Raw genomic sequence first — 72,089 nt, forward strand, 5'->3', positions numbered from 1 at the left:
GATCTAACTTTCAATATAGAATACCATCCATAAATCGATGGAAAAATAGAGAGGGTTGATAAATTAACTAAAGATATCGTATAAATATATGTTATATTATATATAATAACATTGTTAATAATACACACACATACGCGTGTGCGCACACACAATATAATTTAAAACTTTAATGTATTATTAAAAGGTGTATTCTTAAAGTCATAACTTCAATGAAAGGTTGCCACAAGCTTTACAAATGTAGGGCCATTATACATTATTAAACACCATTCCATTATATATCTTATTCAAATATATATAAGACCCCAGGTTTTGATCCTAGTTTAATAATGTATCTTGTACATGATGAAAGATTGGAGAGCCTAGCTATGTAATGGTCTTGAATATTAATAATAAAATCATCGCTTGTGTATAGACAAGGACACGAGTATAGGGGGATATGATCCCATGAGAGGGGGGTAGCTAGAGAGGTTAGACCTTTTGATTTATATTTTTATTATACCCATTTTGGAAATTAATGGAAAGGATGGTTATGTGAACCTCTTGTGTGAGGTCATGTGGCATTTTGAAAGCATGCATATTTAACCAAAACTTTTTTGGCTGTTTGAGAGATAAATTCCTTCATTATTCACTTTCATTGTGATGTTTTTGCTTCTCAGAGAGAAGAATAGTTATGTGGAAAAGAGTCATTCTTGTGGCTATAGGTTAATACTTGTTATGTTGCAACAAAGAAATTCTTGAGTGCTTAAATGAATTGGTATTGCTCATGAACTTGTCCATAGGCTCAAAGCAAAACATTTAAGAATCAAATTCAATTGATTGCCAAAAAACTTAGAACTCATTTTAATACTCTTCAACAAACAAAAAATATTAAAAGAACAATGAAGGTTGAAATTTCCAAAGTATGGAAACAACTTAAAAGACATGGTTCAAATGGTTGATTAAGTTATAAAATTCTTAAACAATGGAACTCAAGCTGATTTGGAGATTATGTGATTTAAAGACAAGACTGTAGTCATTATGCAAGCAAGCACAATTCGCATCTAATTTTTTTTAATTATGATATCTCTAAGTGTAAGGTAGTGCTTCACTTTGGTCAAGAATTCAAAAATCAATTTTCAGAAGCATTTGAGCCTGGACTACCACCTCCCTGGAATTAAGAATGATGGTTCTACAACATTGAAAGATATGAGGAATCCCTTGATAATGAAATACATAATCATGAAGAATTTAGGGATGTTAGGGATCCAGTCAGAGGCATAGCAATTTATGAAAAGTTATTTAAATCTATATGTTATTAAGTGTTTTTTACATCAATTTTCCATCAATATCATATGTAACTTTATACATACATTTAAACACTGTTGCTAGAAAATATAATAATTTAAATTATTAGAAGGAAATGATTGACAACAAATTTCTAAGTTAAGGAACAAGGTTCCACTATTAGTCGACACCTTCATTTTCAACATCCATGTCGCCGTAAACACCTCAACAAAAGTAAAAGAAGAACATGTTGAGAATATAGATTTCAACCATTTAAGCCATAAAAGCAAGAGTAATAATTGTTTTAAAAAAAAAGTTTTTTGTCTACCACTCTTGTCTACTTTCTTAAATCGTTACTTTAAACACAAAAATAGTTGGATGACAAAGAATAAATGAAGCAAAGATAACCTGGAAGTAAGGATCAATACCGACTTAAACAAGAACTTGCTTCCAACAGTTGTCTCAATCAATTACTCAAATATTTTTCTAAATCTATAATGTTCTTTCTATATATTTCAGAGGATTCATCCCCTGTGTAATCAACATTATATTTTGTTTTCGTGTTTTAGTAAAGACTTCAAGCTTTGTAGCAAGAAGGTCTTCAAAGATTTAATTTCAAAGAGTTATATTTGTAATTATGCAAAGTTCTTAATATAACAACTTGTTTGTAAATTTATTCACCCGTTGATGTTTCAATTCATGACTAATAACATGATATACTATTGTTTATGATTTCTTTATTTCTCTTTCATGAGGGCGACACTTATTACTGATGTGTTCAATGGAGGATGTTATGAATAAGTAGAGAAGTTTTTTTGGAGTTTTGTGTGTGTGTGTTTTTTAAGAATCAATTCCATATTATGTTTTGTATATCCCATAGTCCTTGAAGAAATCCATTGCTTTGAGTAAATAATTTCTAAAATGAAATTAATGCCTTTATGTTTTATTTAGTTTCTTTTACTAGCTTCTTTTAAACTTGATTAAATAGGAATATGGTGTCTTTTGAAAATAAGAATGCATATTTTAATTAGTTTCTCCTTAAACAATAAACTTCTTTGTTTATATTCAATCTTGTAGTTTAAGTTCCATATATTAACTTCTATAACTTTTTCAAGTTCTTAGGAGAAAATTCCTATCAAAAGAACACCTTTGAGTATTATCTCCTCTGACTACTAGAATCTTTCAACTTACCTAAAGAAAAGAGGAAATTCTCTTCCACAAGGTGCCTTGGCACTGCTTTTTTTTCAAGAACAACTTGAGGAATAACAAAATGATTTATGCACTTTCTTACTTTGCAATAGTTAAGCTTCACTTAGCTATATTTGTTTTGCCTTGCTTTTAACGAAGATTCATGACATCTCATTACATGGCACTTTTTCTAGAATCTTGACTCCAACAAGCTATTGTATTTATAGTGTTTTCCCTTTCATTCTTGGCTTGATGATTCAATTCATATCTTTTGCATTATTCTCTTTGACTTCCATTTCTTCTCCATTGGATTCTACATCTTAGGTGGCTCAATAATTGAATTCTACAAAACTATTCACCTAGAAAACTATTGTGACCTCAACCAAAAATCCCAACAAATTTGTAATCCCAAAACCACTAACTCAATTTTCTATTATAAAAATCACTGCAATAAAAAAAATATCTTAATGGAAAAACCCATAAATTACACTAATTCACCTCCGCTTCACCACAAAAAAGATGATCAGCACAGAAAACCGAAGCCATACAGTAAAACAGAAATTTTTTCCAAAGAAGTAATTTGTTACAACTGCCAGAAGAAAGGACACACTGCTGATAAATGTCCTGAGAAGAAGAAAGAGTTTTCTAAAAAGAAAATTGCTTATAAGAACAAAAAGGGTAAAGTAAATTACTTTGACCTTCCAAGCAGTTGTGATGAGCTAATCTCCTCTGATTCAGAATCAGAGAATGAATTGAACTTTGCAGATGACTCTTCCTCAGAAGAAGAAGAATACTGCAGAGACCCCTATTGCACAAATTGCAATGATTGTAACTGTAGTGACCCTGATGTTTGCAAGTGCAATATGATAAGTATGATGAAAAGTGAAGATGATGAGATTAGCATAAATCTCTTCACTCAAATGATGGCAGCTAGTGATCAGCAGCTAAAAGAAATGTACAGATTTATGCTAACTGATCATCTTTCAAAGAAAACCTCAAAGTCATCTTCAAATCGAGGTTATGTCCCCCCTGCATCATTATTTTCAGTAGAAGCACTAACGAGACAATTCAAGAATGAAGAATTTGACGAAGATCTACCACAGACATTGCCTGCTATGCATATGGCTATTAAAGAACTGAGGAAAACAGTAAAAGAAAATAAAAGACTATGCATAGAAAATCACAGAGATCTTTCTGTCAAATTACTTCATACAAATACAGCTTCTACTTCATATTCTAAACCAGAAGCCGCCAAGAAAGAAGAAAACTGGACTTATATTGCTAAACAGAAAGATTCATATGATGAGTCTGAAGCAGAAAGATAGGGTTTGAGTTGCCACTATGTAAACCAAGATGTAATGTACTGTGTCAAACTAAAGGTACAAATTGGAAATCACACAGAGTTTTGGAAAGTTTTGATGGACATTGGATCTCACCTAAACATTGTCAGTGATACAGTTGTTCCAGCACATTTAAGGAGGCCTATAGAGTGTCCAAAGGTGATAACTGCCAGTGGAACTGTTCCTACAAAGGATGAAGCAGATGTAAATATCTTTTTGACAAAAGCCACTGGTGTTCATCTTGTCTGTCCAATAGTCCCGGGAATAGACTGTGCCATGTACCTTGGGACTCCCTTCTTCAAAAATTTTGAGAAGCATGGCGCCAAGCTAGATCGAGCATCAGGAAGGTATGGTTATTTTGTTAGCTTGGATGAAAAAGAAATTTTCTTTCCTTTTATTAATCCTAATTCTCCAAATAGAATATCTAGGATTGAAAGGATGGAACATCTCTTAGCCAAAATGGAGGTGAAGAAAGAAGTTCTAAAAGCAGAAGAACTTCTTAACAATGGAAAATACGCCAAAGAAATTGCAGATATAACAGCCAAATTCAGAGAATGTTGCTCTGATGATCCGAATGCATTTTGGCATATAAAGAAGCAAGAAGTAGAGTTGCCACTTAAGAAAGATTTTAATGGCAAGCTCAGAAGATCTAAAGCTGTTGCTATGAATGAAGAGCAACTAAAGACATGCAAAGCAGAATTCAAAGATCTCTTAGAAAAGGGATTAATTAGGAGAAGTAAGAGCCCTATAGCTTGCTTTGCATTTTATGTAAATAATCATGCTGAACAGGCCCGGGGTAAACCAAGACTAGTTGTTAACTATAAGCCCCTGAATTCCATTTTGGATTATGATGCTTATCCATTGCCCAAACCATCAAGCATTCTGGCACAGATTTCCAAATCAAAAATCTTTTCTAAATTCGATTTGAAGTCTGGATTCTGGCAGGTTGGGATCAAAGAAGAAGACAAATGGAAGACAACTTTCTCTGTTCCTGAAGGACATTTTGAATGGAACATTATGCCATTTGGCCTGATCAATGCTCCATCCGCCTTCCAAAGAATTATGGATGAAAACTTTGAAGGTATGGATGAATTTCTAAAGAAGTATATAGATGATCTTCTGATTCATTCTGATAACATTCCTGAACATATCAAGCATCTAAAGATCTTCTATAAAAGAGTGAAAGAAATGGGAATAGTCATCTTTGTGTCCAAGATGAAGCTTTTCAAAACCATGATAGACTTTCTTGGATACAATATTTAGTATGGTTCCTACAGTGTGATACAAAGGAGTCTCAATTTTGTTGATCATTTTCCTGATGAGATAACTGATAAAAATCAGTTACAGAGATTCCTAGGTAGTTTAAATTATATCTCAAAGTGATTGAAACATTGTGCTCAGGAAAGAAAGTTGCTAAATAAACGTCTACAGAAAGATCCTATTCCCTGGAATAAAGATTGCACTGAAGCAGTCCGAAGAATTAAAGAAAGAGTGAGAAATATACAGCCCCTTTCACCTATAAGAGAAGAATGGAAAAAGATCATAATGACAGATGCAAGCCATGCCGGCTGGGGTGCAATCTTATGTCAGGAAAACCTCACAGATAAAAGGGCACTAGAGGTTTGTCAATACTCCTCTGGTCTTTGGGCTAAGAACCAGTTGAACTGGTCTAGCCTTAAAAAGGAGCTGCGGGCAGTATGCCTTGGCATTTCCAAGTTTAAAGACTTTGTCATTTACACACACTTTACAGTAAGAATAGACTGTCAAGCCTTGAAGTTTGCTATTCAGAAGTGTGAGTTTGAAGACGCAGCCATGGTGCGCTAGGTAATGCAACTCAGCCAATATTCTTTTGATATCGAGTTTTTCAAAGGAGATAAAAATAGCTTTGCTGACATGCTCAGTAGAGAATTTCTTGAAGAACATTCAATGCACGCCTTATCCTTGAATTTTATCCGAAGAAATCAAGAAGAAGTAGAAATTGAAACATCCACTGGATGGGTTTCTTTCAATTTACAGAAGAATCTATTTGACCATGAGCATAACTGGATCCCAATCAAAGAAGTCAGACAGAGAATTGGTATACCATACAAATAGACAGATCCACTTCTAGATGAAATGAATGAAGAAGCTTTAAAGGCTCTTGATTATCTCAGACATATTGGAAGCATAGCCTATAGGCTAGAAAGAGATGAAGAAGATAGTACACGGATCACTAGTTGCCACATTACTCTAAGAAGATTCTGCAACATTCTGGATCGAGACAACTTTGATGAAGAATGGCAAGAACAGGCATTCTACACAGGTATGGGATTACAAAATTTTGTGACTAATTTATTTTACTCTGTGCAGTTCTCCTTTTGGTACGAGCACATGCCAGTCGAAGATATGGAAGAAGAAGATCCACTTCCAGAGTGGTTCATAGATTGGTGGAAGATTTATGGATTATCTCCTTAATCTTAAAACCATATTCCTTCACCTTATTAAAGATTCCTAACTTCACTCCGCAGACACCATGCCTAACAGATGTCCTAAGAAAAACAATCAATGATCTTGTCAATCTGAGTGATCTTGATTTTCTACAAGGAGTACGAAGATGTGGCCATGTACGCTGGTTCGCAATGAATCACTACAAAGAAAGAATACTTTACACCAGCAATAATTCCAATTATGAAGATTTTCATTAGCAGATAAGTTCAGAACACAATCCTTATCTTCATCTTAGCTACTTGGAATTACCAGATCCCCATGACACGAATATTTGGGAAACAGAGAAAGAGATATGGGTCCAGTAATATTCAAATTACTTGATTGAACGGTGGAATCTCCAACACTACAGCTGGCCTCAAGTAGATTACTACACCATGATGTAACGTCTTTCCAACCGACAATGGAGTTGGACGGGTCTTGCGTAGATTCCCCGATCAAGAATATCTACTGTGTAAATAATGAGATATGCAAATCTCATCTTTTCAGTCTTTCGAGGGTTCTCTTGTACGAATCTCCTCTGTGTAAACATAAAGTAAATCCGGTCCCCATATGCCTCTGGCTTTCCGTATCGGAATAGGGATGAGATAACATGAGTAGTCCGCTCATGCCCGGATTTGGTCCTTTCAAAGCATCTTGCTTTTGTCAGTCTGTACATCCTACTGTCAGCAGAAGCATCTTGCTTTCTGTCAATCTTGCTGATGACTCATGAGATGCTTGTTCCCTCATGAGTCCTATAAATACATGAGACCTGAGAAAGGAGAGGGCATTCGGTCTGAAGAGTTTAGAGTCTTGTGAGTCTGGAGTCGAGTGATTTTCCTGCTCTGCATCTGCGGACCATAGTGTATGATCTGCTTACATCACGAAAAGTTCACTCTGGTCTTATAGTATTGGTTTAGAAGCCTGCGCATCATTGTGCTCGGCACTGGTGAGAACCTAAAGTGGCTGAACCATAGGAAAAGTCTGTCATAAGATTTCTGAGGCAGAGTCTGTCCATCGCTAGGTAGCCTCCGGTAATACTTGTTCCCTGCGAACAGTATGAAGTCCGGTAAAAGCGACGACAATCAATCTCTGTAAAGAAATAATCCTTTTGTAATATCTGAATCCTATTTCTGATAATATAAATCAAAGCCTCTGGTTATCTTCATTTACTTTCCGCATTTGTGTTAATGGTCATGTGTTAACACAAATGCGGAAAGTAAATGAAGATAGCCAGAGGCTTTGATTTATATTATCAGAAATAGGATTCAGATATTACAGAAGGATTATTTCTTTACAGAGATCGACTGTCGTCGCTTTTACCGGACTTCATACCGTTCGCAGGGAACAAGTATTACCGGAGGCTACCTGGCGATGGACAGACTCTGCCTCAGAAATCTTATAACAGACTTTCAGACTTTTCTTATGGTTCAGCCACTTTAGGTTCTCACCAATGCCGAGCACACTGATGCGCAGGCTTCCAAACCAATACTATAAGACCAGAGTGAACTTTTCGTGATGCAAGCAGATCAGACACTATGGTCCGCAGATGCAGAGCAGGAAAATCACTCGACTCCAGACTCACAAGACTCTAAACTCTTCAGACCCGAATGCCCTCTCCTTTCTCAGGTCTCATGTATTTATAGGACTCATGAGGGAACAAGCATCTCATGAGTCATCAACAAGATTGACAGAAAGCAAGATGCTTCTGCTGACAGTAGGATGTACAGACTGACAAAAGCAAGATGCTTTGAAAGGACCAAATCCGGGCATGAGCGGACTACTCATGTTATCTCATCCCTATTCCGATACGGAAAGCCAGAGGCATATGGGGACCGGATTTACTTTATGTTTACACAGAGGAGATTCGTACAAGAGAACCCTTGAAAGACTGAAAAGATGAGATTTGCATATCTCATTATTTACACAGTAGATATTCTTGATCGGGGAATCTACGCAAGACCCGTCCAACTCCATTGTCGGTTGGAAAGACTTTACATCATGGTGTAGTAATCTACTTGAGGCCAGCTGTAGTGTTGGAGATTCCACCGTTCAATCAAGTAATTTGAATAGTACTGGACCCATATCTCTTTCTCTGTTTCCCAAATATTTGTGTCATGGGGATCTGGTAATTCCAAGTAGCTAAGATGAAGATAAGGATTGTGTTCTGAACTTATCTACTGATGAAAATCTTCATAATTGGAATTATTGCTGGTGTAAAGTATTCTTTCTTTGTAGTGATTCATTACGAACCAGCGTACATGGCCACATCTTCGTACTCCTTGTAGAAAATCAAGATCACTCAGATTGAAAAGATCATTGATTGTTTTGCTTAGGACATTTGTCAGGCATGGTGTCTGCGGAGTGAAGTTAGGAATCTTTAATAAGGTGAAGGAATATGGTTTTAAGATTAATGGAGATAATCCATAAATCTTCCACCAATCTATGAACCACTCTGGAAGTGGATCTTCTTCTTCCATATCTTCGACTGGCATGTGCTCGTACCAAAAGGAGAACTGCACAGAGTAAAATAAATTAGTCACAAAATTTTGTAATCCCATACCTGTGTAGAATGCCTGTTCTTGTCGTCCTTCATCAAAGTTGTCTTGATCCAGAAAGTTGCAGAATCTTCTTAGAGTAATGTGGCAACTAGTGATCCGTGTACTATCTTCTTCATCTCTTTCTAGCCTATAGGCTATGCTTCCAATATGTCTGAGATAATCAAGAGCCTCTAAAGCTTCTTCATTCATTTCATCTTGAAGTGGATCTGTCCATTTGTATGGTATACCAATTCTCTGTCTGACTTCTTTGATTGGGATCCAGTTATGCTCATGGTCAAACAGATTCTTCTGTAAATTGAAAGAAACCCATCCAGTGGATGTTTCAATTTCTACTTCTTCTTGATTTCTTCGGATAAAATTCAGGGATAAGGCGTGCATTGAATGTTCTTCAAGAAATTCTCTACTGAGCATGTCAGCAAAGCTATTTTTATCTCCTTTGACAAACTCGATATCAAAAGAATATTGGCTGAGTTGCATTACCCAGCGCACCATGGCTGCGTCTTCAAACTCACACTTCTGAATAGCAAACTTCAGGGCTTGACAGTCTGTTCTTACTGTAAAGTGTGTGTAAATGACAAAGTCTTTAAACTTGGAAATGCCAAGGCATACTGCTCGCAACTCCTTTTTAAGGCTAGACCAGTTCAACTGGTTCTTAGCCCAAAGACCAGAGGAGTATTGACAAACCTCTAGTGCCCTTTTATCTGTGGGGTTTTCCTGACATAAGACTGCACCCCAATCGGCATGGCTTGCATCTGTCATTATGATCTTTTTCCATTCTTCTCTTATAGGTGAAAGGGGCTGTATATTTCTCACTCTTTCTTTAATTCTTCGGACTGCTTCAGTGCAATCTTTATTCCAAGGAATAGGATCTTTCTATAGACGTTTATTTAGCAACTTTCTTTCCTGAGCACAATGTTTCAGGAACTTTGAGATATAATTTAAACTGCCTAGGAATCTCTGTAACTGATTTTTATCAGTTATCTCATCAGGAAAATGATCAACAAAATTGAGACTCCTTTGTATCACACTGTAGGAACCATACTGAATATTGTATCCAAGAAAGTCTATCATGGTTTTGAAAAGCTTCATCTTGGACGCAGAGAGGACTATTCCCATTTCTTTCACTCTTTTATAGAAGATCTTTAGATGCTTGATATGTTCAGGAATGTTATCAGAATGAATCAGAAGATCATCTATATACTTCTTTAGAAATTCATCCATACCTTCAAAGGTTTCATCCATAATTCTTTGGAAGGCGGATGGAGCATTGATCAGGCCGAATGGCATAATGTTCCATTCAAAATGTCCTTCAGGAACAGAGAAAGCTGTCTTCCATTTGTCTTCTTCTTTGATCCCAACCTGCCAGAATCTAGACTTCAAATCGAATTTAGAAAAGATTTTTGATTTGGAAATCTGTGCCAGAATGTTTGATGGTTTGGGCAATGGATAAGCATCATAATCCAAAATAGAATTTAGGGGCTTATAGTTAACAACTAGTCTTGGTTTGCCCCGGGCCTGTTCAACATGATTATTTACATAAAATGCAAAGCAAGCTATAGGGCTCTTACTTTTCTTAATTAATCCCTTTTCTAAGAGATCTTTGATTTCTGCTTTGCATGTCTTTAGTTGCTCTTCATTCATAGCAACAGCTTTAGATCTTCTGAGCTTGCCATTAAAATCTTTCTTAAGTGGCAACTCTACTTCTTGCTTCTTTATATGCCAAAATGCATTCGGATCATCAGAGCAACATTCTCTGAATTTGGCTGTTATATCTACAATTTCTTTGGCGTATTTTCCATTGTTAAGAAGTTCTTCTACTTTTAGAACTTCTTTCTTCACCTCCATTTTGGCTAAGAGATGTTCCATCCTTTCAATCCTAGATATTCTATTTGGAGAATTAGGATTAATAGAAGGAAAGAAAATTTATTTTTCATCCAAGCTAACAAAATAACCATACCTTTCTGATGCTCGATCTAGCTTGGCACCATGCTTCTCAAAATTTTTGAAGAAGGGAGTCCCAAGGTACATGGCACAGTCTATTCCCGGGACTATTGGACAGACAAGATGAACTCCAGTGGCTTCTGTCAAAAAGATATTTACATCTGCTTCATGCTTTGTAGGAATAGTTCCACTGGCAGTTATCACCTTTGGACACTCTGTAGGCCTCCTTAAATGTGCTGGAACAACTGTATCACTGACAATGTTTAGGCGAGATCCAGTGTCCATCAAAACTTTCCAAAACTCTGTGTGATTTCCAATTTGTACCTTTAGTTTGACACAGTACATTACATCTTGGTTTACATAGTGGCAACTCAAACCCGATCTTTCTGCTTCAGACTCAGCATCTGAATCTTTCTGTTTAGCAATATAAGTCCAGTTTTCTTCTTTCTTGGCGGCTTCTGGTTTAGAATATGAAGTAGAGCTGTATTTGCATGAAGTAATTTGACAGAAAGATCTCTGTGATTTTCTATGCATAGTCTTTTATTTTCTTTTACTGTTTTCCTCAGTTCTTTAATAGCCATATTCATAGCAGGCCATGTCTGTGGTAGATCTTCGCCAAATTCTTCATTCTTGAATTGTCTCGTTAGTGCTTCTACTGAAAATAATGATGCAGGGGGAACATAACCTCGATTTGAAGATGACTTTGAGGTTTTCTTTGAAAGATGATCAGTTAGCATAGATCTGTACATTTCTTTTGGCTGTTGATCACTAGCTGCCATCATCTGAGTGAAGAGATTTCTGCTAATCTCATCATCTTCACTTTTCATCATACTTATCATATTGCACTTGCAAACATTAGGGTCACTACCGTTACAATCATTGCAATTTGTGCAATAGGGGTCTCTGCAATATTCTTCTTCTTCTGAGGAAGAGTCATCTGCAAAGTTCAATTCATTCTCTGATTCTGAATCAGAGGAGATTAGCTCATCACAACTGCTTGGAAGGTCAAAGTAATTTACTTTACCCTTTTTGTTCTTATAAGCAATTTTCTTTTTAGAGAACTCTTTCTTCTTCCCAGGACATTTATTAGCAATGTGTCCTTTCTTCTGGCAGTTGTAACAAATTACTTCTTTGGAAAACATTTCTGTTTTTCTGTATGGCTTCGGTTTCTGTGCTGATCATCTTTTTTGTGGTGAAGCGGGGAATTCTTCTTGGAGAATCTCTTTTTCTTTCTTCTCACCCCTTCAGAATTGCCAGCTTTGCCCAAATGCCATTGTTTACATAGCTGCTGATAGCCATGCGGCTTCTTAGGATTAGTGGCGACGCATGCAATCTTCATCTGAGAGCAAAGTTCAACAATGACTTCCTTAACCGCTTGACGAATAATGCCAAATTTGTAGTCTCCAATTTTGCCAGGGAGTTTAGATACAATTGCTGAAGAAACCCAGTTAGGTAGAGAGGCAACAAAAATCTCTTTCCATTTTGGTTTAAGAATTAAATTAGGAGAAAGAGTATGGAGACGATGCAGATATTCATTGAAGTATTCATCAAAGTGCTGCATGTTGTGCAGTTTCATTGCAAGCAGAGTAATGACAGTTATATCATTGGTGATCTGAGGAAATCCAATGAAATTAACGGTGATGCCATAAATCAAACAACCTATCATATTATTTACAGGGAGAGTAGTGACGGGGTCCATGTATGTAGTGCCATCTGCATTTAGAATGACTGATTGTTCCCATTGTGAAAGCAAAGTAGGTAACTTTAAAGTCTCAACTTTAAGCCAAGAGTCTAATGTACCTTCAAAGCCAGCTATTATTCTTCTTGTAGCATTTATTGGACGAATTTCATCTACAAGATAAGTGCGATAACATACAAGCATAGAATGCAGAACTTCGGCTTCGGTACAGTTGTCAATGTTCCATGAATAAGTGGAACTTGCTGACCAATCCTTATGATATTATGATTTCATTAAATAACGACGGTCAGGAGCAGGGTTCCAAGTGGAAGTCCAAGTAGATCTAGAGGTAGTAGCATGGACTTGCTGGTCAATGTCAGAAGTCTACTTTTCTTCAGAAGGATCCAATTCTGAAATACCAAATTTTTCTTTATCCTGTTGAGAAAAATTATTTATGCAGCTTTCTAGTTCTTCAAGTTTAGGTGTATCATCTATCTTATTGATTTTGGTAATTGCTGCATCTGATTTTTCTTCTTCTTCATCATGACTAGATGAAGCAAAGAACTCTGAAAAACTTCCTTTGAATTCTTTAGATTCTGCTTCTTCTTTCTTTGAACCAGGAGTGTCTTTAGGGACCGGCTTTGGAAGTGGTGTAAATAAACTTGGATTAGCAAATAGAGAGTATGGATGAGAAGAAGTGGAAGGAGGAAAGTTTATAATGCTTGGAGTTTTGATTAAACTTTCCACAAAAGGAGAAATAGAATAAAGAATAGTAGTAACTGGATTGGAAAACAAAGTTGCAGATTTATAGCTTTCAGTATTTGGCTTTTTCTTTAAAGTAGCTAAATCTGAAGAAATAGTTTTCACATGTCCTTTTATCAAATCTAGATTGTTATTGACTCTAACAATCTCTCGTCCATGAGTAATTGCTACATCATGGATCTGCTTTTCTGTCTTTAAAGACAACTTATCAAGACTCTGTGCTATAGTCTGATCATTTTCAGCCAAGGTCTTTACATGCTCATTTAAGTACATAGTATTGTAATCTTGCTTTTGCAAAATTCTATCCAGAAGAGGTTTCATTTCACTATTTTCTTTTTCTAAATTATCAAATTTAGCTTTAGCAAATCTTTCCAAGCTGGATAGAGCAAGATTAGTCCAATTAGTAGCAACTATCATATCTTTGGTTGAAGAATTTGGATCATCTGGATGGGAAGGAAAAAGTTTATACAATTTCCCATCTTGTCCTCTAATGACCATATTTTTCCAAGGAGGAAAATCATTTTCTGTCTCAAAAATATTTCCATCAAGGAGCTCCCATTTATGCTTTGCAGGGGTTCCTGATCTTATCATGTTTATTCTAAGATTAGAACAAACTTCTCTTACTAGTTCTTCTCCCTTTTGTCTGATATAAACCAAATCTCTAGGGGTGTTTGGTTTACTTATCATTTTCTGAACTTTTGGATCAAACTCTGGAATCCTTAGAGGAGAAGGAATTATTACAACATTTTCAGCCATTTTTTCATCAACAAAATTTTATGGATCACTCAATCTTTTCTGCTTTGCTTGATTTCTAAAAGATTTCATCAAGGCATCTTCTACTTGATTAATTGAAGGATAATACCATTCATAGAATGATATCCACTGATTATTAATAGTCATCCAGGCTTTCCATGACTCACTATTTTGCTCATTAAATTTCCTGCGATCCTTTTTCTCTTGCAGCAACATTTCTTGCATATAGAGATGCTCTTTTTCATGAGTAAAAATATCCCAATGGAACATTTTCTTTTTCCAAGGATCAGCTGGGTCATAAGGGCCAATTCCTTTAAAGATTTTCAGAAAAGAGAGGATTTCTTCATCGGACGGAATCACTACAGACTTTGGAATCTTGTCTATAGGATGTCTTCTATATTCTGGAATTTGAGAAGAATGTACAAAGCCTAATCCTGAAGTAGAGGTTGGGCTGACTGACTGAACAAGCATTTCTTCACAAGGGTTGAAGAATGCAACTTTAGTATAACTCTTATCAGGACAAGCAGAGTCTTCAGCTGGTATAAACTTGATCATATTGATATGAAAGTCTTGAGATGACTTTCCATGAGGGTTAGGAGGATCATTTGAAAACTGACAATATGTCTTGGAACAGTGAGGATGATCACAAACTGAAGATAAGGCATTTTGAGAGGAAGAGGATGGATTGCTGAACAGATTTTTTAAAGCTTCAAAAACAGCAGGGTCAATGGCGATCTGCTGAGGACTTTGTACAGAAGAAATGATATTTGAAGGATTTGTATTTACAGTAGGAATAGAAGTGACAACAGTGTAAGAAGGATTTGATCTGGGAAATCTTGTGACTACTTTGTCATCCATCTCGGTTATTACGGATTGAGCAGCATGTACTGTCATTTTTGCAGGTTTTTTCCAGTTAGTAACCCAATCATCTGGAGGACACAGACGTTTTCTTGAAACAGACACTGGGGCAAATGGATTACAGGATGAATCATACTGAATAAGAGTAACTTTTCCATCATCCTTGTTTGGAGTATGCAAGACTGTAGGAATAATTGTATTGTAAAACCGAACACAAGTAATATAAAATATCGCTATTACAAAGACAAATAATTTTTAGATACTAAAAAATTAACTATCCTCAAAAAGAAATTATAAATATAAATTAAAATTCAAACTTATAAAATTACGAAATATATTTGAAATAATGAAAAATTCTCAAATCAAATAAACACATGCTCACAAAAATATATAATTCTCACACTAAATATAATGAATACAACATATTACATCACAACAGCCCCATCCTTATCACTTCACTTTAATATGATTTTCACGCTAAATATAAAGAATACAACATACGTTACCTTCGGATCATCGCCAGTTTGAAGTCTCTAAATTAATTAAGATGTCTTTACCATATCAATAACATTGAATTAATTATAAGAACTTTACCACATCAATAACACTGAATTACTTGTGATATCTTTACCAAGTCATTGCCACTTTAAAATCTCTAATTTGACATAGGCACTCAAAGTTGGCCTTAGACTCTTACACTGAGTAATCCATAAGCCATCACTTTCAGCATGGATGGTGGCATCATACTTACAAGAACATCAAGGTATGTCACCCTTCTTTTCAATATTCTCTTTTGGTGGCATCATTCTTTCAAGAACATCAAGGTATGACACCCTTCTTTTCAATATTCTCTTTTCTAACCATCGGTCATCGTTCCTTTTGAGAACATCAAGCCATGCCGCCTGCTTTTCACCATTCCCATTTCCAACCATTAATCGGCTGGTTTCGTAGGCCAATTCTGATGTTGTGACTAATTAAAAATGGCTTGCCCAAGTGTAGGACACGGATATTTTGAGATTGGTTTGCCCACAGGTAGAAGGCCATATTCCCCTATATTTTTATTGGTATTGATAGGACTTTTATTTATTTTAAGACACTAACATTATTTTTTTCTTCGCAAGTGCGTTCTAACCAGGTTCTACAGTGGACAGCATTTCATGGAATGTTGCACTCACTGAAGCCAAACTGACTGACTGACGGAATTGAACCTAAGGGATAGATACTCCCCCCAACTCCTGATATTATTTGGTGCCAAAGGTTTGATTAGATTAGACGACCATGGATCTGACTCTTACAGAAGAGGATTTCTTAGCAATATGTGGAAGCACGAAATTTGCTGCAGAAATGGCGAAGAGGGCTCCATTTTCCAGCCTTTCACAGGCAGTGGAGTTGTCCAGGGACATCTGGTTGAACGAGGTAAGAGTCAAGGACACTCCAGTATTTACCGGCTTGTTATACAGAACTTCCTGGGGTTGGATTATATCTCAGTATGTGAAGAATAACATCCAATAGAGTTTCGAATTATTGGTTTCTGCAATGCAATTGTAGGTGGACATAGCTGGTTGGCTGGATGCCTTTGCAGCACACCCTCAGATCGGTGATGGAAAATCTCTCAAGGGCAGGTACAGGGCTATTGCTTGATCTCTACTGTTATTATGTAATTTCTTAATTAGGCGACTTCTTCCTTTCAATTTGGATGAGCATTTGTGTAAGGTCTGTCTGCTCTGAAGCTATGCTGATGTTAGAATTTGTAAAAATGGCGTGAATTCAGTGATTATGCATCTGGGGTTTACAGAGACTGATTGCAAGGGCAGGGCCAATGGATATTTTGTGTTTTGCCTTGTAATACCCATGCTCTATGGGCTTCGATTTAAGCTTCGGAATAGGAGGGGGCATCCGGTCCTTGGTAAGGTTGTGTCTTTGTTTTTGGTGCTTCATTACTGTGCCTGAAAAACAGGGCATGTGTGGCATAGATGAGTTTTGCCAAATCCGATGGCCAGCATAATATCTTTAGGATAATGTTTCTTTGGATATTTTTGTGAAGTCAATATTTATATATTGTTTGGTACTACTAGGAGCACTTACAACAGTATCCGCTATATGAGTACATAGCTAATAGTGGGCGTACAGGCATGAGAATCCCAAGGAGTGTCGACGTTGCTAGCGAGAATGGAACTTGAGACCTGCTTTTGGCAAATTCTCCACTATGCCAGTAAATCACAATCTCGTGTCCATATTCTGGATAATGGTTACACAAAAAAGAGGTCTTATCAAGGAGGTAGGCTCCCCACCCATGTGGAGTCTCAACTCTTGCTGATTCATAAGTTCTCTGTTAGGCACTGCCCTATGGGCATCTAGCACTAGCATAGGGTTTATAGCGGTGGCTGCCAGATTTGAACTTAGGTATTGTCCAAGCAATCTCAATGAGTTATTGATTCTCCTAGATCTAAAAAAATTATATTCCTGAAGAGGTAGAATCCTTCAACAACAAAATTGGCTGGCAAATGCGGGATGGAGCTCAATGCTGTTAATTTTTCTTAGGGCTATATTGTTCTTTGCTTAGATAATTGCATTTCTTCATTAACACATTTTTTTTTTCTCAATCAGTCTACTCCTATTATTTATACAAAAAGTGTTATAGCAAGGCAGCTGCCTTGAAAATTCTTGCCATGAAGTTGGCATTTTACAAAAAGATGCTTGACCTCTATCCGCAGCAGACCTACAACAGTGCTTTTAACTCCCATAAAACTCAAAATTGACACACAGCTATCCATCGCTTAACATAAACAAACCATTAACTGACAGAGACCTGAAACATACATTGACATCGAGACTCAAAAGGGAGGCGAATTCCTACTTCAGTAGCTGCACAAAACGGAGGCACGGGCTGGTTCATTCGTCCTCTGAGGTATACGGTTCCTCAACGACCCTACACCCAAATTGAGTTGAGTCATCAGAGTCGGACTGATGGACCTCTGAACCTGAAGGCTCTCCTCTTGCTGGCGCGCTCGGACCTGCGTTGGCTTCAGAATTCACCACAGAAAGGCCTCCTATGACCTGGCGCTGGTTATCATTCGGATTTGCCGTCCTCTGATCTGCAGGAACCCTAGGATGAGCCGCTCCTGAACCCCGGGCATTCTCACACTTTTCAATCGTAACCGAGACTATGAAGGAGGAGTTAGCCAAAGAACACGGGATGCGAAAACGGGCAGTGGGATGAGCGTTATGCTCACAGTCATCAAGTCTAACTCGGCCTCTGCCCCTGCCTCTGCCACTTCTGGTGGCTGGATGATTGAAGCGACCAAATTCCAATGCACCCGGGGATGGGTCCGAGGTGGGGGTGGACCGCTGATGGGTGGTGCGACCGCGGGAACCTCCTCGCCTACTCCCCATTCTGGGCCTTTCACGCGGCATTATGTTATGCAGAGGCTTGACAGAGGAGCGAATGCACAGGGAGGGATGACAAAGAAACGAGTGCTCAGAGGGAAGCGGGAACGGAGCCCAGACAAGTCCTTGAGTCCCTGGAACCAGAGCCAAGCGAAAGACGAGGATTGAGAAAGCTCTTGAGCCGAGCAAGGGAATGACGAGCAGAAATGAACTAACAGAGTGGCTCAGGGAAACGCTCAGAGCAGCGACCTTTGTGGAGTCGATGGCCTGTGACGGAGCCGTGGGAGTGACAAACATATTGAGAGCCATTGCGCAAATAACCAGGAGACTGAAGGACGAAGTTAATGCAGCCATTAATAGAATTGTGCGAGACCAGCTCGCCAACCCATAACTGTAACCCGTGGCGCACTTGGGCTGACACCGGCCCATTCGATGCGCCTCCAACGTACCCTTTGGCCTGTCAATCACCCGCATCCGGGAGTTCTTCATTAACACATTAAGTTCACCCCATATCATCATTACATTTTCAGATTTACATCATTATTCATTAGCATATGCAACTATGTAGGAAGAACAACATCATTATCATCAATGTAGCGGAACATAAAGGAACAATAGAAGAAAGTCATGCACACGTAGAGACACCAGGATTGGTCTGAGACCAGGGCAAAAACCACTATGGGGAAAACCCTGGCAAATTCTTCTTCTTAGATCGTCATCAAATGATTCAACAAAAGAGAGTACAATGATCCAAATCTTCGTCTATGCAACTAAACAGTAAAACAACTATGACATCCATGAAATGAACCTAATCATGCTGATACTCAAGAGTCAAAACCCTGATTTTGAGGACTATAATGTACTGTCACTGTCTATAGTCAACTGTTGTCACTGAGTGGAGTCTTCGGAATACTGAAATTTCATCTTTTAGTCACGGACGCACGAAGGAACTGTGCGAGCGACTATAGCAGTCTTGGTCGCTCCCTGGTGAACTGTATGCGTGCATCTGGGGACCAAATTGCCCGATCTACTCCAGAAACCCTAGAGTCTAGACATTCCCTTCAAGCTTCTGTGCGAGCATCTAAGACTTCCTAGACACACCCTAGACCATTTTGTGCGTGCGTCTGGGGACAAAACTGCCCGATCTGCTTCAGAAACCCCAAACGCTCCCTTCAGGGTTATGTGCAAGCGTCTGAGACTTCCTAGACGCACCCTTGACAACTCTGTGTGTGCATTTGGGGTCGAAAATACTCAGTTACATGTGTGTGTCCGAGAAACAGAAACCCTAGATCCGTGCGAGCTTCAACCTTGTAGTTTCGGACCCTTGTGCAAACTTTCTCCGTCAAACCTGTGCAAACCAAGACTACAAAAGAGAAGAGAAGATAGCTTGGTCAATGCGTCCAAATGAGCTTGAGGTCTCTTCCATTTATAGGCTTCCATGAGGGTCCACTTGATGTTGAGGTCGACCTGCCCAAATGTACATATGCATAGGGCCGACCTGATCCAATATACATGAGTGGGAACATAAATTCAAAAACCAACTTCTACTTGTCCAAATGAGGTGATCTTTAGGTCGATTTTGGTCCTCTCGAAAAAATGAATCTATTCCAATTATTATCTTCATCATACGAGCTGTCCAAAGTGGAATTTGACTGCAGTTGCATAATTTTAACAAGTGCTAGGATGAGGGTTTTGTAGGTTCTGCAGCCTTAGGCCGTAGAATGTTCTCACACTTCACAAGATCTCCCTATTACTCGAAGCGACCCTCCCTCCTCATGACTTTGTTGTTGTGTGATTCGTTCCTTTCTCCAATATGATTAAGGATCTCGTTGATTATTCGGAGGACCCTCAGGATGGAGTCCAGATTTGGTCCTCCCTACGAGGCACCTCTCTGCAAGTACAACAACTGATAGATCCTTCACGGATGCCAACTCCTCTGCATACGGACTCCCCTCTAGTGGCGACATGCCCATCGTCACACCTAGACCACTTGCAAAAGACAATTAATGCAATAAGTTTCTCGGTGATATGTACACCTTTCGAGGGTTGGCCCACCTTCCTAGACATCCCCCCTCAATTGACCCCTAGTGGTTTGGATCTTGTGGTCTCAGACTATTTGCATTCACCTCGATCATAACTGGACGTTATGCACTCCTTCAATCCTTTACTCCCACCTCTGGCCTTTACACAGGCTTTTTGCAGGCCTCCCCCCGCCTCCCTCTCTAACTAGTTTCCTTAGTCGTTTACTAACTCCCAATATGCAAATCGGTTACACCTTTGTTTCACCTTAGTGCCTTCCCGTGATCCACCTGGAAAAGAGTTTTCTAAACCAAATAAAAAATGTATCAAGTGCAAGGTGGAGAAGCCTAATTTAGTGCTTGGGAAGGACATGCGTCTTAACGAAATCTCCATGATGGAGGAAACAACCATCATTAGAAGGTTTGTGAGCAAAAGAATGTCAATGGCGGCTTTATGCTCCTAGATGGCAGAGAATTTTGCAAAATTACTAGGTTATTCCCCTTGTTTCCTAATTGAGGCAAAGGGATGGATGGGGTGGATTACAAACTCCAGGGAGGATGCGCAAAAACTCTTGCAGTCGTGATGGCATTGGGTTTTCGAAGCCCTTTTCATAAAAAAATGGTCTCTAGATTTCAATGCGCGAACTGAAAATTCGAATGTCATCCCAATTTGGGTTCATTTACTTGGAATTCCTCTGATCTTCTAGTTGAAGGATGTTTTCAAGGAGATAGGTAATATTTTGGGTTTTTTTAATGTGGTCGACCTTTCTTTCAAGCAAACAACATATATCATATGGCTCTAATTTTGGTTGGTCTAAACCTCTTTGCGACTCTTCTAGATGCAATCACTAGCAAAGTTGGCCTACTCAACCACCACCAGGTAGTAGACTATGAAGGCATCCCATACAAGTGTGGGCATTGCCACACATACTGACACCTTGGAAAAGATTGTAGCATGCGCAAATCCTATTGATTTTTGTAGCCTTAGAAGGTCTTCATATGTAGAAGCTATTTGGTTCCCTCTTTAGGTGCTTGCTTGGTGAAGTGATTTTATGATTTCTTTCCTAAGGTTAACTTAGGAGAAGTATAATAATTAATTTAATTAATTATTGTGGATTGTTGCCTCAAAATCTAGCAGGGCTTATGAGAGGCCTCACAAGACAAGGGCTAGACTTAGATACAACAATGGGGTGGAGGCCACTATAACCTCAACATTCCACCTCCTTCTCTTTAGTGGAATTTCACCATAAGGGAGGCTTCCTTACTGAAGTCACCTAACAAATATTCTAAGTCAATAGTTCAAAGGTCACTGTTTCAATAGGCTCAGATAGGGCACGTAGGCTAAGAACACAACTCAATCCAGTGAGATAAGGAATAGTGTACCTTCAAAAGAACCTACAAGATGGGCTTATAGCCTAGGGTTTAGATGATATGCTACACAAATAGCATGCTTAGGCATATGAGACCCAAAAAAGACCTTGCAAGAAAGATATGATCAACAAAATGGAGCCGTAATCTTCAACAAGCCCTAAGATGAAGCCTTAATGCTAGTTTAGGGTTTCCTAGGCTAGAATTGCCTACGGTTTGAGCTGTCAGCCCTAAGGAGGCTATTCCAACTATGCAAAATGCAAGATTGAGATGTGATAAGGTCCAACCAACAAGAACAACCTAAAGGCAAGCCAACGCTTCAACCCTAGTTGAATTCAACCCTATGTCCTAGCCCTGTCAACTTACCTTGAAGGGTTGAATTAGGTGAGAGGAGAGGGAAGAGTAAAATATTTTATAAATTTGATCACCTTTGTGGATGCAAGTGCCTACTAACTACTTGAATGGTGGAGTTTAAGGGAAAATTACTACGGAAATATCAAACCCTTGAAAGGAGTAAGGGGGAAAACCCTAAGTTTCCACTTTTAAAACCCTATCTATCATTCAATACAGGGATAAAAGCAAGAGAAAAGCTCTCTAGGAGCTTCTCAAGGGATGTTCAAGATTCTTAATTAAAGCATGCAACAATTCACCAAAAATTTCATATCAAGTTATGCATTTAGATATGGAATATAGAAACCCTAGCAAGATACTGCATACAATAACCATAAAATATATTCAACAATAAAATTACTCACAAGATATCAATGAACAATCCTTCTTTATCCCAAAATGATGACTCCACAATAAGGATTAGTCTCCAATAAAAAAATATCCACAAAGATCGCATCTCCACAAGAGTAGCGAAGTACAAGAACTAGGTTGAAATAGTCCACAAGTGATGATGAATGAACAATGTGATGTGATCTTTTCTTTATATGAGGTCTACCTCACCAAATTGTAACTAATGAAGTTGCTAAACAAGTTTGATAATGAGTAAACATAAAATAATCCTTGGATTACAAGCCAACCCACTAGCTTAACATGAAATATTGCCAAAAATAGACCCACACGTGTGAGCCCTAAGCCTCTAATATGATGACGTTGTGCCTTTTTTGGGCTCCAAACGCCAGGTGATGGTGAAGAGAAGGCCGAAGGTGTCTCCAAGCATCATGATCATCCATCAGTTGAGGAGTGTTCCTGAAATCCAACCTCAAAGCAACTCTAAGGGTTCCAAATCAAGTTGAGGTCTCAGGTAACCCCATGTCATCTCCATGGATCTCCAATGGTCAATGTGGTGCCTCCTTTCCCCAACATTAGGGCTCCATTAGGTGCAACAAGCCCTCCTTAGTCATCTCATGGAAGACCATCCTCATTCGAGCTTTGAATCATGGCTCGCCCATCAGGTAGTGTCAAGGCCAACCGAGGGGCATGTTGGCTACAGTGGTGCAATCATCAAGAATCCTCTATGTTTAGGCAAAAGAAGATCAATGTCCTCGTTCTAGGGGTACTCTGGGATATGTATTAGTTGCTCAAGTCATCACACTGCCCAACATTCTGATGTAAGTGGACAATGTTGCATTTGCTAAGTCTTCAACCTCTTTGTAGGGTTTGGGCACCTGTGCAGTGGGTGCCTTTAAGGCCTATGCTGCTATGGGCCACCTGGCAAGACCAACTTAAACTCAAATGAAAGCAACCATTCATTAGAGACTAAGATCATATAAGCATCTAATTGGACCAAACTTGTATGCTATAGGCATGTTAATACTTCAAACTGGGATCACCTTCCAGTATCTAACTAGACCAAGTCCCATAAAGGTGTTCACTACCTTGGTAGGGGTGGCTAATATTCAACCCTATTAAGTGCTTCCAACCGCCAAGGGAAGGTGGCATTTCCAAGGTCAACCCTTTAATCAATAGGTGTTGGTGTAAATGGGTGGCTATGGAGGGGAAAGACTTCATGGCCAAGTGCCATGGTTAGGGGACCAACTAATAGGAGTCCACATCCTTAATGTATAGATGTAATGGAGAGAGAAATCATGGAGGCATGAGATACACTACTTAGCCTACGTTTTCCACCCCTCTAGTGTGCCTTTTACTTCATAATAATACTTTTATTTTGGGTGCACAACTCAAGGGTTAGGGCTTGCTCTTTATAGCATTTAATTTTACCCCTTAAGATGAGGTGGTTTATTGCTCATCAGGGTTGGGACATGCAAGGGTTCCATTTGATGAAATGGAGCATCAAGTGCTCAGGAACCAGGTGATGGCTATTGAAAAGGGTAGAGCTCATGCTAGGCTTTTGTTCACGTGCTAACTTATGTCCTAACCGTCTTTTGCATTTTGACTTTCTTTTTCTTTCATTGTGACCATATTATGTTTTTCCATTCTTTTAGTTGCATCAAGTGCTAGGGCAATGTTTCCCAATGCTACTCAAGGATGTGGATAAGAGGGTGCCAAATCCCAATGAACCAATGACAAGTTAGACCTGAAGAATGGAGATGTATATAAAAGGGCCTATAATGTTACATGGAAAGTGTTAAGTATGGTGTAAGGGAGAATGAACACGCTATTTCAATTAAAGTTTTCCAAGTAGTGCCCTGCCTATAACCTTGAGGCCTTAAGGGAGGTCCCACTGGACTAAGGCTAAGGATTAACCCCCCTAGTAAGATGAGAGAACAGATTTACAGTCAATATTGGTCAATCTTCTAGATATCCCCTTTATCCATACTAAATGTGCAAAACATCAAGTATAAGCATCCAATTGCAAAATGATCAAAGTACTTGTTGAATAGCAGCCCACCTTCATTCAAGAGGAATGTCAGATGGTGAGAGGTGCATGGTTGATGCAAATGGCAAAGGATATGGCATATCATCATCAAGAAGTGAATGTTAGGGGTTGTTGGCTGGCTGGAGAAAGGTTTTCTCCTATGTGGCTACCCATTTTGGTGGGTAATGTGGAGTATTAGGCCAAAGTTTTAAGGATAAATAATAAAATTATTTAATTGACTTAGATATAATCTCCACTGTTGATCTCAAGTGAGACTTGGGATTTAATCCTAGCCATTGATCTCTTAGGATATTAGGGTTAGGGATTTTGCCTCAATTAAATTATAAAATAAGTCTAAGGGAGAGGTGAAGACACATTATTATTGGGTAAGTGATTTTCTCAAGAACGAGAGGTTGATTAGATTGAAGAGAAGCGAGAAGAAATGCAATAGGGAATTTTTAGGAGAAAATTTCAGGGAAGTCAAAGCTAGGAGAGAGAGAGGTCAAGTTAGCTGAAGAGGAGGGATGAAATATCTAGACGTCGAATTTCTCAAGTGCGCAATGGCCGTACAAGGGAAAAAAGAGGGGCCAAATTGCTAGTGAGGGAGGCTAAATTTTCCAACGGTCGAGTTTCTTTAGTAGTGACAATTTCCAAGGGCTGTTTTTTTCCAATGTGGCCGAATTCCATGTTTGCAAAAATGTTTTTTTTTTTGTGTAATCTCTATGGGTTTAGGCCCAAATTTTCTTGAGAAATTTAATATGAAAGAAGATTTTATTGGGCACAAATTTGTTGTTGTAGTGTGATTGCTTTCCCTATTTTACTTCCGTTGCATTTTATTTATGAGTTAATATACCAATGTGTTTGTTTTATTAGCAATTTCAGAAAATATTTGAGATAAATATTTTTATAGGTTTTTGAAAAAATTGTTGAAGTAAAATAAATCAGATTTGATATAAAAGAATTATCATGGTATTAGAGTTATAGAAACTCTGTGGGGGGATCATATATCACAAGGGTTTTGCAGCAACAAATTATTTTTTGTAGCGATGGTTTTGTGGCTAAAGACAATCTAGTAATATGGCATCATCAAGTCTAAGGTACGAAGACAAGTTGGAGGGGGCTATAGACTTTAGTCCATGGAAAGCGCAGATCACCGTGGTTGTAATGGAAAATGGTTTGTGGAAAATTGCAAGCGAAGAGATTCAAGTTCCTCAAGATGTTACCCAAACAGATGAACTTAAGATAAAGATATAAAAGTCAAGGGCATCATTTTGGATGGTGTGAAGGATCACATAATCCCTCACATTACAAAGAAGGATTCAACCTATAAAATGTGGATGGCCTTGGCAAAGTTGTATTAGAGTGACAGCTAGAACAAAATGATAGTGCTAAGGGAGAAGCTAGATAGCATTAACATGAATAGATCTAACGCTGTGGCCTCATACTTCACAAGGATTCAGTAAGTTTGTGATGAATTTTCCATTGTTGGGGAATAGGTGGATGAGATGAAGCTTGTAAAAGTAACACTAAAAGGGTGTACCAAGCAATGGGCTACATTTGTGATAGGTATCGTAGCTAGAGATAAGCTTCCTAATTGGACTAGATTGTGGGACGATTTCACCCCAAAAGGAGATTTTGGGTGAATCCATAACTGGTGGACAAAGCAAAGGTGGAGATGAGGAGAACCTTGCTCTTGTTGGGAAAACAAAGAAGGACAAGGGTAAAGCCAAGCAGAACCAGAGTGGAGGAGCACCTTCACAAGGGAGGAAAGAAATGAAAAAAGTTAAGTGCTTTGCATGTCATAAGTTTGGTCATTATGTCGGACAGTGTTAAAACAAGAAGAAAGGCAAAAGGAAAACAATAATAACTGCATTTGCATATATGGATGAGTTGGCAGAAAAATTCAAGAAATTTTTTTCTCTAGTATCCTATCTTTTTGGCACCATTACAAGAGGGGTGTGGTTTGTGGATAGTGGAGCATCTCGTCACATGATGGGATCTTGTGATATCTTCACCAGTATGGCCAAGGAGCACAAAGATCTACATGTGGAGCTTGGTGACAACACCATGTATGCAGTGGAGGGCATTGGCAGCAGTAGTTCCAATTAGACTCAAGGAGTCTTATGGAGGTGAAGGAGGTAATGTATGTAACTAGGTTGGAAAAAAATTTACTATCAGTTTCAGCCATGGAGGACAGAGGACTTGAGGTTAGTTTCATGGGAGGTGAGGTCGCTGTCAGGCCAAAAGGGGTTGATTATAGGCAACATGGAGAATAACCTGTATACGTTGGGAGGACAACCAGTGAAAGACCTAGTACATAGCAGTGACAACTAGAGGGAGATTTCGCACACAAGGATGGGACATCTACACTACAGGGCTCTACCACTGTTACAAGAGATGGTCATTGGCTTTTTGGAGTTCAATATAAAGCATGATGGTGTGTGTAAGGGATATGTGCTTGGAAAACATGACAAGGCAACATTTCCTTGCAATGAGACTTCAAAGGCCTACAAGTTCTACATTCCAAGACAAAGGAAGATAGTTGTCAACAAGGATGTTAGATTTGAGGAGCGTAGGACCTTTAGGAGGTCACATGGGATAGATCCAACAATGTTAAACGATCGAGAGCGAGAGGTTCCAAAGGTTGAGCAAGGGCCAACAACACTAGCAGGGACATAAACTTATGATTAGTAGGAGGAGCGAGAGGTTCCTTCAAGCTTTGTCAAGAGGAGGCCGAGATGGGTTGAGCAAACATTGAGAGACGTTGAGGAGCATGTGAAGGCTCCAAGCAACACTTTTAGGGAGAGTAGACCACTAGCCAAATTTTCTAGTTATTTGGCCTTAATGAGCAGCATCAGTGAGTATGAGTCTTCTACCTTTGAGGAGGCAACATACCAATAGGTATGATATGGTGGAAGAGTATAGTTCCATCATGAGGAGCAATGTGTAGGAGATAGTACCAAGGCCTGAGGGGAAGTCAGTGGTCACTTCTCGATGGATCTATAAGATCAAACAAGCAACAGATGGTAGTGTCAAGACGTACAAAGCGAGGTTTGTGGCGAGAGGGTTCTCCTAGGAGGGAGTAGATTACGAGGAAACATTTGCACCTATCACTAGATATGCATCTATCAAGGCAGTTATTTCCATTACTTCAAAGACAGAGTGGAGGATGCATCAAATGAATGTGAAGACTGCCTTCTTCAATGGTGTGATTGAGGAAGAGGTGTATATTGAGTAGCCTTAGGGCTTTGAAGTGCATGGTGTTGAAGAAAAGTGTAACTAGGTTCGGTATTTGTCAAAGTAATTTTGATCTTTGTACTTGTCAAGAAAAAGGAATATTATTTTTGTAAATAATAAGAATGAGTTTCTTGCTCATTCCATAGGTCTAGGAAAGTCAAAGAGTCAAAGATCTCTTCTTGAGTATTTATGTAATATATATGGGTCAACTGAATGTCTAAGAACAACCCTCCAAGACCAGCACAATCATCTTGAAAACAAGCAAGCAAAACAATGAAAAGCACAGTCGTGTTGACTAGCAAACAAATTAAAGAGGAGTCATGTCGGTTCACAAAATAAGACAGACTGGTTCACTAGGAAATGTCATCTTGATATGGAGACGCAACACCTATAAATAGGCAGCTAAAGTCTCCGCAAAAGGACAAAAAAATACATCACATTTTCTCTCTGAAGAAGCTCGGATGGGTGCAGGTCTGTAACTTTGCATACTTTGAAGGAGAACTCTCTCGAATGAGTACAATATTAATATCATCTTGGACTCACCTGAAATCTCGCAAATAAGTCTCAGTCTCCTCCTCATTACAAGTCTCAGTGCATTGCTGATGCAGTGCACTCCTCAGTGGAAAGAAATGATAAGAATTTTCGGTGAAATGATAAGTGAAGTCAGAAGTATACACCCTCGGCAGGAAGGATCTTTGTCTCGGCTTACATACATCATAGACACAGTCACTATCTCGATGATCACAGTCACACAGTCTTGATGTATTCATAAGGAAGAGGATCGATGTGATCTCTGTTGTAATGCAGCAGCCATGAAGCTCATAGCTATTATGAGTCTCTCAGTGGAAGTACAGAAATATTCTCAGTGATGTTGCAGCAGTAATGTATGTCTCCATAGTGCAGTGAAGATGATGATTTCAGCAGTATGAAGAAGAGGGTTGGTGGCTTGGTCTTGGAGTGGCTCAGTTAGTCAAGGGTGATGGTCTTGGTGTTCGTTAATTGGAATCTCTATAAGAAGAATTTTATGCGGGCTTTGCTCTCCAAGAGGGAGAGGTTTTGGCCCTGGCAGAATGCCAACTTATTGTGTTCTTGTCTCTTTGTTATGGTAGCTATTTAATGATTAAAAGAAGACACACTAATGTTAACAAGCTAAGCAGTAATATTTATCATGTAAAGAAGAATCGCATTAACCCCGTTCCCTAGATTCTTCAAGATGGTATCAGAGCTATGGTTGCAGTCTATGGAAGGGCGTAAAAGAGACACTTAAAAGATCAGTCCTCAACTAGCAACAACAAGACAAGTCAATATCAATCTCAGTTAAGGTGAAGGAGGACTTCTCTGCAACTTCGTATGAAGAACAGAATTCAGATAGCATACCTCTCTGTGGTAATCACAGTGACACCCTCGTATATATCTCAGAAATCTCGGGCAAGGAACAGTGGTACAATCTCTTCGCATAAAGATTCAGGCTTCGGATGGTCATCATCACTGTAGTTTCAGATGGATGTCACTGAACTAGCTACAGTCTTGGCATAAGCATCATGATAAGGGTCTCGGTACAAGAAGGAAACACTCTGTATTATGGAAGTCTCGGTATAGAAAGGAAAACGCAATCTCTGCATAACAGTGATGACAAGGATCTCAGGGATCCCACATTAGCATACTCAGTCTCAGTACAATTCAGATGGAGAAATTCGCATAGTAACATACTCTGCAGTCCTAACTTAAGCATGAATATGATGATGATGGTATGATGAAACAATCATGATCTCAGTGGATCTAGGTACAAACCTCATGAAGACCTCAGTAATATAATGAAGTCCTCGGTGAAAGTGCAATCAAGTTGCAACAATAATGAAGCTTGGGTGGGGACAGAGTATACATTCTCGCATATTGTTGAAAAAGACAGTCCTCGGTAATAAGACAGTCTCTCTATACACAATCCAGTTACTATCTCTGTCTATGTTATTCGGTGGTAAGTTCGGGCTCACATCACAATGCATCTCTACATACTTTGTATGTACAGTGCTCATAAGTACAATGTCACAGCGATATACTTTTCACAATTTCGGATCTTGTCTATGAACATGATCTCAATGGCATGGCGCTCGGGTCAGAATATGAGTCTATCTACAGATGATGCTTGATATAGAAGTCTGTTGATACACTCCTGGGAATACTAAAGTTCACTTGTGGACTAGCAATATCTCTAGCGTGACAACAATGTGTTCAAATGTAGGAGTCGAAAGTACCTTGAAGATGAATTAGGAGTCAAGATGATCTCAAGATCATAAAGCAGTTTCGGTGATGTCAAGATCACAAATGTCATAATGCTAGAAGGTCTCTAAAGAAGTTTTTGGTAAAAGGATATGGTTCATGATGGGCAGCTCAAGCAAAGGAAGCATCAAGGTGAAGATCTCCTCTTCACATGCCAAGTAAGTATCTCTCATGTTTAATCAATTTTTGGTTTAATGACTTCGGTTTGCAAGGTAATGGAAATGCTAGAGGATAATCATAATCCTCATAAAAAGGTCCTTGCATGAAATAAGGACGATAGTTATGGTCCTCATAGATGAATGAAGTCATTGAATAAGGTCTCCTTTGAGTTCATGAAGGTAGGCATTAGGGAAGCTAGTAGAGGAATCATGAACATTATTCATGTCACTAGATAGGATGGAAGGAGTTGAATAAGAGGGAGCATAAATCTTTAAGTTAGTCTCTCTCTATAAGTCTCTTTTTGGGCTCCTAGATCCTACATAGAATGTGACTACAATATAGGATGTGGTGTAACATCATCTCGTGACATCATCACGAGGGTGACTAAATGTTCAAGGATAAGTAAGATACCTCAGTCAACATCTTAGGGTTTCTATGAAAGAAGGCAAGTTGTAGGCAACAACTTTGCAGAAGTCAAACATTTAAATAAGGCTCATCATGCAACAAAAGGAAAACATCTGCTGGATAGGGATCTTTAAGATCCTCAAGATTCTCTGATGGAATCTTCACTAGAAGATTCACTGATCTAGGGATGAAGCAAGTGTTTCAATAGAAACTCCAACTTGTGGAATTCATGAATAATGATATGATGACCTAAGAGCAGTTCAAGGGGTTGAAGATCTTTCAATCAAGGAAGTTGTTGAAAGAAGCCTGGACAACCTAAAGGTAAAATGAGGTATGTATACTTGTATTTAAGTTTTATAATGTCATGTCGTATGGTTGCAGATCAATACCTCTATCTTGAGAAGCATGATCGAAGGAAAAGGATCTCCTCCTCTAAAAGGATGCAGAAAAACATAAAGTCACACTAGATGAAATCAACATAATATGTCCTCATACGAAATATGAGGTGGTTGACTACAATTACATAACTCTGATTAGAAAACCACTAGGAATGGAATGTGTGAGGAAGGAAGAGATCGTAAGATATGCAACCATGGTAAAGACAATCAACATCCCAGGACCAAGAAGAGTTGACTAGGAAATCTCCCGGAAAGATACGAAGACTCTGATGGAAGTCTGGAAAAGATAGAGACCCTTGACAATATATATATATATATATATATATATATATATATATATATATATATATATTTGGGAAATGAGTCAACATGTATGCAGGATGTTGATACCTACAGAAATGATGTCATGATAGAAAGCCATCTCAAAAGGTATGATTTGATTTATTGTTATGCCTTGATTTCTTGAATAATGTCTGGATGAGTTCATGCAGGGCTACTAGAACAAGAGTTGTAAGTGCAAGGACAACTAGCATTCATGTGTTGGATGGAAATTCCTGAAAGAAGCATGAAAAAGAAAGAAGTAGCCAGATGGAGAAGGTTCCAGATATGTACCAAGAAGGCCACTTTCCATGAAGAAAGGAATGACATGACAAACTAAGGAGGAAAGTGATCAATGACTGTTGCCCTACAAGAAAGAAGCTCAACTAACTTTCATGACATCAAGGAGAGAAGTTGATCAAGTAGTTGAAGGATCCACGAAGAAGAAGTTGTTGATGTATTGAAAAGTCCCTAGCTAAGAGGAAGCTCTGACAGGTCCCTGATCAAGAGGGAGCTTGAATTAGATCACCCCTGATTACAAAGAAGTGACAGTTGTGTTTTTCTATTCCATGTGTCATGCACTAGACCAGGACTGACAACCGTAAGTCTAGGTGAAGGCCATGGATGGAAATGAAGACACATGATAGACACAACATTCTTGTCATCACCTGGGAAGAAAGAATGGAGGGTTGGGAACTCAAGATAAGAATAGTCCTAGAAGGTCAAACTCAATGAACACTTGGGTGGGTATGTACCTTGAGAGACAATGATGAAGGTGTCTATAAATCATTGGTCTAACCAACATTGTAGCTCATGGTCTCGTGGAGAGATGGAGTTGTTAGTCAAGGCCTTGCACTGTGACAACGCTGGTTGATATGATGCTATACAGATGGGATTACCAATCCGAATCTTCTTATGAGAAATTCTTTAGATTGAGAACGACCAAGTACCATTGTAAATACCTCCCTAGTTAAGAGGGAATATTGAAGAAAAGTGTAACTAGGTTCGGTATTTGTCAAAGTAATTTTGATCTTTGTACTTGTCAAGAAAAAGGAATATTATTTTTGTAAATAATAAGAATGAGTTTCTTGCTCATTCCATAGGTCTAGGAAAGTCAAAGAGTCAAAGAGCTCTTCTTGAGCATTTATGTAATATATATGGGTCAACCAAATGTCTAAGAACAACCCTCCAAGACCAGCGCAATCATCTTGAAGACAGGTAAGCAAAACAATGAAAAGCATAGTCACGTCGACTAGCAAACAAATTAAAGAGGAGTCATGTCGGTTCACAAAATAAGACACACCGGTTCATTGGGAAATGTCGGCTTGATATGGAGACACAACACCTATAAATAGGCAACTAAAGTCTCTGCAAAAGGACAGAAAAATACATCACATTTTCTCTTTGAAGAAGCTTAGATGGGTGCAAGTCTGTAACTTCGCATACTTTGAAGGAACACTCTCTCGAATGAGTACAATATTGATATCATCTTGGACTCACCTGAAATCTCGCAAATAAGTCTCAGTCTCCTCCTCATTACAAGCCTCAGTGCATTGCTGATGCAGTCCACTCCTCAGTGGAAAGAGATGATAAGAATTTTCGGTGAAATGATAAGTGAAGTCACAAGTATACACCCTCGGCAAGAAGGATCTTTGTCTCGACTTACATACATCATAGACACAGTCACTATCTCGATGATCACAGTCACACAGTCTTGATGTATTCGTAAGGAAGAGGATCGATGTGATCTCTGTTGTAATGCAACAACCATGAAGCTCATAGCTATGATGAGTCTCTCAGTGGAAGTACATGAATATGCTCAGTGATGTTGCAACAGTAATGTATGTCTCCATAGTGCAGTGAAGATGGCGATTTCAGCAGTATGAAGAAGAGGATTGGTGGCTTGGTCTTGGAGTGGCTCAGTTAGTCAAGGGTGATGGTCTTGTTGTTCGTCAATTGGAATCTCTATAAGAAGAATTTTATGCAGGTTTTCATGTCCAAGAGGGAGAGGTTTTGGCCCTGGCAGAATGCCAACTTATTCTGTTCTTGTCTCTTTGTTATGGTAGCTATTTAATGATTAAAAGAAGACACACTAATGTTAACAAGCTAAGCAGTAATAGTTATCATGTAAAGCAGAATCTCATTAACCCCGTGCCCTAGATTCTTCAACACATGGGAGGGCGTCCCATGTATGCAGATTGAAGAAGGCCTTATGCAGACTTAAGTAGGCACCTTGCACATGGTACTTGGTGGTTACCTACTTGGATTGGGATTCACCAAGAGTGAGGCGGACTCCAACTTGTACTATGTACTTGTTGATGGTGAGTCGCTTATCTTAGTACTGTATGTTGGTGATCCCTTTCTGACAAGATTAGAGAAGCTCATAAGGATGTGCAAGGAGGGTCTTGCTTTGGAGTTCGAGATGAAGGATATTGGATTGATGCACTACTTTTTGGGATTAGAGGCATGGCAACAACCAAGAGAGATTTTCCTAGGGAAGGGAAAGTATGCAATTGAGATTTTGAGGAGATTCAAGATGGAGGATTGCAAGTCGATGTCTACACCTATGATCACCAACTTGAGGAAGCTAAGTGCTTATGAGGGTAAGTTGGTGGATCCCACCTTATATAGACAGTTAATCAAGTCCTTAATGTATCTAGTTGACATTAGGCTGGATATTTGTTTTGTTGTGAACTCACTCATCTAGTTATGGTGGAGCTGAGGGGGTTCACCGAGTGGCAGTGAAACATGTGCTTAGGTATCTTCATGGTATAGTGGAATATGGATTGAGGTGTATCAGAGTTTGTGGAGTGGAGTTTCAAGGCTACACAGATTCAGACTAGGCAGGGAGTGTAGTGGACAGGAAGAATACTTTTCTTTGTTGTTTCAACTTGGGATTAGCTATGATCTCATGATATAGCAGAAAGCAACACTCAGTGATGCTTAGCTCAGCAGAGGCCGAGTACATGGTTGTGAGTTTGGTGAGTTGTGAGGCCATATGGCTTTGCAAGATGCTCTCAGGGTTGTTTGGCCTTGAGATGGGGCCCACAGTGATTCACTATGATATTTAAAGTTGCATCAAGCTTTTGGAGAATCCAGTGTTTCATGACAAGTCCATGCACATAGAGATTAGATACCACTTCATCAGAGATAGGGTCTAGAGAGGTGTTGTGAGATTGTAGTACATTTCCTCAGGGAAGTAGGTAGCAGATATTCTCACCATGCCCCTAGTGAAGGGGAAGTTTTTGTTCTACAAGGACAAGCTGGGGGAGGTGGAGAATCCCTTCCTTGCTAGGAGGGATTGTTGATTATTGTAGCCTCAAAAGGTCTTCTACATTGGCTTGGTGTCTTAGCATGTACAATATTTTTTTATTGCCTCTTTAGGTGCTTGCTTGGAGGAGATTAACTTATGAAAAGTACAATAATTAATTTAATTAATCATTGTGGACTATTAGGCCGAAGTTGTAAGAATAAATAATAAAATTATTTAAGTGACTTTGATATAATCTCAACCATTGATCTCAAGTGAGGCTTAGGATTTAATCCTAGCCATTGATCATTTAGGAGATTAGGGTTAGGGATTTTGGCTTAATAAAATTATAAGATAAGCCTAAGGGAGAGGTGAAGACACATTATTATTGAGGAAACTATTTTCGCAAGAGTGAGAGGCTCAATTAGATTGAAGGGAAGTTAGAAGAATTGCAACAGGGAATTGTGGGAAATAATTTCAAGGAAGCCAAAGCTAGGAGAGGGAGAGGCCAAGTCAGCTAAAGAAGAGGGCTAAATTATTGGAGGAGAGTTGAAAATTGAAATATCCAGAGGTCAAATTTCTCAAGTGCGAAATGATCATATGAGGGAAAAGAGAGGCCGAATAATTGGTGAGGGAAGCTAAATTTTCCTATGGTCGAGTTTCTTCAATAGTGTTGATTGCCAAGGGTGGATTTCCTTGAGGTAGATTTTTCCCAATGGGGCCGAATTTTGGGTCCCCAATAATTGTATTTTTTCTATGTATTCTTGTGGGTCTAAGCCCAAATTTTCCTAAGAAATTTAATATGAAGGAAGATTGTGTTGGGCACAAATTTGTTGTAGTCTGATTGATTTCCCTATTTTACTTCTGCTACATTTTATATCTGAGTTAATATACCAATGTGTTTGTTTTATCAACAAATTTAGAAAATATTTGAGATAAATATTCTTTTGGGCTTTTAATAATTTTTTTGAAGTAAAATAAATTATATCTAATATAGAAGAATTAACAATCCCACGTAGAAGTGGGTTCGAAAAAAAAGGAAGTGGAGGCACTTCCTGATGCAGATGAGATGACAACGTAGGAGGAGGGGGTTATGCGGTTTGAGTCTGGTTAGAGAAGTCATCTCCTCTTACCCTCTAGGCCTTAAAACTGTCAACATCTCTGTGGAGGACTGCCCTCCCCAAGTATGGATTTGGTTCCCCCACTTACTCATTTTGATTCACTCTTTCCCATCGCTTTGTTGCCTCCTTCAATGGTCCCCACTCATCCTCCTCTACCCCTCGCTTTCCCGGGCCTCTTTCCCCCCTTAATCCCTCCTTTACCTCCTCTTTTCCTATACACTCCCTTGATTTTCTCCTAGGCCCTTAGTTAAAATCCTCTGCTCCTCCCTCCTCATGACACTATATCCAATTATCCTGCTCTACTCTTTAGGTCTCCCCCGATCCTAATTCTCCAAAATTTCCTATTATAAATGAAGGAGGAGGCTTAGGGTATTTTGAGGATAGAGACTCAAGAGTCAAAACCGATCCTCAGAGGCAACAAATCCTTCTTCTCGATAACCAAAAAGGGAAAATTCTGAAATTTAGTTTAGAAAACAAAAGTCAATCATCGGGGATCTTAGAGAAAATGCCCCTCGCAAGTATCAGTATGAATTTTTTTTCCTTGAATTACAGGGGTTTTGCCCAGCCCCTCAAAAAATTTGGCCATTAAATCTTAATCGAAGTCTACTCTCCGCAAATTATGCTCTTTCAAGAGTCGATGTTAGAAGGAGAAAAAGTTGTGGCACAATTGTGTAAAGTCCTCCCCAACTGGTGTTTCATATCAATTGAAGCCTCCAGAAGGTTAGGAGGACATTTCTCAAGATGGAAAGAATGTTGTTTTCATTGCATATATGCTTGGTCAATCTATTTGGGGTCGGCTCTTGAACTCTGTTCCTCTAATTTTGACTTCCACTTCACTGTGCTAAACATATATGGGCCATCCTTAGACAAAAAAATATTTTGGTAATCCACTCTCCATAATCCAAATTTTGAAGACAGGAAATTGATTGTCAGCAGGGATCTAAATTTTTTCTTAGGTGTCTCTAAGATCTAGGGACCCTTTACTTACCCAGATCCCTTATCAAACTTCATGATAGATCAGTTACAGAATGCATGCCTATCTGATATTCTCACCCCAAAGTTGCCCCCTACTTAGAACAACGACAAATCTAGGTAGATTCATATTGCAAAAAGATTAGATAGATTTCTCATTTAGGATGATTTATTTGATTAAAGAATTTGTCTAAGGCAATAGTTTTTGGTGGGGGGGGGGGGGTTGGACCATGAGCCATTTTTCTTGGAGATTGATCTCGCTATCTATAAGTCTCCCTCCCCCTTTGAACTGAACTCTCACTAGCTTGAAGACCCCTCCCTCTTGGAAGATCTTAAACAAGCTTGGTGCCCCTTCAATCCTAATCTAAGGGAGTCCACCCTAATTCAATTTCATCAAAACTTAAAAGGTAGCTAAAAAAGTCATCATCAATTGGAGGTGAAAAAGGAGGCAAATAATAGGACTGTTATGGATATAGGACAAATCAAACTTTTTATACAACCATAATGATCTTGATTCCCTCCCTGATGATAGTAAATTTTTAATCAAATATCTTGAAAATAAAAGGAAAAGTATCCTTATAGATAAATAGAAGTAATGGAGGCTTAAAAGCAGAGTGCTCTAGCTTCTAGCTAAGGACGAGAACATAAAACATTTCCATAGAATTGCCAATCATCTAAAAGCCATCAACGCTATCTAGGATATTGATAGAGCAAATGGTTCCAGAGCCACTTCCTTTGAAGACATTGCAACTTAGGGAAGCAATTATTTTAAGGAATTTTTCATCAAGATCAGAGAACAACCATTGGTAAGATTTGAAGAGTGGCAAGCCTATTCCCCATTTTTATCGATTAGGAAGGAAATGAGGTCCTAATGGAAGAAGTCTCCAAACCAAAACTAGAAAAGATTTTACATAATTTCCAAAAGAGGAAAAGAAGAGGCCCTGATTGCCTTCCCATAGAATTTTACTAGTACTTTCCTTTTATCTATGACTATCTTCTAAGAGTAGTGAAATTCTCCAAAACATATGGGAAATTTTTGGCTCCATTCAACTCCACGTTCATAACCCTCATTTCCAAAGTTGACCCTCTGACATCCTTTGTTTTGTTCAAGTTGATCTCCCTCTACAATGCCGTCTACAAATCGTCACGAAAATAATTGCCCTTTGTTTAATGCCCATCCCTTTTTATCATATCTCTTTAGAACAATTTGGGTTCTTGGAGGGCTATCAAATTCATGAGGCTATGGTACTAGCACACGAAGTTTGCCACACCATTCACACAAAAGGACTAAAGGCTATAATATATAAAGTGAATATTTCGAAGACTTTGATTAGGTTAATTGGCTTTACCTCATACTTCTTATGCTTCATTTGGGATTTTGCCCCTCTTTGTTTCGTAGGTCCTCAGCTGTATAAATTCTTCCTCTCTTGCATTGTTGATCAATGGAGTTGCCCCCTCTTTTTTCAATCCAGAAAGAGGACTTAGACAGGGATGCCCTCTATCCCCCCTCCTCTTCCTCCTAGTCACAAAAGGCCTCAGTGATTTTCTCTCTGATGCCAAGCACAAGAATATCTTCCAAGGTATATCTATCAATCAATTCTACAATATACCTTATCTCTTTTTTTTGGTCACGTTTTAATTTTTTATGACTGCAACATGGATCACCTTCATTCTTTAAAAGACATTTTGGATACACTCACTTCAACCACTAGAATGGTTATCAACCACAATAAATCATTTGTATATGGAAATGGTTTAAATGAGGTAGATATATCAGGTATTGAAGACATTCTATCCACCCACACACATCAAATGGGTGGAGTTTTAAAATATCTGGGGTTTTTCCTCAAACCAAACAACTACCTCAAAGCTCATTGATAATGGCTCCTAGCTAAAATTGAAAAAAGAATCTAGGGATGGTGCAATAGATGGCTCTCCCATGTGGGGAGATTGGTCCTCAGTAATTCTATTATAGAAGCCATTACCAGTCTATTATACTTCCCTCTCTTGGATCTCCAAAGGCATCTTGCACAAAATTAAGCATTTTTCCCTGTGCTTGCTCTAATAGCGTGGACCTGGTATTAAATCCAAAAGCCTTGGGTGGATGGGGGCTAAAAAACCTTCACTGGTTCTCAAAGGCACTTGTAGCTAAAAGTGTATGGAACCTCATCCAAGGATTAGGACTCTGGTCCCTAGTTATGTTCCAAAAATACATTTGTTGTAATGTCCCCAAGGGATTAATTGGACCAAGGGATGAAGTAGCCTATCGATCTCCATAGGCTATAGGCCTCGATAAAGGGGAAAACCCCAAAAGACCCAATGTTTGGGCAAGCTTGGGGCAGTTGGGGCAAACAAGCCCAAAGTTGGGGTTTGATGTGAACCTCACTCAATTAATTAAGGAGAAAAATCCCCTCAAGGAAATCTATAAATACAAGAGGGTTGGATTAATTTGAGCATCACTTGGATTAGATCATTTATCTTTGTTTTGTTTAGTGTGAGGCTCTGAGGATTTTAAGACCCCATTTATCTTTTGACTAGTTTTGGTTGAGGTAATCCCTCCCTACCTAGTCACCTTTCTTCTTGTTCTAGCATAGGTTATTGGAAGCAGCTTTGGCTTGAGGAAATTAGCAAATTGTGGGATCAAATTATCTAAAATCAGTCCCTTTCTAAGGCAAAATTATGTATCTAGTTGGACAAGACAAGCAAAATTCTTCTGAGGCTATGCAAGTTGGTTTTGAGACATAAAAGAGATGAATTTCCTAGAGCTCTTGTTCAGTCTCTAGTCTTTGGTCTTTGGTCTATGGGATGACCTTTCTTATCCACCCTTGAGATTGGCGTCGAAAACTTTTGTGGCACAACAGATCGTCTTGGGTAGCAACGCACACCTTGGTGAAAGGATATTCACGTGGCTCAAGATTGGGCAATTTGGATTATCTTGATTGCGCTAAATGTATAGCGAAGGCCACACCAAAACACCATTGTAATTGTGATGTGTTATTTAACAACGTACACAGATGGGATAGTGGGTGTCAGGCCAGGGTAACTCCAGAATGAGCGGAAGAAAAACTGATATATAATTTCATTAGAGAACTATTGATTATATACAAAAAGGAGACGGAACAGTTCATCTTCTTGATGACTGTTCACGTTCCAGTTCACCCATCCGTTGAGGATTAGGTGTCAACATTCCCCCCCTTAATCTAAAGGGATGTTGGTGAGTCCAAGCATCGTTCTGAATCTTTCAAGCTTTTCTCCTCCTAGCGCTTTGGTGAAGATGTCTGCAATTTGCTCGTTTGTGGAACAATGACGGAGATGGATTGTTTTGGCCTCAACATGATGTCGGATTAGATGATATTTGGTATTGATGTGCTTAGTACAATCATGGAACTTTGGGTTCTTGACCAACTTTATTGCAGAGGTGTTATCAATCATGAGTGGAGTTGATTGTATTTGTTTTACCTGCAAATCTTCAAGAATTTTCCTGAGCCACACAATTTCTTTCGTTGCTTCAGCTGCTGCCACGTATTCTGCTTCTGTTGTGGAATCTGCTGGTATTGATTGTTTGCGTGATCTCCAGGAGACAGCTCCTGATCCAAGACTCATAGCATATCCTGAAGTAGATACCCCAGTTTCTTTGTCTCCATCGAAGTCTGAATCAGAGTATCCAATCAAGTTGAAGTCGTCCACCTGTGTATACTTGATTCCAAGGTCTTGAGTTCCCTTCAAGTACCTTAGAACTCTTTTTGCAGCAGACCAATGTCCCTCACAAGGCTTTTGCATAAACCTGGAGAGGATTCCAACAGCAAATGAAATGTCTGGTCTGGTAGTAGTGAGGTAGATGAGACTTCCTACAAGCTGTCTATACTTTGTTGCATCCTCAAATTCCTTTCCTTCAATAGATGTGAGTTTCAAGTTTTGTTCCATTGGAGTAGAAAGAGGATTGCACTCTATCATGCCAAATCTGTTTAACAAATCTCCAATGTATTTCTTTTGAGAAAGAAATATGGATTTTGGATGTTGGGTTACTTCAATGCCAAGATAGTAATGAACATAGCCCAAATCAGTCATTTCAAAACTTTTTCCTAATTCTTTCTTTATGGATGCAATATAGCTTTCATTGTTCCCTGTCATTAAAAGATCATCTACATATACCACAAGATATACAACTGTTTTGCCAACTTTCTTGACAAATAAAGTTGCATCATCAAGATCAAAATGTTTGAAGTTGAGTTTCAGAAGATGCTCAGTTAGTTTTTCATACCAGGCTCGTGGTGCTTGTTTGAGGCCATACAAGGACTTCACAAGTTTGCATACTTTGTGTTCATGTCCTTTCACAACAAATCCTTCAGGCCGGGACATAAAAACATTCTCTTTTAGATCTCCATTCAAGAATGCAGTTTTTACATCCATTTGATGGACTTTCCAACCGTTCTGAGCAGCTAGTGCAAAGAGTGTCTGGATGGTGGCCCATTTTGCTGTGGGGGCAAAAGTTTCCTCATAATCGACCCCTTCCTTCTGTGCAAAACCTTTTGCCACAAGCCTAGATTTGTGCTTGTCAAGTGAGCCATCAGCTTTGTACTTGTTCTTGTAGACCCACTTGCAGCCAATTGGTTTGGTTCCAAATGGAGGATCAACCAGCTTCCAAGTGCCATTCTTTATGAGGGCATCATACTCCTTCTGCATCGCTTCATTCATCATGAGAAGCAGCTTCTTTGAAGGAAGTTGGTTCAAAATCTGTAGACAAGTTCAATTCACAATCATAAGTAACATCCATATCAACAGGTGAATTAGAGTTATCTACATCACCTCCATCTTGTCGGTTTGTATTTCTGGTTCCTGTTTTTCCAATTTCATCAGGATGAACACTTTCAAGTGTCTTTGTCAGCCACTTTGGGGGACCTTTCTGAGATGGTCCAGGCTGCTCTGTTGATTGAGTTGGGACTGAATCAAGATTGAGTCTCCCAATTCTATCAATTACATCACTTAAAGGATCATCCGGTGTTGGAGTTTCATGCACGGGAGATTGTTCTTCAGAAGAAGATTCCACATGTTGATCTAGTATAGGAATCCCCCCTTCAAGATGTGGAATCTGATTATCAAACTCTTGAAATGATTTTGTTTTTGTGAATCTATCCAAGCGATCAAGTTGCCGCTCAACAACACTGTCAGATTTGGATGATTCAAGAAAAATGACATCTCTAGATACAACAAACTTTTTATTTACTTCATCATAGAGACGGTATGCTTTAGAGGTGTTTGAATACCCCAGGAAGATACACTTACGACTTCTAGCACCAAGTTTGTTTCTATGTACCTTTGGTATTAAAGCATAACAGGTGGAACCAAAGATCCTGAGATGTTTTACCGAAGGAACATGTCCATACCACAATTCATAAGGAGTCTTGTTTCTTATAGCACTAGATGGGCATCTATTCTTTATATATGCAGCACATAGAACAACATCAGCCCAAAACATTATCTTTACATTTTTGAAGAAAAGCATGGATCGTACCATATTCAAGATTGTTCTGTTCATTCTTTCAGCTACACCATTCTGTTGAGGATTATAAGGCACAGTTGTTTGATGTTTAATCCCATGTTGGCGAAGATAGTGTTCAAATTCATTTGATGTATATTCTTTTCCATTATCAGTGCGAATAGACCCAATATGAGATTGTGCATCATTTTCAATCCATTTATGAAAATTCTTGAATGTTTGAAAAGCATCAGATTTGTTCTTCAATAAATAAACCCAACACATTCTGGTGTAATCATCAATAAATGTCATGATATATTTATTTCCATTTGCAGAAGGAACAGGCATTGGACCACATAAATCTGAATGAATGAGTTCAAGCTTCCTATGTGCTCTTGAATGTGAATCATGAAAAGACTGTTTACTATGCTTTCCTAGAATGCAAGCATCACATTGCTTATGTTTTCTAGGAATTGTAGGCAAACCAGCAACACCATTTTTCTTTAATAAGCGGAGACTGTCATAGTTTAAATGTCCAAATCTAGCATGCCATAATAAATTTGATGGAAGTGTACCTTCTTCATGATGAGAAATATATGAGAAATGTTGTGCATGAGCAGAAGTTCCTTGCAGTTTAAGAAGTCTTTCTTCTTCTATACCCCTCATGACAAGTGAGTGGTCAGATGCCTTTCTTACCTCAAGCTTGCCATCAAACATATGAATGGAGTGACCTTGCTGGCGGATGTGGACCAGGGACAGCAAGTTTCTCTTGAGCTGTGGGAGATATAGAACATGGTCCAGAAGAAAGTCTGGAAGACCAGGCAGTTTAAGCCTGATTGTGCCAAGCCCTGATGGCTTGATTTTTGACTGATCTGCAAAGTATACTGCTCCATCAACATTGTCAGTGAAATCTTCAAAAAAATATTTCCTATGAGTCATATGACAGGTTGCTCCTGAATCAAGTAACCAGTCATTTTTCGAAGAAGCAAGTGAAGCATTAAACAAATCTTCATTTACTCCAATGTTACATTGTGCCTCAATATAGTGAGCGGATTCAGGTGCTTTACCTTTGTCTGTGTCATCAGTTTTACCTTTCTGCTGGTTTCTTCTCTGCTCAATTTTGTCCCATGGTAGCTTGCATGTAGAAGCATCATGTGATCCATTTCGTTTGCAGCGAATGCAATGCAGATCTGCTTTTTCTGCTTGAGAATGTCTGCCCCCCCTGCCTCTGAAATATCTTCCTCTTCCTCTTCGTCCACCTCTTCCTCTTGTAGAATCTTGAGCAGGATGCTTTTCTTTATGAGCAAGGCAAACAGTCTCTTCAGAAGATTCAGGGACTGTTTTCTTTCCAAAGGCTTTCTCTCTTTCAGCAAACTTTTTCACAAGAGACTCAAAGGTTATGTCTTTAAGATTTCCATTTGCTTGTAAAGACTCAAGATAATTGGAGTAGGTAGGATAGAGTGCTTTGAGAAAGGCAATAAGAGAGATATCCAGCTCAACCTTAGTGGATTTAATATCATGCATTATAGACTTTATTTCAGATGCAAGAGCAAGGGGATCATTATTTTTCAGTTCAAGAGTGAAGAGTTTAATCATGAGCTGAACAACTTCAAGTGCAGAATGTGAATCATAGAGTTCTTTCAGCTTTTGTAAAGCTTCAAAAGGCAGTGGAATAGGATGAAATATGACGACTTACTTCTTCATTTACAGATGCTACGATCAATGCATAGGCTTTGCTGTTCTTGTTTTCCCAAATGACAAGTTCTTTATCTGATGTAGGCTGCACAGGGTCTTTGTCTTCTTCTCCGACACACACTCCTTTCCACAACTCATTGTAGATGAGGGTGTGTTTTACCATCCGAGACCATTCAGAATAGTTCTCCTTGCCAGTGAGAACTATTCCTACCATAGAAATGATTGAATGCATTCTGTAAAAAAATACTTTTGCTAAAAAAACTTCTGCTGATAAGAAATTTCTGCTGATAAAAAAAAAACTTCTATTGATGTACAGTGAAATTGTACTAAAAAAGGGCAAATACTTTACTGTTTCTTCAAAGCCCTCCAATGATCCTCACCATATTACATATGTATAAACTACGCATTCAAAACTCAAACGCTGGTTAATGTAACCACAGTGCACACATATATACAGCGTTAGTGCACATATAAAGCACCGCCACAGCAACAGCGTTAACTCAGCACCGCTATCTCAGATAAAAGGAACACCGCATATAAAGTGATCATAAAAAATTTCAATGTATTGTAAATACACCAGCATGCAATCAACGCACATACAATCTCAGTTGTAACGTATATAAATTCAACGCACAACAACATGGACCATCATATACCATTCAAGGCAGCAGAATCTATTACTGTAAACGCACTTGTTTTTCTACAAGTCCGAAAGGACTTCTCCACAGAACCGAATCACCACAGGACCAAAATCTGAAAGAGATCCTCGCAACACCTAATCACCACATGATCAAATTTTTGAGGAAGACTATTGCACATCCAAGCCTTGCTACTGATCCAAGACAATACAGCCACAGGTTCGAAGCAGATTCGAGACTTTTCAATAGTTTGAAAATTAACTAGGTCATAAGTCCAAAACTTTTCCACAGGTGACAGGTCTGAGACTCCAACAAATGACAAATCTGAACAAATTCTTTACAGGTGAAAGGTCTGAGATTTTAACAGAAGAAAGGATCGAGTCAAACCAAATACATTGACCTTGGCAAACCACAAAAGGCTTACGGGGCTTATATCTCGGGGTTTCCTCGTCAGAACGTCTCAGCAGGCCGTCCTATTGTCCAGATGGATACATTAACGCAATCCCTCGCTTCCTTGAATGTACATTCAAGATCATCTGCACAAGCGCTTCACGCTCGGGAACCTGTTCAACGGCTTCCTGATGCTTTGTCTTCAAGAATCCCACATGCAAATGCAAAAAGTCCTGTACGACGGGCTGTTGTTGTGACGCGTGATTCTGCAGCGGGTGGATATGCGGCAGCTCTTTTGCAATTTGCACAGGCAAATAACATGTTAGAGGTGATTAATGGGGATATGGAAAGACTTTCTCATTTGTTGAAGAACCAGGAACTCTACGATTTTCTCATCAATCCTATTACTGAAAATGGGAAGAAGAAGAGCATTCTCAAGTCTATTGCAGATGATGCTAAGTTTCAAAACTATACTCTGAATTTCCTGAATCTTCTTATCAGTAAGCAAGAGATTGGCATAGTAAAGAATATCTTGAAAGAATTTGAATCATTATACAATGAACTGACATGGACGCGGAGACTCTATGCTATTCAAAACCTACGAGTGTGAAGACCAGTACCGAGGCGCAGAGCGATTGTATGTGTAACGTTTGAATAGCTCAGTGCTTATGGACGCTAAAACGGTAAGATACGTTCATAAAAACAATGCACAGTCTCTGGCGTTCATGTTAGTCAGAGAGCGCAGAGAATCATCATTGAGACGCAGGACAGAGGCGCAGACAATCAATGATGCGCAGAGAATCAATGACACTCAGGGCAGAGCAACGCTCAGGACAGAGGCATTATTAGAGGAGTTACAAGGAATCTGGGACCTGCGCTCTGATACCATGTCAGGCCAGGGTAACTCCAGAATGAGCGGAAGAAAAACTGATATATAATTTCATTAGAGAACTATTGATTATATACAAAAAGGAGACGGAACAGTTCATCTTCTTGATGACTGTTCACGTTCCAGTTCACCCATCCGTTGAGGATTAGGTGTCAACAGTGGGCTTCATGGAAAAGTCTGGTGTTATTCAATAGTAACAAGTCTTGTCTTAGTTTTACGTAACAACAAAAGAAATAAGAATTTTGTGATTGTCAAGGGTTCCTGTGATCGAAATAGTTGAAGGTTAGCCGTCATTCATTTTCTTGAATTCATACTGGTGACGAGTTAGGATCGCGTCATTTAGTGGTAGAATGTCAAGGGAGTTCGGAACAAAGCAAGATCACAACAAAAATGGAATTCACTACAACGACATTCCGAGGCACAGTTTGGGCACTGTGGCCAACCTAATCTGAGGTATCTCTACAAATAGTGTTTCTAAAGGGGGTGAGGCCAATCCACAGAGCTCAACTGAGATTACAATCCCAGAACTGCTAGTTATTCTCAGAGCGATATTAGTTAATATATTAATTTAGTATAATGGCATAGGGAACTGGAACATTGAATTACTAAATTTGAACTCTAGTGGATTTTGTTTCTAGACAATTAGCCTCATCTTATTGTGTTGTTGAGGCAATCATATTGTTATTGGAAATGTTTATCGTTGTTGAACATCCTTATGCTATTCAATGATGTCCATTGTAAATGTACTTTAGTCATTTGATTTGTTTGATTGATTGAAGAAACCCTAGCTAAAGTGTAACCCTAAGGGAAAAATCATCCCAGGACATTACAGTGGTATCAGAGCAAAGCATCCTGCCAGCTTGTGAGCATTTGAGCCCTGTATGTTTCCAGCAAATACAAGCATCGTTACTGTGAGGAAGAGGAAACACCATTGTTCAACGATGGGAGATAGAATAGAGCAAGGAGAACAGGACCTTGGTATCTTACTAAATGCCATACTCCAGGGGCAACAACAAATGTTTGGCATATTAATGCAAGGACAACAACTGATTGAGGGGCAACAAGAAATAGCCTATCTATTAGCTCAAGGACAACAACAGTTCGCTTAGTTAATGGATCAACTCATAAGAAACCCAAACGTTGCTAGCAACAACAGAACCACCACTGAAGGTAGCGGTAACCATAACCTTGGTCCTACTGTGTGCACTAACACCAGGGTAGCTAGTGGAGGGAGCCTCAGACCCTTACTCCCTCAATTTTTAAACCAACAACAGACAACGACCCAAGAAGCAATAGAGCAAAATAGACTCTTTGATGAATACTTTCGGGAGTATGCAACACTAGAAGAGAACACTCGAGCAACCCTAACTTTCCAGGAATACAGCAACATCAGATATCAGAATAGACCCAGGGAACAACAAAATCCGGATTTGATGCGCAAGGTAGGAAAGTTGCCCATCCCCTCTTTTTGATGGGTCATTAAAATGCTTAGCAAGGGCCTGGGTGCAAAAGTTGGACACCTATTTGCGACTTAATCAAATGCAAGAAACAAATGCTATTCAATTTGCCATGCTACACCTAGAAAGAGGAGCACATGATTGGTGGTATCATGGACTGGTTACATTGGGACATGCAAACATCACTTCTTAGTAGACCTTATTCAGAGGTTGATAGAAAGATTTGATTAGAACAACCTGGATATACACTTGATAGAGTTGGCACAACTCACGCAAACTAGATCGCATGAGGAGTATATCGCAGAATTTGAATGGATTGCAGTCATGGTCACAAACATTGCCGAAGAAAGGTTGATCATGCTCTTCACAAAAGGATTAGCTGAACCCCTATAGGGTTGGGTTAAGGTTTTCAACCTCGCAACCCTATAGGATGCCATCAAGAAGACTCGAGATATGGGAGGTGCAACACCAAAAGTGAAGGCTCCACCCATGCCACCAATCCTTCCAAAAGACAAGGGCAAGAAGATATCTCTGGACAACGAAACTAAGAAGGATCGGTTAGATGAAGAGACTCGAAACGAGCTTAGAAGAAAGAAGCTTTGTTTCACTTGCAAAGAGCCATGGGAACCAAGTCACCAATGTTTGGGAAAAGGTAAGATTCACTACATTGAAGTATTACCCGATAGCGACAATGAGAGTGATACAACACAACCACCAAGCAAGGAGCTTAGCATCTATGAAGAAGCACCACCCCTAAAAGTAGTGAGGAAGCCGCTTCTGAGAATTGGAGGTACTGTTGCCACTCTCTTAGGAGTTCCTAAATATCACACATTCAAAATCAAGGGCAACATGTCATAACATTGATAGATAGTGGAGAATGTTAGAAACATACAATTTTATCGATGCAGTCGTAGTGGTAAGGAGAGGCATCACTGTCCCAGAATTTGAGGGCTTCAAAGTAAGGGCAGTTGATGGGTATGATATGACATGCACCCAGGTAGTTCCATAATTGAGCGTCACTCTTGGTAAGTATACGCTTACTGATGATTTTTATGTGATAGAATTGGCATATACTAATATGGTGTTGGGAGTTTAGTGGTTGTACTCACTAGGAAGAATTGTGATGAACTACCAAATGATGGAAATGGAATTCCAAGACCCAAAGGGCAACAAGGTAGTTCTAAAGGCATGACCAATGGTGCCCCCCGCATTGTCATAGCCCAGCAAAGGGAGGTCATACCCAAATAAGGAGAAGCCAGTCACGTGTCATCTTGTAGAACTATATGTAACAACTTACAATCTAATGAGGTAAGGCATGTGGAACACGACACAATATTGAGAGATTGGAGAGCCCATCTGTTAGTAGAGTACTCCAAGAATAAATTTTCTTTTGAAATATTGAATGGACTCATTGATGATGACAAGTTCAATGTGGAAAGCGAAATTATCTTCTACAAAGATGAGATATATTTTGTCCCCGAATCTATTGTCAAGGAGAAGCCCGTTAGAGCTACACATAGCAAACCAGCTGAAGTCACAATAAAGTCCTGCCCTCAAGACAAGGATTGCATAGACAATGAGAATCTAATTACAGCAACAAGGGAAGAAAGGAACACAAGACAAACTGGCATCTCATATGTTGACTGGCCTGTTGTTGAACAATTGGGGTCAAAACAAATTGCGACATCTTTACTAGCCATGATTCTAAACCTAAGGAAGTCTGTTATCTACAAAGTTTATCTTGGTGTGAAGCATAGTCTATATGCTAGCAAAATTGAGGATACAATGCAGAATTCAGCGGGTTCACTATCGACAGGATTCTCACCTGCAAATAAGTCTTTGCATCAGATTTCAGATAGATCACTCCTTGATGCTATAAGGAACATACATGGTCTACCCATATCTTGTACTGTGCAAATGTATGAGGTTGAAAATAATGGCAACTATTTATATTCTGGATCACTGTTCCTTATTTTTTTTGCATGGTGGACCACTTTGGGAGATGGTTTGACAGAAACCTCATGGAAATTATGTTGGAAGATTTTCTTGGAAAATGGTGAAGCAAGGTGGAAGTCTAACTGAAGACATAATGGGTCGTTTGACTACTACATAACAAAGAGAAAGATGTAGCCTACACATTGTTGAAATCTCTGATAGAAAAAATGATTGGATTGTATATGCGTTTCGAACCAACCAATGTGGTTCATCATCAGGACAAAAAGATGAAGAGAAGCACATGCGGTTCTCTTCATATTTTCTTCCTGATGATGAACTGCATTGGTTGGTTCAAAACGCATCGGCAAACAATATTTTTTTGTGATGGATCTGGAATACAAATATCTTAATAATTCTACTCACAAAAGCCTCCATTCATATAATTTGAAGCATATAAGGATCACCACTTTCAAGTACCTAATGAAGATTTGGGCGCATGCAGTAGAATGCAACCTCTAATGAATGAAATGACATCTCATATTGTTGGTATGTTTGGAATGGTACCTGTGAATTTTGAAGGCAATATTTCATGTTCAAGGGTTGAGAAAAAATTGCAGCACCCGGAATTGTCATTGCTTGGGGACGACCAATGTTGGGAAGCGGGGATTGTAATGCCCCCGATGGATTAATTGGCCCAAGGGATGAAGTAGCTTATCAATCCACATAGGCAATAGTCCTCGATAAAGGGGAAAACCCCAAAATACCCAATGTTTGGGCAAGTTTGGGGCAACTTGGGCAAAAAAGCCCAAAGTTGGGGTTTGATGTGAACCTCACTCAATTAATTAAGGAGAAAAATCCCCTCAAGGAAATCTATAAATACAAGAGGTTTGTATTCATTTGAGCCATCACTTGGATCGGATTATTTATCTCTGAGGGTTTTAAGACCCCATTTCTCTTTTGACTAGTTTCAGTGGAGGTGATCCCATAGTCACCTTTCTTCTTGTTCTGGCACAGGTTATTGGAAGCAACTTTGGCTTGAGGAAATTAGCAAATCATGGGATCAAATAATCTGAAATCAGTCCCTTTCTTAGGCAGAATTTCGTATCCAGTTGGGCGAGACAACTAAAATTCTCTCGAGGCTATGCGAGTTGGTTCTGAGGCATAACAGAGACAAATTTCCTGGAGCTCTTGTTTGGTCTGTGGTCTTTGGTATATGGGGCGACCTTTCTTATCCTCTTTGGAGATTGACCTCAAAAACTTTTGTGGGACAGTGGATTGTCCTCGGTATCAACGCGCATCTTGTTGAAAGGATATTCATGTGGCTCAAGATTAGGTAATCTGGATTATCTTGATTGTGCTAAATGTATATCGAAGGTCACCCCAAAGTACCATTGTAATTGTGACGTGTTATTCAACAACGTACGCAGACTAGATAGCAGACTTTAGGGCAAAGTTTGGTGTTATTAAATAGCAGCGAGTCTTGTCTCAGTTTTACGTAACAACAAAAGAAATAAGAGTTATGTGATTGTTGAGGGTTCTTGTGATCGAAACAACGGAAGGGTAGTTAGTGATTTTCTTGAATTCGTACTGATGACGAGTTAGGATCACATCGTTTAGTGGCACGGGGTCAAAGGAGTTTGGAACAAAGCGAGATCACAACAAAAGGGGAATTTGTTGTAAGGACGTTTCGAGGCACAGTTTGGACACTGTGGCCAACCTAATATGAGGTATCTCTGCAGATAGAGTTTCTAAAGGGGGTGAGGCCAGTCCGTAGGGCCCAACTGAGATTACAATCCTAGAACTGCTAGTTATTCTCAAAGAGATATTAGTTAATATATTAATTTAGTGTAATAGCACAGGGAACTGGAACATTGAATTTGAACTCTGGTGGATTTTGTTTTTGGATAGTTAGCCTCATCTTATAATGTTGTTGAGGAAATCATATTGTTATTGGAAATGTTTATCGTTGTTGAACATCGTTATGTTATTCGGTGATGTCCAGCGTTAATGTACTGCAGTCATTTGATCTGTTTGAATGATTTTAGAAATCCTATCTAAATCAGTAACCCTAAGGGAAAAATCATCCCAGGACATTACATTCACCCTTCATCAACTATAGAATAGATCAAATAGCCGGCAAAGTCTTCAGAAATGGCTTAGTACTTTGGAAGGCTATTATCCATGCCTTTCCCCTAATTTGAGGACTTAGATGGAAGGTTGGGAGCAATTCAAACATCCTTCTTGGCAGAGATCTGTGGATTGGGAGGTATCAAATCCAGGGCTGCAAGGGAGCTCCCACCCCCCTCACACCCACTCCTAAAGCACGCTTTGAACGAAAGCACTAAGGGAGCATGCTCTCGAATCACTCCCATTTGGGAGCGATTTTCAGGAGCGCGCTCCCACAAAAAAATCGCTCCCTAGAAGATTTATTTTCTTTTCTTTGCAAAAAAAATCATTCTGTTGTTCAACACCCTTGTAAAAGTATGCGACAAAGCTAGTGAGAAGGAAAAGGGTTGGAACAACAAATTTTACATGCTCCCATTGTAAAACAACCTACACTAGTTCATATACTTCAGTAAGAAAACATCTCTACAAGATTATGCCATGTGATGAAAATAAGATTATGAGTCAAAACTTGTGATCAAGTGCTAGCAAAAAATAGGAATAGATACAAAGTAATACCCAGCTGCAATACAATTCCCTCATACAAACCGAGGGTTGCTTTCTAGGGCAAAAAACCCTAAATTAACATAACTTCTACCATTAGATCTTCCGACTAATGAATGGTCCAGATTGACTACAAAATTACAATATTTTACAAGGCAATTTTCTCAAAAAATTCCTTTCGGGGGCAAGTCCCCTTCCCACATCCCCCCCATCAAGTACTAGAATCCAAACGCGGCTGAAACAAGACCTCTGAATCAGCAAGATAATCAGGCTCCGCACCCAACATGATGAAAATCGAGATGCTATAACTTGTGTACCTGTGGTTGATGAAGATTATAACTACTAGATGATTGATGTTATATAGTTTAATCCATGTTTTTATGTTGTTTATAACTAATTCATCATTCTAAATGCTTTTGTTGACATATATGCATCAAAATATATAAAAATATATATTATATAAAAAACTCTCCCAAAATCTCTCCCGACCCGGAAGCTTCTGAAAATTGTCACTCCCTGCTCCCGCTTCCAAGCAGCCTTGTACATACTCTCTGATCATCTTATGCAAACGTTAAATTATGATGGCTTTTACTTCAACCAAATCTCTGTGGGGATCCCTGGTATCGGGCAGCAACAATGGCTATCAGCCGAAGAATTAAATCTGGAAGCAGAGCTCGCTCTGGAATGGCAGGAATGTATGAGATCTCTGAGGCACTCACATATTTTCGCCCGGCGATGACACTCTTATTTGGTCTCCCAGTCCACATGGATCATATTCCCCTAAATGGGGGTATCTTTGCCTCACTCAAAGAGCTGGTCCTCCAGAGACCCCCTGGTGGGGGAAAAGACTCTGGAAGCTCAGCAGCCCTCCCAAATCTAAACTCCTGATGTGGCTGCTTATTCCCAACAATGCTCCTACATGGGATATCCTTCAAAAGCGGTCTTTCTCTAGTCTGGGTTATTGTCATCGTTGTCTCTCAGCCTCTGAATCTATATCCCACTAATTTATTTTCTGTCCCTTCACTCAGATGGTATGGAAAGAAATCAGAAATCTAGGGGGACCCTCATATTGTTAGCAGGGCACAAATGTAGAAGATTGTTTGCGGATTTGGCTCTCCACCACACACAAACCTCAGCATGAAGCTCTTCCCTTAGTGGTTGGCTTGGGGTTTTTGGCTTGATAGAAATCAAGCCTTGTTTGAAAATCAAGGTCCATCTTACCTCAAAATTCCTCTGCATAGCCTGGTGCTGCAGAAATCTCTGATTGTAAAACAGATCTCTAATCCCGGTTCTCCTCAGGAAGTTGAAATCGAAAAGGATATACCCTGGGCATATTTTGATGGGGCTGCACAATTGGACCCTCCTATGGGAGGGTTTGGAGGGGTACTTTATTTGGATCACTCACACTGTTTCACTTTGACTGCAAATATTGGACTGGCTACTAATAACTATGCTGAGCTCTTTGCCGTCTACCTTCTCATAAAGCTAGCCATTCCCCAAATGATCCACTGCACATTTATGGGGATTCTCAAGTGGTCATAAATTGGATAAGGATCTTCCAGATTGAGAAATTAGTCACTTCTGTCACTTTGTCAAAAGATTATTCAAAAACTTCCCTTTTTATCTCAGCCCACTTTTGATCACATCTACAGGTCAAGAAACATGCATGCTGACTCACTCTCACTCTCCAGAGCTGGTCTGGACTTGGACAAAGGAAGATGGAAAATCTCTGAAGAGAAGGAAGGCCAGTTCACAGAATTTCTTCTTGACCCTTGGTGATAAATAACATGTTTTTGATCATTTTTCAGCTCTCTTATATGATAACTGCCACGCTTATATAATGTAGTATGAAGCTTTTGAAGAAGCACATAGTACTCTATCAGTCTGTCATTCTTTTTGGACAATTTATTGGTCAGTTTAGAGACAGTTTGACCGATATAGAACTGGTTATTATGTACGATCTGAAGCTGATCTGTTTTCTCTGGAAAACGATAGAACTTTTGGAGCAGAAATGCTCACTTTTGTGAAGGCATGAAGAAACAGGAACGACCACAGGCATATATAAATGTAAATTTTGTTTTAAAGTAAATAATTTTTTTGGATATTTCACCTTCAAAAAGAAAAGGTAATATATTCCCAAATATACCTCAGATGACATACTTATGCTGAGAGGGCCAGGGATCAATACCTGTGTTGTTCTGTACGATAGATTTTTGCTTGAGAATGAGGATTGCTGATCACCCTGTTGTTCTGCTAGATGGATGAATGATGAGGCTAGGTTACATTGTACCTTGGTGACTCAACACCTGTATTGTTCTGTAAGATAGAATTTTGCTTGAGAATGAGAACTGCTGATCACCTTGTTGTTATGCTAGATGGATGAATGATGAGGGCTAGGTTACAATGTATTACCTGGGTGACTCCACCTAGATTACTTTTATAGTTACAGGATGAGAAGTTTTGTATGTTTTCATTAACTGATCAATGGCAACAACAGATGGAGTAAAGGAGAGCAATCAGCGGCCTTAAGCACGGCAACTGACTCAACTTTGCAGGTATTTTATTGTTATTTATATGTATATTGCAATTAGATCCATGGCTTCTGCTTTAGAATCAATCTCCCCGTAAAAGCAATGCAGTATAAGCACTAGATGTGATTGAGACTCCTGTTTCATAGTTATACCAGTTTACTAGTGTCACTAGAGCCTATACTTCAATTTTTGTAAAGGAGTACGTGGTTTCTCTGAGGACCACCTGTTGACATTTAACTGCCATTGCAACAATTCTGCTATGAAACTAACCATGAGCAATACCTTTTTCAGGAGCTTGTTGACTGGAACCAAAAATACAAGGAAAAATTTGGGTTCATCTTTCTGATCTGTGCCTCTGGAAGAAGCACTCCTGAAATACTAGATGCTTTAAAGGTCCGATTCTAATTTTGAGTATGTTTGGTAAAGTAATTTATATTTGTATATAGCTTGTGGTCCTTCCTTTCATTGTCTGCTTGTCAATTTCTGAATCGTATCACAATGAGAATTATAATGAGGTTTAGCATTTTATGATGTCTATAGACTTTCTTGCTTATCTTTGAATGAATTCAATCTGACACTCAGGGTGGGTGCAATATGATCCAGCGTCTGAACATCTTGCTTAATAGCACTAAAGTGCAGATGTGGGAATGCTTTTGTGTTTAATGAAATATGTTGCTTCCTTTTATCTATTAGTGTTGTGCTTATTTTCAGTCTATCAGTTGGAAAAAGCAATGAAGTTTGACTCAGCCAAGATTCACAAGTCTTCGCTAGACCAAGCACTTGCCTCATATTTGGCCACGAAGTCAACACTCGCCAAGAGTATTGCTTACCAAACACGCCAGACTCACCAAGACTTGCCTCATAATTGACCAAGATTCATCCTTACTCACTAAGACTCGCCCTTACTATATTTTGAGTTTTTTGTATTTGCTGTCTCTGTGCCAAGTCTTGCCCGAGTTGCCAAGTTTTGTTGAGTCCCAGGCCAGCCAAGTCTTTGCTAAGTCTGAGTGTGACAACTTTGAAAAAAAGAGTAATTCTTCTCCATATTTTGTATTTAAAGAAGTTGAATCAGTTGAGTTGTCCTGTTTCTAAATTTGAAGTTGAGAGAGTGTTTGAAAAATGATCATATTTTTTCATTATGATTGTACATGACATTTTTTTGGTTGGGGTAGTAGCGTCACTGCATCAGGATATTTGCTTGAAATATGGTACAGATATCAGCATTTCTGACATGGCTAGTATGGTACAGATATCCACATTTCAGATATGGCACTAGAAGTCTAGAACTGTGTAGAAGATATGTCATTATGGTAAGCGTTGGTGACAACCGAATCATCACAAAGACTTGAAAGATATAATAAAGTTCCATCTGTTTATTATCCTAAAAACTTACAATCAGGCTCCTAGGAAAAATTCAGTTAGTGTTGCAAAGGTGAAACCTTCTGTCATACCCCAGTTTTGACCCTCAGAAGGTCTTGGATCAGATTATCTATAAATTGGAAATGCATGGTTAGCATGATGATTGCCAAGCCATTTGACTTCAAATAAATGACCCCCTAGTGTAAATGTTGTAAATATGTTTTGTATGGATTCCTAGTGGGGAGCTCAAGGCCAAGGCCCAACTAGAGAATTGCTGGACATATAGATGTTGTAAATGTACTTTATATGGGCTGTGTGGTAGAGATACCATGATGCACAATATGTCATCTAAAAAGACAATGCTGGAATATATTATATAATGGTCCAAAATTGCTGTTGGGACCACAAGGGGACTATGAGCCCACAACAATGAAGTGTGACTCAGCCAAGGCTAGTGATTCTTCAGAAGTCTCAGCTGGGCTGAGTACTTGCCTTACTTGCCTCATACTTGGCCATGAACTCAGCATTCACCAAGAGTTGCCCTTGCCAAACTCGACACTTGCCACTTGCTAGTCTCACCCTTACCATATTTTGAGTTTTTTGTATTTACCTAGTCTTTCCTGAGTCATCGAATCTGTCGTCTCAGGCCAACTGAGTCTTGCTGAGTCCAAGTGTGACAACTTTGGTCCACAAGAAGGAAAGATGAAAGTGGGTCTATGGAAAAGAAATCCTTTATTCCTAGGTGTCGGCTGAAGAACTCACATCCTTGCCATCATATGCCTTAAATGAAGCTAACCATCACCTTTGACTTAGAAAGCCAAAAGCATGAATACCTGAAGTGGTTGGTAACGGAAAGTCAACCTCATGTAAATAAAGGGTACATCAAAAGAAAAAATAAAATCATTTTAAGGAATGTAAAAGTCTCTCATTCCTTCCTCCTGATTCCTACCTCATGGTGTTACATTCATTCTCTATTTTATGCTGCATTCTCATATGGTATTTTTTCCAACCCAGATCTATGGTTACCCGAACTGATGGAAAGACATGGACTGGTATGCCTCACCTTCCTTCCCTATCTTTGACGGTATTAGTTGTTTTGGTCTAAACTGAATGGTTGAGGAAGATAGGGGTTGCTATCTTTTGCTTAATCCCTCACTACCTTTAGTTGCTATCTATTGCTTAATCCCTCACTACCTTGAGTTTTCCTTACTTGATTCGGAAGAACAATTTGAGATTTATTCCTCATTTACCTGTCATATATAATTAGATAGCTGAATTAAAGTTGTCAAATGAAGAAATTTGCACTCTGTATTGGCCAAGGTAATTGGATGTTTTTTCCTCGCACTGTTTACCTCATTTCCAAGAGCCATCTTCTACCAAAGCATGTCTTCTCCTCTTCAGTCTGTCTCAGCCTGGCTGTTGTCACCAACCGGATTGGGGGTCTCTCTTCACCAATAATCACCATCATTGAGTGGGACTGGGATTCCCTCTGGTCAAGTTGTGAACGCGACAATGGCACCAAATGTTAATAACGGTAAATGAATCCATCCGATGTGTGAGTTTGGAATGACAATAAGACAGGTAATCAAGAAATCATGTCGGCAGACCATAAATAAATAAGAGAGAAGAAAAACAATCACCACGTCATTCATAGGAACACAGGAATTGTCAGGGATCTCTTTTTTAACTGAGTCTATATACACAAATATGTGCACCTAATCAACGGAGATAGTGGTGTCACGGTGTGATACACAATAAATAGCGGGAATGCTTTACACATGATAAATCAATTGAAGATGGGGGAATGTGACACTATTAGTTTGTAGGTTGAATCTCCAAATTTATTTTCATGGCATGGTTCTTGTCTTCGTAACAGGGAAAATAACCTAACGAATAGAGAGATGATAGATGAAATATTTCCTTTACAGTTTGCAATATCTGATTGATATAGTTTCTACAACTTCAGGCATCATTAAGAACTTCCAGAATTTGATTTGTGGAAAGTTGGAAACATGTTTTTTCTTGTAGAGATCAGAATTTATCTTTCTCCAATGTCTGTCAATTAGTGCATATTTTGAATAAGAAATTAGTTTATGACAGTCGAGTGTGTCCATGTGTGATTTGTCTTATAGAAACGCTTTGGAAATAGACCTATAGTCGAGCTTGAAATTGCAGCAGGGGAACAACAGAAGATAACTGAGCTGCGGCTCGCCAAACTCTTTGCTGAGAAAGGAAGCAGCACTACTCAAACAGTCACTGCATTCAGCAATATTCCACCTCAGCAGTCAACAGGTAAGTTTCCCTATTTGAAGGGGCTTGAAGGATTTGTAGGTGTTGTATAGACTAGATAAACAAATTTCTTTCTTTATTAGAAGTTGATATTTTTCCTTAGTATTCCTTTCCACCCATTGATATGCTCAGCTTCTATACATGACAGGTTCTATGGTTGCAGGTCGCCGATTGAACCACATTGGGGCACATTTAATTAGTGGCTCTGAAGGGAGTGTGGAACACCGTCCTATACTGACTTCATCCCGGACACGTCCTCCAATCACAACCCATGTTCTTGATGTTTCTCATGGCAAGCCTGGGGTAGGAATTGAAGTCTCGCTAGAATCATGGAATGGGCCTTCAGTACCCCCTGACATGTTTCTCAGCTCTAGAGATACTGTTGGTTGGACCTTAGTAGGATCTTCCATCACGGATAATGATGGGCGCTGTGGTCCACTAATGCCCGTAGTGGATCATGTCCCTGCTGCTATGTACAGGATAACCTTCAATACGGGTAAGTACTACACAAAAATGGGTGCTGCTACGGCAGGAAGTGAGACGAAAAGTGGATTTTACCCATTTGTCTCCATAGTCTTTGAAATCAAGTCCTTTCAAACATTAGAGCATTTCCATGTTCCTGTCTTGTTGTCTCCCTTCTCATTCACAACCTACAGGGGAAGCTAGCAGTGTTCGTAATTGGCTACAGTGTATTTGTGACCTGCAAACCTGATGTCAACTGTGACATCACTCAACTTGTTATGTCTCTGGCTCATCTCAAGTCTTAAGATGCATTTCTATTTTTCTAATTATGCTATTGAACATTCCTGGCAAGTTGCCTCAAGATTGTGTGAAGGTGCATCCATGGGTAGACGCAAGCTCTCACCCACATAGTTCTACGTACAAACTGTTTCTCACACACGCATATAAACACATACAAGCAATAATCAATGTCCTGAAAAATGAAAAAGATCCGATTGGCAACATGATTATTGTGGTTTGAATATTTCACACGACTCATTTTTAATTTCTATAAATAATATTTCAAATGCTTGGATGACAAAATGCAAGTTCTTGTTGTACTCAATGTTTATTGGGTATTCTGAATGTAGGAGCTGCTTTGTAAAAAGGTTTATTGATAAAAACCATTGTCAAGAATATATTGTTAGAGATTTCAATCTTTATCCGACTGTCTAATAGAAAAACTTTTCTAATTTATCAGTTCCATATACGATGGGTGGAAGTAATATTGCTGTTCAGGGAAAAAAAAATACTCTCTAAATATAAAAATATTAAATTCATATTTAGAATAGATTAAAATAAGCCTTAGGAAAGAAATGACAGCCTTTTTATAATTTAATTGAAAGAAGTAAAGTTAAAATAAAGTAGGATATTGTTAATGTGCAAATGATCATGATGTTGATACCTCTAGAGTTGGTTCAACAACTCTTTAAGGAATCTCATGAAGGAGATTCTCAAAAAGAGTTCCATATGCTTTGAGTCCATAGTAATAACATTTATTTTAAAATATAGTTTTGTATTAGAATAGCTAATACCAAATGTGTGTTTTTTTTTTTTTTTTAAGTTGATAAGAAAAGTTTTTGATAGTAGAGAATAAAGTCTTTGTTTTCAAAGTTGTGGGCAATTTTGATAGGTTAGTTTGTTTATTTTGGACAGTTTTAAGGATTTAATTTCCATAGAATATGTTAGATCTAAGACTTTTGTGATCCATAATGTAGATATAAGTCTTTCAGATTAATCACATAGTTAGGATTTGGTTGATGTTTCGAACCAACCAATGCAATTCATCCTCAAGACAAGATGAGAAATCAATCATTTTATATTAGTAGTTTTGTTAATATAATTAAAAATACAACATGATGGAACCTCCTTTTTATTTTTAATTTATAAATTATTAACTATTCTTAACCTATAACTCTAATTCTATATAATTTAAAATTACTTTATTTCTAATTAAAGGAAACAAGCTATCCTCCAACAAACAATGCTCCTATAAGAGTTTGATTTTAATAATATTAAATAAATAATTATTAAAATAAAATATTTTAAATTGAATTATTCCCAACAATTAGTTTTCAACTAAATATATTTTTGATTTAATGGGAATAAGTCAACCCCTAAAGAATACTATATAAAGTGATATTATTAAATAATTATTTTATATAAATCGATAATTTTGAAAGATAATATTTTATATCTAATTATTGCATAATAGCTAGTTTTTAACTAATTATATCATATTTGAAAAGATATTTCACTATCAACAATTCTTAAATAATTTTTTAACTAACATACCAATGGCAGATCTATTGATTTCTCATCTTGTCTTGAGGATGAACCATATTGATGGCTAACTCTAGGCAATGATGCATCCATGCTATTTATACCTACATATTGATTGATTTCTCACCTTGAGGATGAACCACATTGACGGCTAACTCTTGTCCTGATGATGAACCACATTGGTTGGTACGAAAGGTTGACCAAATCCTAACTATGTGATTAATCTGAAAGACTTGTATTTCCTTAGAATATTTTTAGTAATAGTCAAATCAAACGTTGACATTTATTTAAAAAGTAGTTAAGCTTTTTCTACCATTCTAATTAACTTGATTAATATGAACATAAGTTGTGCTTTTCTGGGCATGTGGTATTAGTAAGTCATAGTATTGGTCCATAGTACTATAGCAAAGTCTATTTACAGATTAAGAATCTCCATGGTAAAGTGGGGATGAATGTCCATGGTTAAGAATTTTGTTACATTATATATATATATATATATATATATATATATATGTTTAACTCATATATTAATTCTTTTTATAAATCATAATAAGAATAATAATTTAAAATAGAGTAAAAATTTAGTTAATTTTTATGTTTTTTTTTTTTTTTTTGGCAATATGAGATGTATTACGAGGTAACTCTTGGGGTCAAGGTTTGTGGTTGAGTCGACGGGAAGTGATCCCTTCAAGTGGATCTACCTGGTACAAAAATTTTGTAGATGTAATAGTCACCAATCTCCAAGGTCCATGAACCACAAGAAATAAGGAAATTTTTATCTTCCAAAAAATGAACAAAATACCCTATTTGGTTTTCATCAACAAAAAACAAATATGCCTTAGAAAATGAAAAAGCTTACACATGCTATACTAAGGTTTGAAATGAGACTCTTAAAATAAAAATGTTTTAACGAGACATGCAACAATGTACTTTAAAAAATATTTAAATTCTCATAATTATTCTTAAATATCAACCATTATTTGATGAAAAATATTTTGTCAAAAGGTCATTTTTAATAGCAAATAAGACCATAAGAAATATGGCGTTGCTTAAAATATTTGTTATGTGTGAAAATTTGAAGTATTGACAAAAGTTTTAGTAAAAATGTATTTGAAAAAATATATATTTTGAGATTAGAGAGGCTATTTTTATACCACAATTTTTATTTTGGGCCTTTAACCTGGGTTAATGTGTGAAAATTTGAAGTATTGACAAAAGTTTTAATAAAAAAGTATTTGAAAAAATATATATTTTGAGATTAGAGAGGTTATTTTTATTTCACGGGCCTTTAAGCTTGGTTAATCCTCATTTGTGGAATAGTAATAAGGTATTTAAACCTAATTAATGTTAAGCATTAGTTATATAAGTTTAAGCACCTTTTAAGTTGATATTGTTTGGACAATGCAATGAAAAGGTATACATTCTAAAATATTAGGGAAAGGAGCCATGACACCACTTAGAACACGGGTAAAGTTAACAAATGTTTTACAACTACCACCTTGATGGAAAGATGAAATGTAAAACACTTAAGAATAATGTAATTGAATATGCATTCTAATCTAATCAAATAGCAAATCATTTTGAACAATATTATTTTGTTTTCATATTAAACATTGAATCAATTTATATTCTTGCTATAGAGTAAGGTAACTTTATAGTTGAGAACACCAAATTGATCTTTAGAGGCATTAATGCCATAACTTACCATATAAGTTCTTAGTGGTAGATATATGTCTAAGCTAAAGTCTTAAAAACTAGTGATACTCCCTTGAGGAAGTAGGGATTGAACATAACAAAGAAGACACAGCATAATACTAACTATCTCACTAAATTTATTGGTTGATGTTGAATCCCATGTTGGTGAATATAGTTTTCAAATCCAATAAAATTATATTATTTTCTATTATTAGTACGAAGGGAGTCAATATGTGATTGTGCATCATTTTCAATCCATGCACGAAAATTTATGAAAGTTTCAAAAGCTTCTTATTTACTTTTCAACAAGTATACCTTACATATCCTAGTGTAATCATCAATAAAGATCATCATATATCTATTTCCATTTGCAGAAGGAACAAACATAAGGCCACACAAATCAGAATGTATTAGGGCAATTGTTTTGTGTGCTTTAGAAATAAAATCATGAAAGGGCTTTTTGCTATGTTTTCGTAGGATACAAGCATCACATTGCTTTAGTTTCTTTGAAATAGTTGGCAAACCAGAAACATCATTCTTTTTCAACAAATGAAGATTTTCATAATTAGAATGTCCAAATCTTGCATGCCATAGAAGGTTGGATGGCAATGTACCTTCATTGTACTGAGAAATGCATGTAGAGTTTTGTCCACAAGCATATGCTCCTTGCGACTTCAGTAGTCTTTCCTCCTCTACTCTAATCATGACAATTATGTCCTCATATGCTTTCCTTATATCTACTTTCTAATCAAACATTGTATGGAGTGGCCTTGTTGGCGAATGTGAACAAGGGTCAACAATTCTCTTCGCAGCTCTAGAAGGTAGATTACATCATGCAAAAGAAAATCAGTAAATCTAGGAAATTTAAGCCTGATCATGTGCCAAGGTTGGATGGCTTGAGACTTGACTTGTATGCAAAGTACACTGCTCCATCTACATTGTCACTAAGGTCTTTAAACAAGTCTTTTTGAAAGGTCATATGGCAGGTTGCACCTGTATCAAGCAACCATGCATCTCTCTAAAATGCAAGTGAAGTATGAAACAAATCCTCAATTAATCCAACATTGCAATGGGAAACAACATAATGAGTAGATTTAGGTACTTTACCTCTAGGTAAATCTGATGTTTTACCCTTATCTTCCTTTTGGTTTTGACTGTCTTTGATTTTCTCCTAAGAGATTCTTCATGTTGTCACATCATGTCCATCTTTGTTGTAGCAAATGTAGGGAAGAATAGATCTATCTCCTTGATGGTCTTAACCCCTACCTCTGGAGTTATTTCTTCCACATCATTTTCTATTTCCACTTCTTTTAGGAGAATAATGTGATTGTTTATTCTCTTTCTAAGCAAGGCATGTTGCTTCTTTAGAGGATGGAGTTGTTATCTTCCTTTTCCCAATTTTTTTTTCTCATTCTGTAAACTTCTCCATAAGAGAGTAAAAAGTAATGGTCTTGAGTTGCGCACTAGCTTGAAAGGATTCAAGGTAGTGAGAGTGTGTAGGATAGATGACCTTTACGAAGGCCATGAGAGGAATGTCCATCTAAACTCTAGTGGCATCTACATCATGCATGATGGCTCTAGTCTCTGAAAGCTAAGGTCAAGGGGTCATCGTCCTTCAACTCAAGGTTGAAGAGTTTGACCATTAACTAAACAACTTCCAATTCTGAGTGTGTCATACAAATCTTTAAGCTTTTTCTATGCACTATAAGAACTCATAATTGAAACTGTATGACGACTCATCTCTTCACTTACAAAAGTAGCAATTGGGGCATAGGCTTTGCTATCCTTTTTCTTCCAAATGGCTAACTATTTATATGATGTGGGCTTGGCAGGTGCATTGACTTTCTCCCCTTCACATGTCTTTCCATAATTCATTAAAGATGAGAGTATGCCTGATCTTTTTTTACAATTATTTTTAGTTCTCTTTGCTAGTCAATACTACAACAATGGAAATGAGAGAGTGAATATTTTCCACTAGCATATAAGCTTAGGAATAAGAGGAGGATTTTGTAGGTCAAATCAATGGAGATGTCAACATAGGCTTAGCACACATTCTATAATATGTTTCTTCTAACAATCTCCCTTATCATATGTATACAATAAATATATCGATGGCGCGTAAGACATGTTGGTACTAAAGCATATGTGATTGGATACTAGAAGTAGGTGATGAGTACTTTTTAAAGCAAATGCCATAAGAGGATGGGAAAACTTTTCTTCTAACAAACTCTTAATGTTTACCATCAAAGCAAAGGAATGGGGAACTTTTATTCCACAATACCTCTCAACATTTAGCAACCAACTCCAAAGAGGAAAAAAAGCAACAAAGAAACATCATGTCTTTATTGCTTCAGAAGCAATCATCAAATAGTTACCTTGATTTCTTAGGAAAAATCAAAACAATTTCCCTTATTCTTGTCTTGCTTGTGAGAGTTCAGCCCTCTCTCACCCCACCAATATACTTGCTAGATTGGGGAAACCAATCATCTCTTTATTGCCATCCTTCCACTTCGTTTATATATGGTGAGAACCATTCAAAAAACACGATTGACAAGGAGGTTTGCAGGACCAGTTTCGAGAACAAAGTCGAAAAAGGAAATGTCGGGAGAGGCCATTCTTCTGCTTCACATCGAGCTTAGGAGAACCATTCACAAAACAATGTTGCATACAATGCATGGGGTGTATACAAAGAGAGTTCTAGCAAGGGTTCTGATTATGGTGCAGGATATAGCTATTGTGGTGAGGCTTCTGGTTCGGTCTCTCACTATGGTTCTGCCACCAACATGCATTTTCAAAAACTATGAAGAGGTGGAGAGGTATGCTGAGCACGGTCTCAGAAAATACCTGCGCGAAAGAGATGACAAACAAAGGAGTTACACTCCTCTAACTAGGGCAAAGAGCAGTTACGCTGACTAGGGAAAAGATGCCTATATTTGGTTATGATACCATGTCATGACAAGGAATGAAATCTGAATGTGTGATTGCATTGATGAGAATAGAGTTATATAACATACATGGGTGACCTTTGGTTTTCATCATCCAATGTTGGTTCCTATTCTAACTACTCATAATCCTTTTATTTACATATTTACAAGACTTTCACCCAATCCCCAAGGATTAAGTGTCTAACATCTAGTTCTACAATCTTCTACCACATGTCCAATGCAAAGACATATTTTGCATTTTAATTGAGACATCTCTTTACCTTTTGGAAAAATTTCTTGAGATCTCTTGAAGTATTGTGGTTTTGATTGTTTCTTCCTCTTGGCTTCTACTGCAACCACGGCCAAAGTCTTCATTTCTTCCTCTTCCTATATAATTTTCATTTTACAAACCTTTTCCTCGTGTACTTTCATTATAAGTAACTCTTCCTCTTGCATTCAAAGTCTATGAGTTTCTTTGAGTTGGTAAAGACAAAATCTTTCCCCAAGTTCTTTTTTTAACCAAATTTCTTATCATGTTGGACCAACATGTCACTGAGGGAATCAAAAGTTTGGTTCTCCAATTTATCAACAATTTGTAATGTTTCGAAAAAATTCTTATTAGACGATGGCAAACCATACATCAAATGGATATCATAAAATTTTCCACATCTCTAAATCCACATTTCAATAATTTATGTCTTACATTTTTCGAACGAGAGATGTATTCCAAAACACCTCCCCCTTCAACAATATTTTGATTGATCAATTTATTATGAAGCTTAACGCTTTTTTCAACCCTTTTTGCTTTGAATTGAGTATCAAACATATTTTTGAAAGTTTACCATGCATTTCAAGTATTAGATACATTTTCAATATGTATATACATCTCATCAATGACAAAAAGATCTCAACATTGCAAGTTTCTTTTCATCGCTTACTTTTGTTTTTGCTAGTTCTCTAGCATTACTGAGCAATGTTGGAAACCTAATCTGCTAAGGGTTATGATGTGGAAGGTGAACCATCACAGGGAGTCCAAGAGACCTTGGAAGATGAATCCAACAATCATATAATGTATATATATGTAACATCTTTGTGAATAATAAAGTAATTCATGTTTATCTTTCATATTTGGTTGCACATTCCAACAATTTAATTCAATATTTGTTTCCATTAAAAATATATTTCCACGAATCATTAAAATTTAATGTATTTTGCATATGATGACTCGTAGTTCTCAAGTCATTCCAATTTTTCTAATTTTGCAAATAAATTTACTAGTTTTGACATGATGATTTTTTATCAAGCCCATGATTAAGAAATTGCACAAGGGACACTACACACAACAAATGTGTGCTATAGGAGCTTGGCCTTTACCCTCTGATAGCCTCGAAAAATAAAATTTGGTTATAGAGTATTTCACTAGACTTTTATCAATGTTTTTAATTACAAATTACAATTCATTTTCTGTTGAAAATGTAGCAATGGAAGGTCTTTTGGCTTGTTCCTTACCTAGTGAAGACCAAAATTAGTCTTTCTCTAACATGGATGCGAGTTTATGATGTAGAATTCAAGTACGATGAGTTGATTTCCAGTTAATTGGAATGGTCATCAAGTTTGCATGTGTAGTGTTGGAGCTTCACTTTGTTGGAGTCTTCTTTAGGTAGACTACAGGATGGGGTGGCAGTGACAAGTTGAGTTAGGCCAAGTTAAGACTTCAGTGATAAGTTAAGACTTCAGTGATTAGTGAAGAGATGACGAGTTGAGTCCTCAGTTAACTCAAACCCCAACTAGAGGAGATAAAGGAGTGACCCGAGCTAGTTAACTGAGAGCTAGTCCAAGTGTAACTGGGACTTGCTCCAATTAACAAGCAAAGGAAACTCGTGACACTAGTGTAAAATTATATTCAACTAGGCCTCCTTACATGCATCAATTTCTATCTATAAAGAGAAGGACGAAGGCACAAGATCATAGACCATTCTTTATTGTGGTATGTGCATCAATTGAGGATCAATAGTGCGAATAGATTTAGGAGTCAGAAGTGCGCAAGGATTGTGGAGCAAGGGATTGGGATTCATAAAGTAGGTAAAGACTATATTCAGCAGAGATCAGTTATGCAGAGTCGAGAATAATTTTAGAGCTGAGAATAGTGAGGAGAAGCCTAGATCTTTCTCAATGATAAATTATTGGCTATAGTAACAACGATAATTATGATAGATCTATTTTCTCAAAGAAAAAATCAATAAAAGACCACAAAGAAAGTAGGTTTTCCCTTTTGGGTTTCTTGGGTAAAACAAGCATGTCAATTTTGTGTGCATGTGTTTTTATCTCTATTATTTTCTGTTGCATGTTGAAAGTTAAGAAACTTTGTATGTTAGTGAAAGTAACTTTGGTTTCAACTTTCAGTTGCCTTGTTTTCAGTAATTTATCTAAGTAGTGTCCGGAGTTTCAGGAAATTGAACATGGTATCAGAGCTAGGCTCTGTATAAAAACCTGAAGGGTGCAAATCAGTTAGTAGGTTTTCACTAGAGTTTTGAAGAGCAATTTTTGAATAAGCAGTATGTCCTTCCAAAATATGATGGCAGATCACTATTTAGATGGAACCTCTAACTTCTGTTCATGGATGGAGTGGATCTCAGCAGTGTTGTAAGATAATGGGGTGATATATTTTGCAACAAACCCACAAACAACACCCACAATGTTGAGAAATCAAGGGTATTGCAAATTAGGGTTTGTACTCGATAATTATTTGTGATATTTGTTGGCGTTTAATTTATTTTGTTATATCTTCTTCATCAAGCAATTACCAAAACCATAAAGCATATGAAGATCACAAGAACAAAATGAACACAAGATATAGGCTCTAAGCCAGGGAAAAAACCCTTCCAAAGGGGAAAACCCAGAAAAAATCTTCTCTTCTTATAAAATCAGTTCAAAGTGAGACATTCAAGACCTAAAGACCAAGACCAATGTTGAGAAATATAGGGCATGAATAGTTAAAATATTTCTATGCTTGATAATTTCTTGTGATATAATTTTACTTCTTAGCTTACACCCTTTTCTTCGTTATGTTAATATTGTGTTCCTTTCATCGAGACAATTACCAATATGCACAATAAAATACAAGTGACATGGTATGTAGGCTTGTCAGCTAGGGCCAAAACCTCTCACCTCTTGAGAGGAAAACCCGATCAAAATTCTTCTTCTAGATCTTCAATTGATGAGTACCAAGACCATGCCAAAGACCCTTGAATCTAGTATCCTCCCAAGAACCTTGTCACTAACCTTGATGCTTTGCCTCTTCCCTTTCTCGACTTTCTTCTTCATCTCAAACTGCTCTCCTCGGCTTCTTCTAGAGAAACTCGGTCTCTATACTTCACACTGCTTCTTCTTGATTTATCCTAGAGAAACGCTGCCTCTATGATCTCACTAGATTCCTCTAGAGAATCTCAGTCTCTAGATCTCTATCTCGGTTACCCAGAACAAATATCCCAGAAGAATCCTTCCTTCGTTGCCCCAGAAGAAACCATCTTCGCTACCTAAGAAGAAACCTTATTCATTTCCCCCAAAGAAACCCTTGTTCGTTGATCCCAAAAGAAACCTTCTTCGCTATGCCCAGAATAATCCTCCTTTGCTTGCCCAGAAGAAATTCTCCTTATCACTTCTTCGCACTTCTCTTTGTAGCCCTTCTTCTTTGCACTTCTTCACCAAATGTATGTCAAATTGCTTGTCTTCAAGTGAGGTTGGGTTAGGCAATATATACACTTGTTATCATGTCCTTTAGGCTGACATGATCTCAAGAGTTAGGTCGGCTTCTTCTAGCATGTTCTTCCATCGTTGTAGGTTGACTTGAAGAGGATAAGTGACAAGGTCTTAGAGGATACTTTACATAGACAAATTTGACCTTTTACAAAGTGTAACATGACTTCATCACATGACAATGACTCTATCATTTTATGACTAGATGATAAATAATTCCTAAGTACTCTCAATGGGAGTCTTGACTCAAAAATAAAATCTCTTGCTCATGAAACCCATGAAGCAAGCAATACAATAAATTTATTTTTCTTCTTTACATATCATTACATAAAATCATAATTACATGTCATTATGAAGGCCAAACCTAGTTACACTTTTCAACAACCAAGACCTCCTTAAGCACCAAGTCAACCCTCCAAAGAAACGTTCCTCAAATTTCTCAAGGTCAACAGCTTCAAACTAGCCCAACTTCATAGAATTATGGCCCTGTAGCTTCACAGAAATTTCGACCTTGCAGTTTAAAAGATTTATGCCCTGCAACTTGTAAAGATGCCCAGAATCTCGAACGTGTGAATAAAAGATGCCAAAAACATAAATATTCTTCTTTTTTATTGCCTTGCTCTTCGTCTCTTGATCTTCACACTTGAAACTGAGTCCCTTGCTTGGAGATTGAACTTGTGAGTGATGTCCAAATGAGGACAAAATCTCTTATTTTATATAGCCTTCTCAAGTGGTCGAATTAGGATTCCTTTAGGCCAACTTGTCTTTGGAAGGGCCGACTTGGTCTTAGGGTCAGATGGGCTTTTCTAGACTCAAAAATAATATTTTCTTTTGATTACAAAATGCCCAAAAGGGACTTTGACTCATGATAAAATTCTTTTTGACTCAAGAAACCCTAGAAGAATGAAGAACATGCTTATCTAGAAAAATAATAATAATAATAATAAATATTTTTCTCTTTTCTTTTCATTTTCTCATAAAATTTACATTGATACAAGTACAAATACAATTATGAAGACCGAACCTAGTTACATTTTATAACACTCCCTGTTTACTAGGGAGGTATTCATAATTCCATAATAAGGTACATGAATTCTCAAATTAAAAATTTATCATAAAAAGAGTCATATTGATAAGAAATCTCTTAAGAATCAATATCATGACCAGCATTGTCAAATACTAACATAGGCCTTTTGACTATCAAGCTCTAACTCTCCATAAGGTTAGAGCACAATGCTGGGAGGCACACACATATAAACACCTCAGCCTCTCAAGGCACATTGATTCGGATTTAAACAGGAACGCAAAAAACTACAGATATAACCATAAATACAAAGATGTAGCAGAAATAACACTTCATTTCAGTGATAGAAAAATGTTGAAGTATGCTTACAAACATAATGGAAATAAGACTAGCTCGGGCGATGGTAACTTATCTCTGAGAAGAGATGTGGTGGCTACATGCCTCTGAACTGAGTTACATTGAGGCTCAAAGGCCTATTTATTATTGAGAAACAATGGAGAATCATAAACATCCAAAAACCTAACCCTAGGAGATGAAGTGCCAAAATTGTGGGCCTCGTTTGGGTAAATTGGTACATTAACTTCCCAGGGTTGTAACTTTGGCATACGATCTCCGTTTGGCTATCATAATACCTCGTTTCGAATACCTTGAAGAGAAGGCCAAAAATAATTTGGCAAGCCCATTTGTGATGTTTTTAGTCTCTCTGTTTTACCTAAAATCGTCGTTTAGGGCCTTAAAACAGCTCCGGAAATTTAGGCCCCGAAAAACTGCCAAAAATAGTAAATTGTGCTACAATTAAGGAAACTGAAAAATGGAAAGAGACAGTGTTGGGGGTCCAAGTGGAATAAGCGGGTGGACACCAATATCCATCTGGATCATTCCTCCCCCCTTAGGAAGCAATGGTCCCCATTGCGTTGAGTGCCTCCATGAGGTGGGAAAAGTTCTATTGAACTTGGTCCTTGGTGAGATGTTCTGCAATCTCTGATCTGTCCAGTAATTGTGGGAAACATGGTCGAGGGCAGTCCACATTGAACACTTAGTGCAAGCCAAGGAATGTGGGAATGTTGAACTCAAATGCATTGTCTCCCACAACCTTGGTAAAGGTGTAAGGACCATATCAGAGTGGTCTGAGCTTCCAATGGGATCTAGTAAGGCATTCTTTCTGCAAATGCAACCAACCTTTGTTGCCCACCTGAAACTTTTGTGGCACCCAATGTTGATCATGTCGCTGCTTGTACTTGGCATTTTCCACAATGGAGCGGTGATATATTAGCCCATTGGATAGAGGTGCTTCGGGAGTTAGATCGAACGAATGCTTGACCTGACAGTGCAACGGTACCCCTGTGGATGAGGAGAAGATGTCCCTATATTCTTTCATGACGATATCCACTTGCTTCTGCTACGTGGAGGAACCCTTGTCAGGGACCATGGATGTGGCTATGATATTCCCCTTACTTTGAGAGCGAACCAAAAAGAAAATAAATTTCCTAGTATGGGAGATGATCTTACTGCACTGCTTAGCAGAGATCAAAGAGGTGGCAGTAGGTGGGGCTACCTCTGGTATCCTATATAACATATTACCCAAAGAAATAATCACAAAGCAAGGTCTAGACTTGTATACAACATGTCGCTTCCACAAGTATGGTTGTCCTAATAATACATCACAAATGTCAAGAGGAGAAACATCACACAATACCTCATCTGTGAAGGGCTTGATGCTGTAGCGAAGGCTGTATTGCTCGCTGGCTTGGAGATCTCGTCCTTGGTGAAGCTGCCCGATGTTGTACCACTGCGAGTGTGGTATGGTCAGTAGGACCAACCGCGTCATGATCTCTGCTGAAATGAGGTTCTTTTGGTTGCCACTGTCGACAATGAATTGAAACAACGAACCCTTCGCCCATATTTGTGATTGGAAAAGATGCTCCCCCTCCTCTGGATCTTTGGGCTCATGCTTTTGGATCTTGGCGGTGGAAACAGTGACGCTGGGCTCTGCATCAATAATATGCTTCCCTTTGTCATTCCTCTTGTCAGGCTCTGACTTAGGGTCGGCACATGCATCTTATTCTAAAGCCTTCAACTCAGCCATCGGTGATTTCTTTGCCCGACACTCACTTGTGTTGTGAGTGGGGCTCTTATGGAACTCACACCACTTTCCTATGTCCTTCTTTGACTTCGTGGTGGTGTTCTTTTCTTGCAGCTTTGACGGGTTTCCTTGGGTCACCCCACCTTGGCTTTGTCCTTTGTTCTTTCGATTCGCAGATCCAAAGTCTCGCTTCTTTTGTTTAAACTTCTGCTCGATCTTGACAATGTATCGGTACGTCGTGCCAAGCGAAGAGATGTCAAGGAACTCCATCTCATCCTAGATGTACCTATGTAGGAAACCGCGATATTTGAGTACCAAATTCCACTCTGAATCCTTGATACCTAACTTTGTGCGAAGGGTATGAAAGATATTGGTAAACTCTGGCACGTCTTGGTCCCTTCCTTGTCGTAACATGGTCCACTTTATGTATTTATCCTCATAGCCTCTGACAAGTTAGTACTGCTCCTTAATGGCATCCCGGAATGAATTCCAAGTGGGTGCGGCTGAAAAGAGT

General features: G+C 38.4%; 2 protein-coding genes across 4 annotated transcripts; both read left to right on the forward strand.

Annotated features, from left to right (window-relative positions):
• The first annotated feature begins 15,648 nt into the window (after positions 1-15,648).
• TTL (transthyretin-like protein) lies at positions 15,649-58,795 on the forward strand. Of its 3 annotated transcripts, none has more exons than XM_089395221.1 (7): positions 15,649-15,839; positions 15,929-16,223; positions 16,356-16,429; positions 54,129-54,186; positions 54,454-54,555; positions 57,654-57,813; positions 57,959-58,795. In XM_089395221.1, exons 2-7 carry the CDS (start codon positions 16,086-16,088, stop codon positions 58,474-58,476), a joined length of 1,050 nt encoding a protein of 349 aa, XP_089251347.1. In that variant the 5' UTR covers positions 15,649-15,839; positions 15,929-16,085; the 3' UTR covers positions 58,477-58,795. The 3 variants fall into 3 exon arrangements, with proteins under 3 accessions (XP_089251347.1, XP_089251349.1, XP_089251348.1); XM_089395223.1 differs by having other exon boundaries at positions 57,974-58,795; XM_089395222.1 differs by having other exon boundaries at positions 15,943-16,223.
• On the forward strand, positions 44,757-45,475 carry LOC149205913 (ATP synthase delta chain, chloroplastic-like). The gene has a single exon (XM_089395224.1). It carries the CDS (start codon positions 44,778-44,780, stop codon positions 45,291-45,293), a length of 516 nt encoding a protein of 171 aa, XP_089251350.1. The 5' UTR covers positions 44,757-44,777; the 3' UTR covers positions 45,294-45,475.
• Positions 58,796-72,089: the final 13,294 nt, after the last annotated feature.

Source organism: Pinus tabuliformis, chromosome 1_2 (genome assembly GCF_031772625.1).
Source record: "Pinus tabuliformis cultivar Carrire ecotype Pingquan chromosome 1_2, CPIR1, whole genome shotgun sequence".
Taxonomy (NCBI): Eukaryota; Viridiplantae; Streptophyta; class Pinopsida; order Pinales; family Pinaceae; genus Pinus; species Pinus tabuliformis.

What these genes read in the sequence shown, in the direction of transcription:
- TTL (XM_089395221.1), top strand. Translation starts at nt 16,086, where the DNA reads ATGGATCTGACTCTTACAGAAGAGGATTTCTTAGCAATATGTGGAAGC. An exon ending in GGAAAATCTCTCAAGGGCAG is followed by an intron (nt 16,430 to 54,128) that starts GTACAGGGCTAT and finishes TGGCAACAACAG; the next exon opens with ATGGAGTAAAGGAGAGCAAT. An exon ending in AAATACTAGATGCTTTAAAG is followed by an intron (nt 54,556 to 57,653) that starts GTCCGATTCTAA and finishes TTTGTCTTATAG; the next exon opens with AAACGCTTTGGAAATAGACC.
- LOC149205913 (XM_089395224.1), top strand. Translation starts at nt 44,778, where the DNA reads ATGGATACATTAACGCAATCCCTCGCTTCCTTGAATGTACATTCAAGA.